We start from the raw sequence: 72,089 nt of genomic DNA, 5'->3' as shown, positions 1-72,089 counted from the left end.
CACGTCAGAAACTAGAGATCCTGACGCCGAGCGACAGGTGCTGGAACAAACCGACGGTGAAAAGCGGCGGAAGCATAGGCGTTTCGGTGGGCAGGACTTCCGCCGGAAATGGGGTTGTCTGGGAAATCTCCGAGCTGAATTCAGGCCGGGTTTCTCCCTGCAGGTTTGGCCTGGGGGCTGGGTGAAGATGGCTTGTGCCGCTGCGCGGTCCCCGGCCGACCAGGACAGGTGAGTCCGGAGAGAGGACGGGGCTTGCGGCGAGCCCGCGGGTGTTGCGCAGCCTTCCCCAGCCCTGAGGAAGGCTCGCCGGGAGAGCTCAGCCCCAGCCCCGGGCTCCGGGCCTGTCCTCCGGCGTCCGTTCCTCCCTGAGGCCGGCTGCGCCAGGGCTGTTCGCAGGTCCCTAGATCCCAACTTAACCTAGCTCAGTGTTTACCTGTACGTGAGACAGAGGACTTTGGGTGCTACGTGGACATGACGTTAAGTAATCACAGTGTGAAAAATCTGTTCTTTCAGTTGTTGGTATGTTCGGAAAGGCTCGTTTGAGTTCTTTCAAGCCTTTAATACCTCTGACTCCTTAGTTTCTATATGGGAGAGCAGGCCCCGCCCTCAGAAGCTTTTGACAGGCACTTGTATCTAACAGTTACGGCGCTGCTTCCTTCCTTCCTCCCTCCCTCCCTCTAGCAAGTGATGTTTTTTTCCATCTAAGATAGTAAGTTAAAGTTCGCTTTTTAAGTAGAGGGGAGGCAGTTTAAAGAAAAAAAGTTAAGCACATAATAGTATAGGTGTATCGGCAATCCTGATGATGATGATGATGAAAGAAAGAATGAATGAATTTTTGGAAATATTTCTCTAGTGATACCAGCTGGGCTTTTCCTGTGGCAGGTTCATTTGTATCTATCCTGCTTATTTAAATAACAAGAAGACCATAGCGGAGGGACGGCGAATCCCCATAAGTAAGGTAAGCAGGCTGTTACTTCTGTCTTTGAGGGCCTGGGGAGGTTGTATTGTCAGGGCCACAAAGGCTTCTTTTACTTTACTCCATTGTTTGGGGCATGAGGAGAACGGCAGCCAACAATTGGGGTGCTTTCGTTAATAATGGTGATGCAGGAGGGCACTGATTCATAACTGAAAGAATTTTTTAAGTGGTTCTTCATGAGCCTGTGTTTGAAGGAAGTTGGGGGTGGAGCGTTGTAGGGTTTGCACGTTTTTGTTTTTTTAAACTTAAGGTTATGACACTCTTTCCCTTAATAAAGGAAACCAAAATTATGGCATTGTACAATATGATATACGGAATGCAGCTGAGTTTTTAAACAAGACTTGCAGAAAATTCAGATATGTTGAGTTTTACAGTTTTATGTCTGTTATCATCGTCATCGTCTTCTTTTTGAGAGGGGTAAAGTTACTTTAAAATTAATACTTTTTAAAAGTAGGTGTTTATAGTTTTAAAAGAGATGATTTCCCCCTTGTGCTGTTTCAGTAGAAAAACCCGAGTTCTTAGTTGGCCTTGTGGCTTAAGTTTAGAAAGGGCCTAGTGCCAAGTGAAGGGGGTCTTTGTAGCTTTTCATTTTCAAAATTAATGTTATAGTCTATTTTTTTTAAGATTAATTTACATTTTATAATCTGATGATGGATTTAAGGAACTTGGCCTGAAGCAATACATTATTTTTGTGTTATTTAATATCTCTCATTTTACTGCTTAAATGTGTAGAGGAAAGTCTACTTTGCTGCTACAGGGTAAAAGAGAAGACGCCAAAGCACTGATTCAGAGTAATGCCTAACATCAAGCCACATTGACAGAGGCCTCTGGAAGCAAGCTCTCAGGATAATTTGGAGAATGATTGAATCGTTTTTAGCTTTATTGATTTATAGCATACATACATAAACATATATAAATCTTGTGTTTATTTTGATTAAATTTCATAAAATGAGTACGCATGGGTAACCAAGCACCCAGATTTTAAAAAGAACATGTTACCAGCACTCAGGAAGATTCCTTTATGTCCCTTCCCAGTCTCTGTTCCCTCCACATACACTCACTACAAAGGATGACCCCTGCCCTGACTTCCGATACCGTAGATTACTGTTGCTTGTTTCTTATTTTGTTTCAGTGGCATTACACGCTATGTACTTTTATGTCTGTCTGATTTCAATGAACATGAAGCTTATGACGTTTCAGCTTACGAGTGCTTATACCCTGCACTTGTGAGTGTAGTTTGTTGAATCTCATTGCTCTGTTGTAGGGTTTCCCGACAGCAGCACCACCGGCGTTTTGAGCCAGATGATTCAGGTTGCAGAGGCTGTGCTGTGCTGTGGGGGGTTTAGCGGCATCCTTGGCTTCTACCCACCAGAAGCCAGTGCCCTACCCCACCCTAGTTGTGATGATCAAAAATGTCTCCTAGCATTGCTGAATGTCGGGGCAAAATTACCTTGCTGAAAGCCACTGCTCTGTAGTACTGCATTGTGTGTATATACCACAGTCCAGCCTACTATTGATGGATAGTTGGGTTGTTTCTACTTTGGGGCTATTAAAAATAGTGCTACTGTGAACATTGTTGAGATTGTCTATTTTGTATTTTTCCTCAATACATACCTATAGCAGTGGAATTGCATGGCCATAAAAAATGCATATATTTAACTTTAGTAGATGCTGCCAGTTTTCTAAAGTGGTTGCATCTGTATTATGTAGCCTTCTTGAAAAAAAGACCCTTGTGGCAAAGACAGTTCCTAGCATATATTTATTTAATAGACAGATGTGTCCATCAAAATGTACCATTAATGACTACAGAATCCTGAGGGCTTCTGGAGGAGCCAGAAAGGGTACTTGGTGATAAGAACAAACACTGCTCCTCATTAAGCAGTGGAATCTCCATTACCCATACTAAGCTTTGTCTATCCTGAATACTGTTGTTATACCTTATAATTTGCTGAGTATGGAAACCAAAGAGTAAATACAGACAGACAGAAAGAAAGAAAGGAGGGAGGGAGGAAATGGTTGCATCTGTAATAGTTGTTTAACCAGTATTAACCCTGTGAAGTTTATGTTCTCTTGGAAGGGAGGTGGATACACAAGTATGAATCAATGTGAGTCCCAGGAATTTAAAAATTACAATTGAAACAACTGTACCTAGTAAAAAAAAAAAAAAAAAAAAAACTAGGATTTTGGTATGTGTTTTGATCATAGTATTTGAAATGATTTATACAACAATGTAGCAATATCCACTTAAAGCTGAGCTATTTAGTGTTTTTGTTTTTAACCTTTCAGGCTGTTGAAAATCCTACAGCTACAGAGATTCAAGATGTATGCTCAGCAGTTGGACTTAATGTATTTCTTGAGGTATGATATGGTTCTTTGTTCACTATTTTCCATACTCATCTCATTGACATAATAACTTTCTTAAAGCCTGTTTTTATTTATCTCTTTATGTTAGAAAAATAAAATGTACTCTAGAGAATGGAATCGTGATCTTCAGTACAGGGGCAGAGTCCGGGTCCAGCTCAAACAGGAAGATGGCAGCCTCTGTCTTGTACAGTTCCCATCACGTAAGCTTTTTTTAATGAATGAATTAAGTTTGGGATAGGTTACTCCTCTACACTGCCAAAAATGTTCTAAAACTGACCTTTTGACAGGTCAAAAACATAATTTGCATTCTATAGATTAATTTAGAAAAAGGGCTACTGCTGATGCAGAGAGGTAAACAATGCTTTTAACTTCTTTTAAGTTAAGGACCTTTGAGAATGTGATGAAACCTACTAATCATTTCTCCAAAAAAAAAAAAAATTGTTGCATGAACATTTTATAAACCTCTGGAAGTCCCATCATTGTCCCCAGGTTAAGAATGTGAAATTATTAAATGGTCATACATTACTGCTATTTCAGATCCTAGAGACCCTTGAGGTCTGTTATTCATTTCTATCAGTAAATTTAAGAAGCCATATTGAGGCCTTCCCTGGTGGCGCAGTGGTTAAGAACCTGCCTGCCAATGCAGGGGACATGGGTTCAAGCCCTGGTCCGGGAAGATCCCACATGCCGTGGAGCAGCTAAGCCCGTGCGCCACAACTACTGAGCCTGCGCTCCAGAGCCCGTGAGCTACAACTACTGAGCCCACGTGCCACAACTACTGAAGCCCGCGTGCCTAGAGCCCGTGCTCCACAACAAGAGAAACCACCGCAATGAGAAGCCCACGCACCGCAACAAAGAGTAGCCCCCGCTAACTGCAACTAGAGGAAGCCCGCGCGCAGTAACTAAGACCCAACGCTGCCAAAAAATAAATAAATTTATTAAATAAAAAAATAAAAAGCCATATTGAGGGAATTCCCTGGCGGTCCAGTGGTTAGGACTCTGTGCTCTCACTGCCAGGGGCCTGGGGTTCAATCCCCAGTCAGGGAACTAAGATCGCACAAGCTGCGTGGGGTGGCCAAAATAAATAAATAATTTTAAAAATTAAAAATAAAAAGCCATATTGAGTGAAAAACACAAGAGATATGCATAGTGTGGTGCCACTTAGGTATACATTTAAATACAAAATATTACTGTTTATTGATGTATATGCAGTATTGTTTATTGACATATATATAAACACTTTTGAAATGGACTGGAAGAAAACACCAAGTCTCAAGGTACTAGTTAACCTAATGGCGAGTAGGGGGTGAGGAGTGTGGTCAGGGGTGTGATGGTCAGAGTAGATTGTAGCATTAGTTCTAGTGTTTTATTTCTTAAAAAACAACGAGAACCAAACAAAACATACTTCAGTATTCCAATATATTAACTCGGTGTATTGGGAAGATGAGTATTTATTTACATGTAATTCTTTACTTTTCTGAATTTTTTATTTGTAAAAAATACGTTCTAGGTTTTTTAAATGGAGCTGTTAATTTTTTTCTTGACACAATAACCCCAAAGTGACAACTGAATTGTTTTTAATTGAATTAAAATAACTGGTTATTATTCTAACATAATTATTTGGTTATTAGTATCTACCAAAACCTGTCAGGATTGGTAGATATTTCTAGAAACTTAAGGGTCTGACTCGGGAATGACAGGTAGTATATTCAGTGTATTTTTTCTTTTCTTTGGCATCTTCCTACACTACTTCTTACAAGTCAAAAGACAAAAAAACAAAAACAAAAACCATCAACCTTTTGCTTTGACTAGTTAATAACATAGAAGTAAAAATTACAGTTGAAAAGATGTTGCTTACTGTTTCCAGTAAGAAAATAGTAAGAAAGTAAAAAGAACAAAGCTGAGCAGTGGGGTGTGTTGAAAGCAGCTACTGGAGCTGGAGGAGGTGGTTGGTGCCCAGAGCAGGGGTGCATGTATGCATAGATCATTTGGACATGTGAGTAACATATTTTGTAGCTTAATGACATGGGTTTTTGTTGTAAGACTGAGAGGGCTTGTGCTTCCTAGCTTAAGTTACAATGATATCCTGACTCTGTTTCCAGCTTGTTATGTTTAGATATATTTTCCTTTGATCTTCAAGTCAATTCCTAGGACCAAGATCAAAATTTTTATTTTGTTCATTTAAATATTTCAGCATTGTTCTTAATACGTTTTCTCCAGGAAAGGTCCCCACTTGAGCAAATCATTGTCTTCATGGTCATTTGATTTTTTCTTTTTAAATTCTTATTTTCTTGATGTGGTGATGATTTCTTAAACTTTATGATTTTCAAGTTAGCAACCTTTTATGTCTTATTTCTCAGATTATACACTAAGCCTAACTTCTTGTTCCTAGGTAAGTCAGTAATGTTGTATGCTGCAGAAATGATACCTAAACTGAAAACAAGGACACAAAAAACAGGAGGTGGTGACCAAAGTCTTCAGCAAGGAGAGGGAAGTAAAAAAGGGAAAGGAAAGAAGAAGAAGTGACCTGGTATGAGAATCAAGGATGTGGTACTACTGTAAGAGACATGAATGGAGGTTTCTCATTTGTATCTGAGAGAAACAGAAGCTTTCTGTTTGCATCATTTAACTGAACTATGAACATTTGTGCCTCCCGGCTTCAGCATCAGAGTTGACAATGAAATAAATTTACATCAGAAGTATGCATCCAGCTCTTAGGCAGTATAAAAGAAATTTTTTCTTTTTGCCTTTTAATGCAGAATTTTTGTGAAAGAAAGAATCATATTTTTAAATGGACAGTGGACTCTACCATAAGTTACTTGAAATCCTATATCTGTTTGTCCTCTGTGTAAACGTGTTTCAGATAAATGAGTTTAATGAGATTTGAAGTACACATTTTGTTCATCTTTTAAGTTAATGAAATAAAATTTCAAACTGACTTTTGTAGCTTTTGCTTACAAACTAATTAATGCCAGTAGAGGAGATAAAGAGGATAAAACGGGGAGTGGAAGCGTAGTGTGAGCCTAAAACCAGAAGAAAGTGGTTAAATCCTTTTGGAGGTCTATGAACAGGCAGTCTAGATCATATTCTTTTTTTTTTTTTTTTTTTTTTACTTGGAGTATAGTTGCTTTACACTACTGTGTCAGTTTCTGCTGCACAGCAAAGTGAATCAGCCGTACATATACATATATCCCCTCATTTTTGGATTTCCTTCCCATTTAGGTCTCCACAGAGCACCAAGTAGAGTTCCCTGTGCTATACAGTAGGTTCTCATTAGTTATCTGTTGTACACATAGTAGTGTATATATGTCAGTCCCAGTCTCCCAGTTCATCCCACCCCCCCGTTCCCTCGTGGTATCCCTATGTTTGATCTCTGTGTCTGTGTCTCTCTTTCTGCTTTGCATATAAGATCATCTATACCATTTTTCTAGATTCCACATATATGCATTAATATATGATATTTGTTTTTCTCTTTCTGACTTCACTCTGTAGATATATTCTTCTACTCAATTATTGTAATTGAATTGTTTAATCAATTACTAGTTTGTTGGCATGTGGAAAGTCCTGGAGTTTAAGCTTTAGATTTGCTTATTGTGTAGACTTAAGAATATTATTTTAATTGGAGTTCTAAAATTACCTATGCTTTAGCACCTTGACATAAACAGATTTTCAAGAAACTAAATTGGATTGGTGATTCTGACTTTATTCCAAAGCACTGTTCTAAAAGTGGTGATTTTGTATAAAATTTAAGAGACTCCTTATCCAGCCATATGTTTTTGTCTACTGATCGTCTCTTGGGAAACTGCCTTCCCTGACTCCATATGCTTCTGGAAGGACAGTCAATTACAGGACTGCATCCTGACCGCAGGATATGATCCAAGCCAGGCCAGTGGATCATTTCTCACGAATTTTTAAATCTGGAGTAGAAACACAAGTACAGATGGTGATGGGAATTGTTTACAAATTTGAGCTATCCTGATTCCTGTCTTCCTGAGGCCTGGTATAGCTCTTCTGTGAATCTTATGAGCTTCCTTATGTCCTTCTTTAAATCCCCATTTCTTTAAGTTTTCATTGCTTGATATCAAACAATTCCAAGTGATTACAGAATAAACGAAGCCAGACTTTCAGAGCTTTAAAAGGGGTTACACATCCAGGCTGTATGAGATGATCCATTGGTATGCAGGAAGAAGTATTAGAATTGCTACTTAGGTTTTTTTCTCTCTAATGACTTCTGTTGTTAATACGTTTTATAGTGAACATAATAGTACAGCAGTTTATATATCAGACTTACAAATAAATACAGGGGTGCAAAACATGATTCAGAGAAGCCCTCTTTGGGGAAGTGTATCACTTAGGAATGTGTTTGGCTGTGTAACAGAACAATGAGGGACTTAAGCAGGAATTAAATTTTTTCAAATAACATGAAACCCAAAGGTTATTATAGGTGTTGGTTAGGTTGCTCAGTGATGCCCTCATACCTTTCTACTCCACTATCCATGGCATGTTTCTAACATCCTTAGAGTTGTCGCAAGCTTGTAAAAGGACTGATACCAGACCCGACATTGTATCAGAGTTCCACATCTGTCCCCCCTTAAAAGGAAAGCCAAAGATTTCTCAAAATCCCCCCTGGCCAACTTTCACTTAAGTTTCATTGTCGAGAACTCTGGCACAAAGTGAAATACAGCCTTTCAGTCCTGATAGTAGATGCAGCCAAGGAAGTGAGTAGTTGAGAGTGGATACTGGGGCAGTCAACTTAAAAGATTTCTTACAGAAAGATGACTAGAATCTAAAATTCTTTTAGTTATGGGGCAATAGGATTGTCAGAAAAGGTTTCACAACTATTGCTGTAACATATTGCTGTTTCTTCATCTTGCTGCAATCAGTGAATAATTAACTTGGCTGCTTTCCCAATCAAGTGAAAAATAGACTCTTTTCTAATGAGCAAAATTGAGCATTTATTCATATGTTGAAATGTCATTTGTATTTATTTCAGTGAATTATGTTCACATCCTTTGCCCTTTTTTTTAAGGACTTTATTGTTATCAATATTATACTTGTACATAATTTAAAGAGCCAGCCAGTTTTAATAGTTCCAATTTTAGGCATTAACTTCCATCTGTAGAAGAGGATGATTTCGTTTTCCTTCCTTTACCCCCAACACATGCATGCATCTTTGCCATCTTCCCTCCTACCACTGTATTTTATAATTTTAATCACTATTCAAAGTTTACATTATTATCCTGTATTCCATTCATAGCTGAACCACGTAGTACCTTTGCTGTTCAAAATTACAGTCAGGGATCCAGCAGCACTGGGCTCCCCCGGGAGCTTGTGAAAAATGCAGAATCTCTGGCCCAAGCCCAGAATTGGAATGCATTTAGGAAGATCCCCAGCTGATCTCCAGAAACACTCTTGAGTATGCTATGGTTATTTTTTATTTCTTTGGGGCTAATTTTTTTTCTTTTATTTGCTCAGTTTTCTGAATATTTGTCACTAACTCAGCCATAAACTATCAGTTGTCAAAACGTCCTTACAAATAGTTTGTTCACATCAGATAGTTTATTTTTTTTGTTTTTTATTAATTTATTTTATTTTTATTTTTGGCTGCATTGGGTCTTCATTGCTGTGTGCGGCCTTTCTCTAGTTGCTGCGAGCAGGGGCTACTCTTCGTTGTGGTGAGCAGGCTTTTCTCATTGCAGTGGCTTCTCTTGTTTTGGAGCATGGGCTCTAGGTGCGCGGGCTCAGTAGTTGTGGCATGCAGGCTCAGTAGTTGTGGCTCATGGGCTCTAGAGTGCAGGCTCAGTAGTTGTGGTGCATGGGCTTAGCTGCTCCATGGCATGTGGGATCTTCCCAGACCAGGGCTCGAACCTGTGTCCCCTGCATTGGCAGGCGGATTCTTAACCACTGCACCGCCAGGGAAGCCCAAGTAGTTCATTAATTTCATCTTTTTAAAGAAGTCTCTTCTGGAGCCTTTCACCTGGCTCTAATCTCTACTAGCTACCCTTTCCACCCAGTGCACAGCTTCACTCAGGGCTCTCTCTTAACCATCATTCAGAGTGTGACTCGCTTCACTACTTTGCTGTTTTTGGATATCCTGTATTTCTGCATGTTATGTATTCTTCCTTGAGTTACTTCCTTGTTTTGTGTAGCCCATCTTCAGGATCTTCCTGGGAAAAATGTAAGGGAGGTAAATGTTCTTAGACTTTGCATATCTGAAAGTGTCATCATTCTACCCTCACACTGTTTGGCTGGGTATAGAACTAGAATTGGAAATCATTTTATTTCAGAAGTCTAAGGGCATTGCTTCATGGTCTTCTGTTGTAGCCATTCTAGTTCATGATCTATCGTGACTCACATTTTTCTTACTGAAACTCAGATCTCAGTATTCTTCAATATCACAATAGTGTGCTTTGTGTGGGTCTCCTTTTGTCTATTGTACTGGGTACCTAATGGGCCCTTTCAATATGGAGACTTGTGTTCTTCAGTTCTGGGAGATTTTCTTGAAAATTTCATTGATGATTTTTCTCCCCTTTCTGATCTTGGAATTGCTTTTTTTAAAAAATTAGACCAACAGCTTTATTGAAAGATGAGAACAGAGCCCCTCTTCCCCCAGGGTCCTTGTGGCATCGACCTCAGGCTCTGAGCATCCAGGCATCCTATAGCCGGAGAGCTGATCTTGGAATTCCTTATTTGAATATTGGACCTGCTGGGCAAGTCCTAAAATTTTCTTATCTTTTTTTCTTCTTATTTCCATTTCTTTGTCTTTATGTTCTGTTTCCTAGAATTTCTCAGCTTTATCTTCCAACCTTTCTATTGAACTTTTCATTTTTCTTGTTATTTTCAACTTCTGTAAGCTCTTTTGTCATCTAAATGTTTCCTTTTTCTAGCATTCTATTCTTATTTCATGGATGTAATTTCTTCTTTCTTAGAGGGTATGGTTTATATCCTTTTACTTCCAAGTCACTTTTTTAAAAAATTGTTTTTATTTAGATCCCTGTCATGTTTAAGTGGCTTTCCTTAATTTTTTTTTTAAGAGTGAAAGACCAAAAAAGTTGATTGGAAGTTCTGAGCACATAAGAAGGGCTTGCAGACTGTGAGTTTCACTAAAGGGATATCTGGCTGAGACATTTTAGGGGAAACTTCCAAGATCAGAGGTGTTTTCTCTTAGGCTGATGTGCTTCCCCAGAGAGAAGTCTAAGAAGCTTCCAGGAGGATAAAGATGTGGGAGCCTAGTCGGAGAAGGCAGGGTGGGGCTAATGGGTCTCAGCATTTAGTCGCTCAATCCTGTTTTTAATGCAACTTCCCTCCCTTAACTCTGCCTGTGTCCCCTACTCCAAAGATCCTCTTACTATCTCGAGGATAAACCTCCAGTCTTTACTTGGATATAAATAGTTCTTCCCTAAACCCTCTTTTTTTTTAGTTTCCTCCCAACATTAAGGTGCTCTTTGCAGTTATTTTGATATTGAGGGTAACTATAATGAAATTTCTGTACCCAAAGAGAGACTAGGTGGGGTAGGCAGAATGGGCCGCTCTCCCTACCACTTGCCACCCCCGCAAAAAAAAAACAAAAACAAAAAAAAACAAAACCACCTGTGAGTATGTTACTTTACATGGCAAAAGGCTTTGCATATGAGATTAAGGATCTTGAGCTGGAGAGAGTATCCTGGATTATCCAGGTGGGCCCAATGTAATCACAAAGGTGCTTATAAAAGGGAAGCAGAGGTCAGAGTACCAGGTAGCCACAAACCGAGGAATGCAGGCAGCATGTAGAAGCTGAAAGCAGCAAGGAAATGGATTCTCCCCTATAGTCTCCAGAGGTAATGCAGCCCTGCCAACCTCTTGGATGTCTGACCTTCAGAACTGTAAGCTAATACATCTGTGTTGTTTTAAGCCACTGAATTTGCAGTAATATGTTACAGCAACAATAGGAAACTAACACACCAGGTGAACTAATGAGCTAAGACAAACTCTCCAGACCTTGGGATTCTTGACCTTACTAGTAGTCTCTACCAGTAGTTCTTGTTGGCAAAAAATCAGTCTATCTAAGAAAGAACGGGAAAATTTTATTCAAGCCAAATTTGAGGATTGAGCATCCTCAAACCCGGGAAGAGCATCTCAGAAAGCTCTGAGAATTGTCCTGCCCATTAGAAGTCAAGACACAGTTTATATATGGTTTTTTTGGAGACAGAGGGCTGTATGTTAAATGATGTGTTTGTACTTGACAGTTTTCATAATCCAGATCTAAGTGCCATCGTGGTGGGTCATGTGAACCTTTACTAGCTCAAGAAGGCCTGTTATCTTTCAAGGAGTTGTCTTGTTGATGCTAGGAGAATGTTGCTATTTATGGTTGAGCAGGTATTCCTGCTGATGGGGGAGCTTTGGTCAATGCATAATGTGGCTACACAATGCACACTGGGGGGAGAGGGGAGACCAAAGGACAGAGAAGAATTTTTATGTTTAAATTTTTCTTGTCTTGCCATAAATACGAATTTTATTTCACATTCTCAACCCTGGCTGCATATTTGAATCACCTGAAGAGTTTTAAAATACTGGCACCTGGGTGTATAGTAGATTAATGTTAGAATTTCTGGTAGTGGAGGCAGATACCAGTAGTATTTGAAAGCTGCTCAGATGATTGTAATGCACAGCCCAGGCCTGAAAACCTCTGTATACTAAGAGTAACCCAGTGGTTTTGTGTCAAATTGTGATTCCTGGATCATTAGCATCACCTCGGATCTTGTTGGAAATGCAGATTTTTCAGCCCCACCACAGACTTCCTGAATCAGAAACTTTGGGGATGAGGCTAGCAATCTGTTTTACCAATTCCCGCTCCCGCAACCCCCGCCAAGAAATCCTGATGCACACAAGTTTGAGAACCACTGATTTGACCAAATAACCTCTTTATTGCTCTTAATTCTCTGAGGTGTGTGTTTACAAAGATACTTTATAAGCTAATATTGTAGTAAGCAGCCAGAAAAACTTCTAAGTAAGGTCATTCTCAAATATATTTACTTTCTCCTGCTATATTATATAGAACTGTAATATTTGATGGCTAAGGATGTGAATTGTATCTATTACTCTAAACACCATGATTCTAGACATAGAGACATGTAATAAGCAAATGTAGGAGATGAAGCTGACCAAAGTACGCCCTCCAGAAGTAGGTATTTTTAATAAAATCCCAAATTCTTTTCTTGGTCTCTTAAAGTACAGAGTGATTTGGAGGCACATATGTGTTTACTACATCAAAATATACTTACATGCAATAATAACACCAACTAGTAGTTGTATGTGACTGTGTGTAATACATTATGCCAGTAGAAAGCTGTACAGCTGACAGCTATCACAGTCAACTATCCAGTGATAACTTTGCAAACAAACGGCTCTCCAGAGCTGCAGTTTTGCAACTGGATATTCAATCAACCGCAGATCGTGTAGTACTGTAGTATGTATTTATTGAAAAAAATCCGTATGTAAATGGACCCGTGCAGTTCAAACCTGTGTTATTTCAAAGGTCAAGAGTAGTTTATGTTTCCTCTACATCTAATGCTAATTACTGGTAGAAACTCTTTTTTTGGTTGGTATGTTTTTAGGGAAAGTCTTTCCTCTGACAGGTAGTTACCACCGGGGGAAAATTACAGGCCAGGTGAGGAATGGGGTCAATAAACAGCAGTGTTTAAGGTTCACTTATCTGTATTTACTTAAGATTTTGCTTAAATTATTCTAGATTTCTTTTAAGCCCCATCAAATAAAATGAACTAAAACAGCTCAATGAGATAACGGAATTTTATTTACATCCATTTTCATTTACTATATCACATCTTCAGGATAGGTGGTAACTTATTTAAAGGCTATGCTCATGTTCTTCAGGCTGTAGGTACAAGACTCCCCAGAGTAGCAGTAATTGTCAATCAGGAGCTCTTAAGTAGGAGAAGAATTGTCGTAGGAATTCTTTGCCTTTACATATCCCCGAAATAGCGTTCATGTATAAACAAATGCTTGTCTTATAGCTAGACACAGGCTCGATTAGTTTTTCAAATTCTCTAGCCATGGCAGTATCTTATTTGGGAAAACTAAACTGAGACAGAATTGCTCAACTCATAAGTTCTCCTGACATTAATATGTACACGTTGACTGCCAAAAAGAGTAACTAAAATTTCTTACAGAAGGCACTGTAGGATAAAGCTATAGGGATTTTAAAAAAAAAATTGCATTCAGAATTTTCTTAGTAGTTTTAAAACTGGTATTAGCCTGTAAGTAGTTATGAGCAATAGTAACTTGTATGCTCCACCCTGCCTGATACTTTGTATACTAAAAGTTACATATTTTGTATACTAACAATCTGATTATATATTCTGATTAGCTAGAAGTTGCTAATTTTCATTCTTCTGCCACCAAGAAAAGCATAGTTTATTTACAGGGAAAGGGATTTAAATACTCCTAGAGGTACTTTTTTTAATCTTTAACCTAAGGCTTGATTTTCTTCCAATAACAACTAATTCTGTTTGCTTTCTAAAAGGTTTTTATTTTTTAAGGTATGGTTAATAAGATGCCTGATCATCACATTCCCCCCCCAAAAATATTATTATAATATTGGGTGTGATATTATCCATATTATTATAATATTAGGGTGATATTATGCCCTATTTTTGATATCTTTTGATATTTCATGAGAAATGATTTCATGAGACATCATTATGATTTTACCTAATTGTTATCTAAAAGGGACGTAATCACCTTTATTTGCTTTAAGAACTATTTTACAGGCCTGGATATTTAATTTTAGTTTTGTTAGGCTCTTGTTTTGGTCAGTTTAGTCTAATTCAGAAGCATCCTAGCAGTATGGTTGGTGCAAAGCTCAGATTCTGTAGTACAGACAAGTTGTCAAGGTCCCTATAAGCTATGTGGCTAATCAAGCTAGTGACATTAATTTTAACTTTGTGTTCTGTACTTAAACTATGAGGTTGTATGCAGTTTATCAAAATAACGCATAAAGGTGAAGGCGTGTAAATGGACTACAAATGATTCTGATTTGTAAACTAGGGAAGCGTCTGATGTTTGACCATAAAGGCCAGGGAAAGAAGGTGAAGGCCGTTTGTCTTAACCACTGCCAACTGGATTATGGGTTATATCACACTTCCTTTCTTCTCCGAGAATTGCTCTTAGAGCCTGGTGTCATCATTAGCATGTAGTTGCTAATGATAAAAACAAGAATGTACATGTAATCAGAAGTGGGCAAGCCTCCGGAGGTTCCTTAACTGCTTTTAAAAAGACTGGAAAAGAAACAAGACTAAACCAATATATTATTCAGCTAAGAAGGTGAAACCAGGGATGGTTTCCACTATAGCATCTTAAAAACAGACAGATTGAAAGCTTATCAGCCAATTTTTAAAGAGCTACAAGACAATATTAGTAGTTCTACAGAACTGGGAGCTGTGATGTGTGTGTGTACATTTCCCCATTTATCACTCAACTGTGCTTTACAAAGCTGTTTTTGTATTCAGCTGCTACAATGTTAGGAAAACCACCAGGCCAACCTCCAGTTCAGCCTCATTTATCACTTAACTGTTCATATGAAACATTACTCATGTGTATTGCTTTTCTGAAGTATTATTCAGATCACACCAGCACAGTGGAACCTTCAGCCTTCGGCAGGAGCTCCCCATGAGCATTATGCACAGACAGTAACACTTCCCTATGCGTGTGTATGCACAAATACATCAAAAACATTTAATACAAAATTGTACTTTACATGAAGTAGACCGTTATAGAGTATCCTAAAAGTACAGAGAAAATGCATGCAGAGAGAGCCCACTGAAGTACAAAGCCTGTAGGATATATAATTTTAAGTTTATATTTCCTGCAGGATGGTGACGTTATGTCTTTTCCTACCCAGAGGCAAAATGTACTTTCCAAAAACTTGGACACTGCCCATTACATTAAATTTAAATGCTCCCTGTGTATACAGACAGTAAAAGTAAGCAAAAAAACTTACACATTCCTTTTTTTAATATATCAAAAATGTTTCCAAGGCAACATTATTAAAATGATTATACCACAGTTCCTAATATAACATCAAGCTCTAAAAGGAAGGTACAGAGAGGGCAGAAAGGTTTCATCCAGTCAGTGATTTAGGTGCTCTTCTTTTCTTCACCCAGTAAATTCACAGCAGCTTTCTTGGCTGTTAGGAGGAAAGAAAATTACATCAGAGCTACTTGCAATGCGGTTCTGTGCCTAATGTAGCTACTAGATTAACAACTTGAATGACTCATGCTCAGATGAGAACATACCGAGGTTCGTGGGCAGGGCTAGGAGAGTTTCCCGGAAATGGACAAGAGACCTCTTCAAGGGCAAATCCTGAGTACCTGAGCAGAGTTACTGAAGGTCGTCTGGCCTAGCCCCCTTGTAGTGACTGTCACCTAAGCCATTGCCCTCTGTCCTTTAAGTATCACAAGAAGTAGAGATTCCTTGAGCGTATAGTGTCCCCTGTACATTCAAGAAATTCTCCTTTGTGTCTGGGTGCTCACCTGTACAATTTCACTATGTCTCAATCTGATGACAACAGGGTCGGCTGTCTATGCCTTAGTGACAAAAATCAGAGAAAATCATCATTCCCCGAATCAAGAAATGACGGAATACTTATATGCATGTTTATGTTCTATCGTTGTGCCACCATTTCCTTGTATGATGGGAAGAGTTTGCTGTAAGTCTTCAAGTTCGTGGCACAAAGCTACATTCATCAGGAAAATATTCTTACATCTGTGGGAGATTAAGCCCCGCCTACCCTGCCTAATTACCAAGTGGCTTGGAATGTGCTGTAAGAACGAGTGTGATATGTGTGATGGGGCAGCGGGGAGTGTTCTGGAAGCCTCCAGGCCTCCTGAGATTCCACAAACTGCAGCTGTTCTTGATGGAGCCCCAAGGGGAATGCCAGCCAAGGAGACCCTCCTTGTTCACCAGCTGCCTGACAGCTGCTCTCCCTTCACTCAACTAAAATTGCTGAACAAAGTTTACACAGAAACTGCAGCTTCTCTCTTAACTAGCCTTTTGCAAAAATGTCCTTTTTGGAGAATCCAGAAACTCGGAGAAAAGTCTAAAATGTGTCAGCACCTAAATTCCTCTTAACTTATTTTCATTCTCACACCTCTGTTTAGGAATGTATCAAAGTAAAATCGGATTTCAGAGTACTGAGATCTGAGAGAATCAAAGACTAAGAAATGTGGGCAAACTAGACAGAAATGACATCATCAGAGGTTGCTGGTTAGGCTAAGAGCAAGGAGGAACAGTTAAGAAATCTCTTAAAAAGGAACTGGCGATCCCAACGTGGGAGGATGTGAAGAAACTGTAAAAAACATTCTGAAGGAGACTGGAGCCATGTGCCCAGGAGCAAGCGTCGGGAGGGAACGGCCTGTGATGGGGGGGAGGGGAGAGCACACCACTGCTGGGACACACAGCTGCTGGGGGACCGTCTGGGGGATCTTCCTTCCCCAGGGGCCAGGTCACCTCTTGTCTCCCACTTTCTCATTATTGTAGAACTTTTTTTTTTTTTTAATTCTCTAATTCTATGCCCATTCTCCACTTTTTAAAACCCTTACTGTGCCCTCTGGAATTTAAGTCCCATCATTAGCGAGATCTCCTCTATCCTCATCCATTTCTCTGAATGTGTCCTTTACCTTGTTGCTTTTACAGAAACCTGGCTGTCCCCTAAGGACACTGCTTTCTCAAGTGTCGGCTGTTTTTTCCTTCCATGACCCTGGTACTACTGGGTCTGGAGGTCCAGAAAGCGCCCTTTGTTCTTCAGGGCCATGTTCAGAATCTCATGTCATCAGATTATCTTTCCCACTTGCCCTTCTTTTTCCAGTCCGCTGACCCTTGGGCTGTGCTGCCTCATTTCTTTAAGATTTTACCTCCAAACTTAATATCACTCTCTAGCACTACTCTTACTTTAATTATCAGTGATTACGATATTCTTCCAGTATCCTGGCCTCTTGGTTCCTCCCCTCCAATAACCTTGACATTCCACCCTACCTGCTCCAGCCTACCTCACGTCCTCACTATCACAACCAGTAATGGCTGCCCCTTTCTGGTCTCAGTGCCGAGCGTCCCAATCCACCATCACCTCCTATCTTTGCAGCCCGCTCCCTCTATTTTCCTGACTCCGAGTTCTTCCCCCGCCACCTGGTTGTATAATCCATCGATTCTATCGCCCCTTTCACTGTTCCTCACTTCCCTTTTGTCCTCACTTCCCTCCTCCACCATCAAACATGAACCACTCATTAGATCCCCCTTCAGAGTTCCTACTTAACCAAGTCAACCCGGACGCAGCTCTCCATCTATCCCACAGCTGCACCCACGCAGCTGGAAATGTGGCTGGGAAAGAAGACACAAGCAGACTACGCGGCCTCACTGTAAGTTCAGGAACACAAACCTCCAGTGAGCCTCTAATGCCCCCTGGCGATCACACGACACTGACCCAGTCCATCCACTCTCCCCTGTCTTAGAGCGGCCAGCACACTACAGTCACACTCACTGGTCACCGTGTCACCTCTGGCTGCGTGTTGCGTGAAGCAACAATGGCAGGGTTGAGTAGATGCCACAGAGACCTGACGGCCGGCAAAAGCTGAAGTATTTATTATGTGACCCGTTACGGAAAAAGCTTGCTGACCCTCGTCCTAAGTAACTATTTTATACCATCTCCCCTTTCTATCACCTCCTTCCCCACCCTCTCTCAGTTGACCTTCTTTCTTCTTAGTTTACTGAGGAATTTGAAGTGATGAGAAAATCACTTCTGTAAGCTCTCACCATCACATACGCTCAGCTACCAGCATCTTCACCCATCAACACTGATTCCCCTCCTATAATTCTAAACTGTTCCCGCTCCTACGACCGATCCCTCTATTTGTACTCTAGACCCTGTCTCCTCTGGTCTGTTCCAGGACAGAGCTCCAGCAATTCACCTTCTCACTCCTATCATTTTTTTGCTCTCTACTGGATCATTCCTATTAATTTTCAAACCTACTTTGTTTCTTCTACCTTAAGAAAAAGAAATAAACATCCTCAGGACCCTAGTACCTTCCTCCAGTTACAGCCCCATTCTTCTACTCCTCTCTGCGGGAAACTTCTCAAAAGACTAATCTACGTTCTCTCATGCCCTTCCTCCCATAAAATCCATTCTGATCAGGATTTTGCTCTCGCCACCCCACAAACTCTGTTTTGTCAAGACCACTAGCGCCTTCCTCACTGCTAAATCCAAGAGTCAGTTTTCAGCCCTTATCCTCCTTGACCCGTCTGCACCATGTGGCCACGGACCCCTCCCTCCTCTTTGAAACAGTGTCTTCACTTGGCCCCAAGGATACCACAGTCTCGAGCTTTCTTGCTTGCTCAACTGGCCAGTCCTTATCAGTCTGCTTTTTTGGTTGCTTCTCATTTCTTCAATCTCTAAATATTGGTGGCCACAGGGCCCAGGCCTCAGACTTCCTCTTTTCTAACTACACTCACTCCCTTGTGATCTCATCCAGTCTCATGCTTATTATACTGTCCATATGTGAGTAACACCCCCACCAAATTTCTATCCCTAGCCCTGCCCTGTCTCCTGAACTCTCAACATCCATATCCACCTGGCTGTGCCGACTTCTCCATGTACCCAGGAGACACAAAGGTATGTCCAGAACTAAATTCCTTATTTTCCCCTCTACACCTGTTAATACCCAGTCTTCCCCAGCTCAGTGGCAATTCTATCCTTCCATGTGTTCAGGCTAAAAACGCTTGGCCTCGTCCTTGACTCCTCTCTCGTACTCCATGCCTGATCCATAAGCAAATCCTACTGGTTCTAACTCCAAAACATATCAAGGATCTGACTTCTCACCTCCTACTGCTACCACTACAAACAAGTCAAGCCACCACCACCATCTTCAGCCAGATCACCGCAATAACCTTTTAACTGGTCTCCTGATTTCCTTCTTGTCCCCCTTCAGTCTATTCCTAATACAGTGGCCAACATAAGCCTGTTCCAACAGAGGACGAATCATGTTGCTCCTTTGCTCACAGTTCTCCAGTGGCACCCCATCTCACGCCCATCTCACGCAGAATAAAAGCCAAAGCCCTTACAACAGCCTGGAGGGCATTATATGATCTGTCCTCTTCCAGCTCCACTCCCCAACCTCTCTGACCTTGTCTCCTTCAACTCTCCCTCTAGATCACCCCCTACCAATCCTACTCTGCCCGCTCCCGGCTTTTGCACATGCCATTTCTTCTATCTGGAGCTTTCTTCCCCATGGTTCCTACCCTTAACACTTTCAACTTTGACTCAGTAGAGCCTTCTTTGTGAGGATTTGCTACATCACTCTATTTAAAATTGTAACCTTCCCTTCAGCCCCTGGCACTCCCTATCTTTCTATCTGCTTAATTTTTCTCTGTATCATCTGCTAAGTATGCCATATAACTTGCTTTTCAATGGTATTGTCTCTCTCTCTCTCTCAACAAGATTGTAACCTTCATGAGTTCACTATGGGCCATTGGTCTGTCTGGTTCCCTGGTTCATGCCCAGTGCTATGAACATGCTTGGCACATATTAAGCACCTCAACAAATAAGTATTTGAATGAAAGGATCAGGAGAGCTGAGAGAGAGGGCATTCTCTTGGCCCTCTAACAAAAGCAGTGTGAACAGCATATTAAGCAGTTCAACCTGAAATGAAGTAAAGAGACTGCACTTGTGTATAAATACAGATGACTCTCTGAAATCTCTACCCACCAAAGGAAAGTCATTTTTCCTAATGTGCTGACCGAATGATGTGTTTTATGTGACATGGTAGAAGAATGTCGGGAAAAGTAAAGGCAACAGGCAAAGTCTTGGGAAAGAAATCCCAGACTAGCCCTGGCACACGGCTGAGGAAAGGTTATAGGACACGAAGTGAGGAAGCTTGTTATGTGGGCTCAGTATATCCCATGTCCTCTCACATGCTGAATCAGCTGTCCCCGGGCCATACCTTCTTTAGAGATGGCATCTGCAGTCTCTTTGGCTTTGTCCTTCAAGTCATTCACCACGTTGTCCACCTGCGACTCGTGCTTCAGGAAGAAAGGACGGATGATGCGCGCGTAGAGCAGGTCCGCTCCGTTGGCCGGGCTGGGAGCCATGCACCACAACAGGAAGCCGCACTGCACAGAGGAGAGGCAGCATGGTGACAGAGGGCAGCGGCATCTGACGACACACGCTGCCACCACTACTCTGGGGATGGCACTGCCTCTGCTATTTGCCCCAACAGCATTTCCAGTGTTTCCTGCAGGATACAGGTGCGCTTTTCTTAGATGGAAAAAACATGACAAATAATGACCTAGTAAGGAAAAGCTGAGACTGACAAAAGAAAGGCAAAACACACCAAGTCCAGCAGCTTAACTTCCTTCCTAACTTGGACCACTTTTTAGTTGAGAGTTACAAGAGACTTTTATTAATTATAACTCTTAATCAATTAAAAAAATAGTATTTATCTGTGTGTGTAAACCCTGTCCACGTAGGTATCTATGAGGCTTGTTCTCAACAGGCTTACCTCAGTAAGTTTGTCACCTTTATTCATCCTGTTATAGAAAAAAATACCCTGGCCATTCTTGAATTCTTCCCTTAGTGGGATCTCAGTTTTGGGTAGATCTTAGCCTTCAAGGAATCTTTACAGTCAGCTGTTCATCATCTTTCACCTTGAATGTAGATATTATTCTTAACTCTTCCTTTATGGCTCTATTTTGCTATTGAGATGAAAAATTGACAAGAGTTCTACCCTAAACACTTACACAACAAGAACTGTCACACTATGTTTACTTTGAAAAAACCTTTACTGTTTATTCAAATGATACATAACTCAGCACTTTAAGTTGTCCAAGCAATTTATTCCGCTATAATGTAATGAATGAGCAAAAAAGGGAACATTCAGAATGATATGCTCATTTCCCTAGAATGTTTGATAAACAGCATACTGTGTTCTTTCAGCTTAAAAGCTTCTAACTATATTGTATTCCACACAGCATAGGTGACTCTATAAAAAACAGAAGTCATTTCTTGAGATTCCAAATCTGTAGTTTTTACTTCTCCTTAAAGTAAAAACCTTTCAACTTCTTATGCCATATATATTTATTTCTATAGTCCTTTTATTCCAAACCAAAGAATGTATTCAAATAATCAAGAAGCTACGTTCCTTTCTAAGATGGTCTTTTAAGTTTGCTCTAGAGATGCAAACCTGCTAAGGGGCTACTACTAATGACAGAGAGCTTGAGTTAAAATGCACACATTTGTGCCCAAAACTCACCCCAGCAGTACCACGTTGGCTCTGAGAAATTTCCATTACACTTTGAACTTCTATGACACTCAAAATACAAAACAAAATGCAGGTTCTAAACAGATTAGGGTCGGAGGGCGAGCTTTCAAAAGACAGGGGTTACCAGACTGGATTTTAAAAAAACAAACTATGGCTATATGCTTCTGATAAGAAACACACCAAAGGTAAAACCAATTAGGAACACTGAAAATAAGGAGATGAACAAAGATGTATCTGACAAATACCAACTCTCAAATTAGCTCATATATTATAGTAATATTAATAGTACATAAACATAAGGCAAAATAAGTAAACAGTGATAAAGAAGGAAAATAGTTAGTCAAGGAGAACAATTTGCCTGAACCTATATGTCTTTGAAATACGTAAATATATATAGGTTTGTGTTTTTTATATTTACAATTATATAATTTTAATTTTTATAATTATATATCACTTCCAATATAGCTTTGAAATGCATAAACTTGAAAGTCAGAATTATATAGATAAATGGACAAAATCCACAATCGATTTTTAACATTTCCATCAAAAATTGATATATCAAAAAACTAGAAATCAGTAAGAATACAAAGCAAAATACACAAAATTTAAAATCTTGATCTTAAGATATACACAGATCTCTCTACCCAACAAACTGGGGACTAAGAGAATTGTATACTACAGTATATAAAGGTAAGAGAACTGGGCTCAGAAAAGCTGGTTCCAGTCTTCTCACTAGCTGGGAAAACCTTGTGCAAGTTACCTAATTGCTTAAGTCTGTTTTGACTCTATAAAAAAAAAAATATTAATAGAAATTTTAAAATATCTACCTCATACAGATTTTGTAAGAAAATAAGAAACACTTGGAGCATCTAGCATAGTAAGGCTCTGTCCCTATCCCAAGAATACTGTGTCTTCTACCAACATCCATGAAACAGTAACAAGCTACCTCATTAGAGCTTTAAGCCAGGTAAAATCAAATCCCAGGACCAACATACACCCTTTTTAAACAATTATTTTGTTCTTACCTCTCCTTTTACTACCTGAAATGAAATGCAAAGTCATGACATACTTACATACACAATTACAAAAAAAAAAAAAAAAAAAACAGTATTCTAACTGGAATATAAAGAAAAAACAAAGTGAAAGTAATTTATAAAAAAACAATGTATTTTAAAATGTAAATATTCAAGCCAAACTATATTAGAAAACAACATAAAATAATAAGTAGAATCAGTGACTATTAACAGCTACAGACAAAATTTTCTCCATGTATTCCCAAAAGGTTGCCTGCTTTCCATATCAGACAATTCAGCCAAATGCAATTCATTGCCATAATCTCCAAGTTATGATTTTAAGCCAGCCCTCTCTTTACCTCTCCCACCCCTTACGTGTGACAGACTCCAAAACTCATTTACTGAAAATGGGATGTTCAGAGTTAGGAAAGCAAAGGATGGGAAAGCATGGCAGTAGGAAGTGGAAGGGCAAAGATTCAGACTGGCCATCTCGTAGTCTCACTACAGCTGTACGTGCAACCACCCAAAACTCCAGTGAGCCCGCACAGACACACAGTGGCAAGTAAGACCTTCTGTTACAGGTCCAAGCTCTTAAATGAAGCCAATTCCTTGAAATATCCTCAGTCTTTAGTGTGTGTGTGTAGCTCCACAGTTACTTTTAGTTTTCCAAGTGACTCTGCTCCAGCACACACTGGGCTTGGCCAGCCATCCTTGTGAAGATACGCCAGAGAAACCTGGTTTTCTGAACTGCACATTTGCATTAACCCGAAGCACAGAACTAAGTGTGACTGCAGTTTTCACTGGCTTTAGCTTCAATGTCCTCTGCTTACAGCCAGGTTATTAACAGGCAGACCCTAGAGACCATCTCTCTAGTTAACATTTCCCTGTGGTTTTTAGTATCCAAACATTCATGTTTTCCATCATTTGTTTTTTTGGGTTTTTTTTTTTCCGGCCACACACAAAGCATGCGGGATCTTAGTTCCCCAACCAGGGATGGAACCCGCGCCCCCTGCAGTGGAAGCGCGGAGTCTTAACCGCTGGACCACCAGGGAAATCCCTCCATCGGCTGCTTATATAGGTAACGCTAATACATACACACACACCTAAAACTTAATAAAATGATACACAGGAAAAGGAAAAGTTACATTCTTGACAGAACACCGGGATTCTGTGTGGACATTCTGAAGAGAATGCAGCGTCCAAGGGGACATGCCATGTACTACTTACTGCAAACAAAGCAATAGTTTCCCACCAACTGTATTAACTATTTGGAGAGCAGGAACTATGTGGATTTAGTTTTTAGCATCTAACATCCAATATAGTTGTTATTTATACAGGGGCATCTTGCTGTATTAATATTTAGGAAATTGGCATGGAGTTTTAAACTGACATGTAATACATTTTAATTGTTACTGTTTAAAATTGTAAGAAATAGTCTCCTGGCTCGTATTCCTACGTAGAATATCTAATTGTCAGGAATGGATTATTGATGTAGACACACATGCCCACAGGCCTCAAGGTGAAGTAGAAATGACTCACTGGGTTAAGAACCAGGAGAGTTGGTATCTGTTCTATGACTTTAGGTAAATCAAACAACCTCTCTAAGAGTCGATTTTCTCTTCTGCAGGATTTCTAGGAAAGTCACAAATTAAAAAACGTACAAGATAGTAGTAGTATTACCACGTCCTACAGTTCTTACTGTTGTTGAAAAATCTCTGAAATATTACCTGCCTATGCAGATAACAGCCCTTCAGCAACCCAGAAAAGCTGATTCATTCACCTTTTCTGGATGAATTAGCATGGCTACCAGACAGGACCAGAGCCAAGAGTCTACATTTCTGTACCTCTGCAATGTGATTAACTTTATAGGCTATTCTCCAGGCTGTTCAGTTAGTTCCTTCTGGTACCCTCTAGCTATCGTCTTGAGACAATAAAATAATTACTGCTCTTTACCTACATCGTGAGCATTTTCCAGTTCTCATATGAAGTAACTTTCTTGTATTAAAAATAAAGTTAATTACTATTCAACTCTCAAGGTGATATTCAGCCACCAGCTTTTACAACTCCCTTTTCTTAATCTATGTAACTATTCTACAGCCGAGGAGTACCCTGAGCTACACAGATCTGGCCATCCTTTTAATCAAGCTGCCCTCAAAGTGCCAGCTGACGATACTTCCAACAGCAAACACAAGCCCACTCAGACAAAGAGTTCAGACAAAGAGTCCGGGCACGCCATTTCAACTCAACTCTCGGCACTATTAGCACTGACACACTAAATCCTTAAATTACAAATTACAACAGGCCAGATAATTCTGTCTATGACTCTAATGCTGTCACTACTCAATTTTCCCCTAGAAGAGGTATTTCCAAGGTAGGGATACACTTAATATGCACGGTTTGGGACTAGCCTGGTGAGAACTGAGAGTTAATGTCAGAAAAAAATGTATTTCAACACTGACTTCCTGGTATGCTGCAATCACTTGATCAGAAACAGAAGCCTTTGGGAAGCCTTTGCAACATAGCCACGAGAATAGTCATGGGCTAAAGTTAAAACAGACTGCTCAGCATGCACAAATGAAAGGTAAAAACGAACATGGGAAGGGGAAGATTTTTCTATCTTTTTTGCCTCCTACAAAGTTAAGAAGAGAAATGTTATGCTCTCTGTCAATGGGTGAAACAATACAGGTGACGGTCTGGATCAGGACTTCAACTTGCCAAAGTTTATTCAACCTTGTTTTAAAAACAAATCTAGAAGATGATTCAAATGAGAGTAAAGATGAGGTGCAAAGATATTCATTGTAGCATTAGTTAAAATAGCAAGGTAGGGCTTCCCTGGTGGCGCAGTGGTTGAGAGTCTGCCTGCCAATGCGGGGGACACGGGTTCGAGCCCTGGTCTGGGAGGATCCCACATGCCGCGGAGCGGCTGGGCCCGTGAGCCACAATTACTGAGCCTGCGTGTCTGGAGCCTGTGCTCTGCAACAAGAGAGGCCGCGACGGTGAGAGGCCCGCGCACCGCGATGAAGGGTGGCCCCCGCTTGCCGCAACTGGAGAAAGCCCTAGCACAGAAATGAGGACCCAACACAGCCATAAATAAATAAATAAATAAATTTAAAAAAAAAAAAAAAAAAAAAATAGCAAGGTAAATGTCCTAAATGTCTATTAACTGGGGAATGAATAAGTTATTATCTATAATGGATTAGACATTTATGTCAAAGAATATTGAACGAGAAAATACTCATAATATTGTGTTAATTGAAAAAAAGTGAGTTATAGAATCATATATCATATATATCAGTGGTCCCCAACCTTTTGGGCACCAGGGACCAGTTTCGTGGAAGACAACGATTTTTCTGCGGGTGGGGGGGGGGCGGGGGGATGGTTCAGGTGATAATGCAAGCAACGGGGAGCGGCAGATGAAGCTTTGCCTGCTTGCCCGCCGCTCACCTCCTGCTCTGTGGCCCGGTTCCCAACAGGCCACGGACTGGTACTGGTCCACAGCCTGGGGGTTGGGGACCCCTGATATATATGGTTTCAACCATACATCGATGGTTAAGACAGTAACAACGGTCTTACATCAAGCAATTTATCTGCACGTTAAAAAAAAAAAAAGGAAGACTACCCTAAGATGATAACAGTGGTAGTCTTCCAAATACTATTTTCTTCCCTATCTAAAACATGCCCCAGCACACATGCACACACACACAACACAAATGCAAACAGTATGACAGCAGGGATTTTGTTTTATTCACCAAAATCCCCCTGACCTAGAACAGATTCTGGCACATAGAGGTTCTAAATAAATATCTGCTGAATAGAGAAATACACTACTTTCACAATCAGAGAAAAAATTTATTTTTAAATAAATACATTTATTTTTAAACCTTCTGTTCAAAGATGGACCTCAGAGCAAAGCTCTGAACAGGCAGGATCCACTTTTTCTAGCTCAATACATTGAACAGTATCTTCTCGACTAACCCTTGACGCCTAATCATTGGTTCCTCTTATATTCCTGCAATCTTATAGGCTGCTTTAGAAAAATGGGGGGAAAAGGCCAACAATACTAATTCTGCAAAAGATAAAATAGTAAACATGGCCTTAGTTGCAGGTCTCCTTTTCATCCTCCCACACAATCACCTTGTGATTGTAGCAATGGCGCAGGTAAGATCTATGTTAGTCCTTAAAATGGGATATTCTCCTACACACTCTGCAATTCAGAGACCTTTTCTCAGTCAGTTCACTGAAGCCACTCAGAATACGCCACTAATGCAGGAAGAAATCATTTTTATTGACAGCATAATCAATTTTTAATCATCTCAAGTATATTATCTATTTGGAACATATGCGGTAAATTCACTCTCTCATTCTGGATGCCGTGACATCAAACAGCTGGACGCTCACTACTAATGGATGTGCATTTGTTTTACTGTTAGGGAGGAAAATTTGTTGCAAAGCAATTTTTGTAATGTACTTCAAAATCAAATATAAATGACTTGGTGATTATCTTTTATTCTGGATACTTTCTACCTCAAGGGGCCTCCATTAGCAGAGGCGATCAGGAGCAGGCTGAAGTCGGGCTTGTGTTTCAGAAGTCTGAGGTCAGATACTGGTGTGAGTGGTTCTGCGGACGGGATACTGTTCAGGGCGAGCAGTGGGGCCCAAGGCAAAAGCCCAGTTTCCTTTTGTTAGAGACCGCAATGTGATGTCACTGCCGTTAGATGGATCTTATTAAGGGGTTCAAAAATATTTTAAGTTTAAAATATGGACATTCAAATTAAAGATTATAAAATTATTTTTATAAGTGCTAAATATCTTTGGATAACAAAAGCACACGAAAAATCCAGCAATCTCTGGAATCTTAAATCTTCCCACAGACCAATTTTTTTCCCATTTGTTTTGAAGGAAAAATTTTCAGCTATGTTAAAGGCGTTCTGTGGTAACAGCATTCAAAATTAAGAGAATATCCATGTTTTCATTTAAGCTTTTAAACTATTTAGCTTTTCTTTTTTTTAACCGTAAGTGGTTTCATACTGTAATATTCTATAATTTTTTATAATTAATGAATTATGCAAAATTTCTATATCTCTACAAATGGACCATTTCATTTCATTTAACTTGTATGGATGTACTATTAATTCATTTAACCATTTATCAGTTGACGGATCCTGCAGGGTTTTTTTTTTTTATAATTTTTATTTATAACCAAAAATGCTGCAACAAATGTCCTTATGCAGCTCTCTTATGCGTGGTGAATATTTCCTTAGGATGGATACTTAGAATTGCTAGAGTATCATTTTCATTTTGACAAGAAACTGTCAAAGCCTCCTTTAAAAAGGCTATTCCAATTTATAGCATTACCACCACACATCCATTTCCCAATGTATTCACCAATACCAGATATTCTCAACCTTTTAAATACCTGCCAATGTAACGAGCAGGTATTTAAATGTAATATGGTATTTCACTATTTTAACTCACATTTCCCAGATCACTGACTACTCATATTTTTTTCTCTTCTGTGAAATGTCTATTTATAACCTTTGTTCATTTTTCTCCTTTTCTTCTTACTTGTAAATGTTTTTATATATTCTGGATATTAATTCCTTACCTGGTGTAAGTGTTGTAAATACATCCTCCTAGTCTGTCATGATTTTATCTTTGCTTATACTGCCCACTGTCATATAGAAATTTCTGTCTAGTTTCTATACCTCCAAGTTAACAAACATTCTCCTATACTTCTTCTAAAACAGAGGTTTTGGCATAGAAGTCCTGCCCTGTGAGGCGCTGGGGAGAACAGCTAGGGACTAAGTAGCCAGGGCAGTTCCTCCTCAAGCCCTCCTGCTCCAACCCCTAGAGCTGTGACTTCCAACTTAGGAGCAGCTGCTTCTAGCGCTGCTTGGGGAGGAAAGGGTGACACCTGCACCTGAGGAGCTGTTCAGTGGGGGAAGGGTAATCACCTGTGGCTCTTCTGCTGCCTGGGAGTCCCCACCCTAGGACTCACACACCCCTACCCTGAGCTTATGGACTAGCATGGATCAGGGTGTGGCCTCCTCCATTCTAACACCCGATGGAATAGCTGATACTCCTGGAGGAGAAGGAACTTACAGGCCAAAATAACAAGGTATTTGAAAAGTACAACCAGTTCAAAACAGAGACAACACAATCAACTACAGATTCTATCAGCAGCAGAAATTTTAGAAGTGAACGACCAAGAATTTAAAAACAGCTATACTAAAAGAAATACAGCGACATGAAAGAAGAGCAAGAAAACATAGGGAAGAGCCAAGCAAAACTACTAGGTATGAAAAATATAACAGCTGAAATAAGAACACAATGTATGGCATAAACAGCAGAATGGAACAAAACTGAAAATTGGAAGATTGGATTGAGAAAATCTCCCAGAAAGAAGGAAAATACAAATAAATATGTTTGAAAAATAGGTAAGGCCAGAGGAAAAGAAAAAATATATCCATAATTACCAAGAATTAAAAATCAAGGTAATATCAACGTGGTGGCGGCTGTGGGGAAGGAGGCCAAAGGATGACAGAGCTTCTGCTGTCTAATTTCCTGTAACTACATTTTTTTAGATAGAAAATTTAAAAAGCAAGTTAATAGAAATGTAGACATTAGGACAAATTAAAACAACAAGGACACTCAAAATAGGCCTAAATATAGAAATAAGGAAACAATTATTGATTCCAGGGAAACTAAAAAACTGCAGTTAACACTGCATGTACATTATATATATACTATATGGCCCAACTAAACAGTGCTTAAGGAAGGAGGAAAGAAAGCCAAATCCTTATCTTCTGGTGGGAATCAAGAGCTAATGTGTAGGGACTTCCCTGGTGGTCCAGTGGTTAAAACTCCGTGCTCCCAATGCAGGGGGCCCAGGTTCTATCCCTTGTCAGGGAACTAGATCTTGCAGATATGCCGCAACTAAGACCTGGCCCAGTCAAATAAATAAATAAATAAATAAAAGAGCTAACGTGTAAAACATACAAATTAAAAGGTAACTAAACAAGGATATTATTTAGAAACAGAGGTAAATGAGAAAATAATCTGTCATAAATGAAGGGACAGCGGTTGCTTTTAAGGAAGGGCAATATAAGGGGCAGGAGTGCAGATCTTCAAAACTCTTCCAGAGCTATTTGAGTCTTTAAACTATGTCATGTGTAACTCTTACTAAAGCAAATACATAAGAGTATGAGGGAAAAGAAGAAGACCCAGAATTCATAAGATCTGGACTCACCACCCTCGGCAGCTTGGGAAGTCTGGGTCGGTGAAGCTGAGGAACTATTTACATCCTATGCAACTAACCGGAAGCAAGCCTCTTCCGCGGAAGACACCTGAGGAATCAACTGAAGACAGTCCATCCCATTCAGAGAAAAAGAACCAACCACTCTATCTATCAAAAGATGCAAACTTTTCATCGTCATTTGCCTTGGAGGCCAAGGCTGGAGTTGATACAGGTGCCATTAGGGACGAGTTCAACGTCCTACTCCCTTTCCTCACACAGTAGTAGCCAAGGCGAGTTCTCTGGCAAACACAAGGCGTGGCAGGGCTGATCCCAGACTACTGCACCTGCTAGAGTTATTAAAATGACTTCCTCAGAGAGCCCGTTTCACATCTGCTTTTTCCAAACCTATTAATAAGTATTTTATTCCAGAAATAATGACTCCAGCACACCACTGTGAATAATTGATGACTTGGTAACATTTACAATGTTGACGCATCAAACACAGACAACAGAGCATGAAGATAGGATCTTGGCAAACAGCAATGCTTGAGCTAGTTCACAGTATTTCCATCTTTTATTATTATCAAACACATTGTAAAGATACAATTGCTTTGGCTGTTTCCAAGACAATATACAAAATAAGTTAGACATGTTGAATCCTGTCTTCCTGTTTATTAATCTGAGGCAGAGCCACAGATGTCCAACATTCAAGCATCTGTTCCTATTGCTTGTATACAGGTCCTGAGATGGAGTTTATTTCAGGGGTAGGGAGCAAAGCAAAAACACAGATGGAAGAAAACGGCAGTTCAGGAAAGCCAACGTACCTTCAGCATGTAGTAGAAGGGGAACCATGACAGGAAGAGGTCAGAGAAGAATTCGGCAATGCTGAACACACCATACACTACCCAGTAGGTCAGCCACTGGGTATCATCTTCTTTGTTTGGACTCTCTATCGCTTTAATTCTGAAAGGCAATACAAAAGCAAGGGTATCATGTAATAAGATCTCAATGAGACATTTTCAAACATTATACTTTCACAGCTGCCCTCCAACACCAACTGAGAAACTCAGGCAAATGCATGCATCATGTCACTAGATGCAAAAGTACAACATTAAAACAGGCAGCAATGTAGAGATGTCAGGACAAGCCATTATAACTACCTGTTACCAGTTCTCTGGTTACCAGAGAAACCAGCACCAGTTGTCCCCTGGATCTCCACTCTGCTTGAGTCTCCACCAAGGCTCCAGGAAACACCACCAATGACTGGGAACTAGAGTAATCCCCACTCTCAAGTGGGGTCCTGCCACTAGGGATATATCAATAATTCACTCATGTAACTCAGTTCTTATGCACTTTTAATAACTGAAGTACATCATGGTGAGTAGGCATTCCATAAAAGACTTTCTGGAATATAGTTTAGGCACTGTCCAAAGTTCACAACACACTTCATTACAAAGAGGTGAAAACAAACATCATGGTGTCCATTTGGTTTCGACTGACATTACGTGATCCTCAGGCTGTGACCTTTCCTCCTCTTATCGGTTAATAATATGACTTTCTCAGTATCAACTAATGCTTAAACAAAATTCATCCTGTAAATGAATAGAACTAAATTTAAAATAACCTTCTTTTACTTCTGCATCACAGGAATTTCTTCCAGTCCTGGGAATCCCTTCATTCTAAACCTCAATTCCATAATTTTTTATCCTATCCTGATACATGCCTGGATACTTATCGTACCTGAGCTGGACTACAACAGTAAACTAGAAGAAACCTGAATCTTGTTTGGCCTATGCGATGGGTTAACTATTAAAAATACATTGGCTACTTGGTAACACGGGTTCACAAAGAGACAGGCTGATGAATCATGCTGAGTCATCCCCTAAGAAAGCCTCTGAATTAACTGGAAGTAGCCGTGGGTGTAGGTGTGTGTGCCTGCATGAGTGTTTTAAGAAGATGACGAAGGGGTAAAAGTTATAGCTGAATGAGATGACTGCTAATGAGGAAAAGGAGAGGAGGGAGTGATGAAATGAATGCTGCTTTGAGCATCAAGAATAAACACAGAATCATAAAATGAATTGAAGGCAGCTAATTATAAAATAATGGCTTCTCACATGTGGACTGTGTTTGTGTTTTAGCTTTCCTCAGGTAGAAGCTAGCTGATGTAACAGAAGGCCAAAGGAAAAGCGTAGGCAACCATGTGAACCAAAGAACTAACAAATGTATACCCTTCTCACGTAAGGTTTTTTTCCCCTCTGTGCTTTATTTAGTATAGAATATGGTTTACCTATTTATATTTAAGTGGATTTTTAAAGTTATCACTACAATAAAAACTGTTTCTTACACATCCATCCTGGGCAGAGGGGATACATAGTTATATTTCACTTAAGGTCTTAGTTTTGGGAACCAAAGCAGTCCATGACTAACCAGCAAACACACATCCACACACAAATATAAACTGAAACAAACATTTATGAAACCACTGATATTTTCAATTCCATTCTATGTCATTATTATTTTTTTATTGAAGTATAGTTGAGTTACAATGTTGTGTTAGTTTCTGGTGTATAGCAAAGTGATTCAGTTATATATATGTGTATGCATACATACTTTTTAATATTCGTTTCCATTATAATTTATTACAAGACACTGAATGGAGTTCCCTGTGCTATACAGTAGGACCTTGTTGTTTATCTATTTTATATATAATAGTTTGTATCTGCTAATCCCAAATTCCTAATTTATCCCTCCCCACCCCCACTCCCCCTTGGCAACCACAAGTCTGTTCTCTGTGTGTCTGTTTCTGTTTCGTAGATAAGTTCATTTGTGTCATATTTTAGATTCCACATATAAGTGATATCATATGGTATTTGTCTTTCTCTGTCTGACTTCACTTAGTATGATAATCTCTAGGTCCATCCATGTTGCTGCAAATGGCATTATTTCGTTCTTTTTTATGGCTGAGTAATATTCCAGTGTGTGTGTGTGTGTGTGTGTGTGTGTGTGTGTGTGTGTGTGTGTGTGTACACACACACACACACACCACATCTTCTTCATCCACTCATCTGTTGATGGACATTTAGGTTGCTTCCATGTTTTGGCTATTGTGAATAGTGCTGCTATGAACATTGGGATATGCGTATCTTTTCCAATTATAGTTTTATCTGGATATATGCCCAAGAGTGGGATGGCTGGATCATATGGCAACTCTATTTTTAGTTTTTTGAGGAATCTCCACACTGTTTTCCATAGTGGCTGCACCAATTTACACTCCCACCAACAGTGTAGGAGGGTTCCCTTTTCTCCACACCCTCTCCAGCATTTGTTATTTGTGGACTTTTTTTTTTTTTTTTTTTTTTTTAATTTATGGCTGTGTTGGGTCTTCATTTCTGTGCGAGGGCTTTTCTCTAGTTGCGGCGAGCGGGGGCCACTCTTCATCACGGTGCGCAGGCCTCTCACTATCGCGGCCTGTCTTGTTGCAGAGCACAGGCTCCAGACGCACAGGCTCAGTAATTGTGGCTCATGGGCCCAGTTGCTCCGCGGCATGTGGGATCTTCCCAGACCAGGGCTCGAACCCGTGTCCCCTGCATTGGCAGGCAGATTCTCAACCACTGCGCCACCAGGGAAGCCCAGTGTGGACTTTTTAATGATGGCCATCCTGACTGGTATGAGATGGTACCTCATTGTAATTTTGATTTGTGTTTCTCTAATAATTAGTGATGTTGAGTATCTTTTCATGTGCCTAGTGGCCATCTGTATGTCTTCTTTGGAGAAATGTCTATGTAAGGTTCTGCCCATTTTTAATTGGGTTGTTTGTTTTTTTGTTATTGAGTTGTATGAGCTGTTTGTATATTTGGGAAATTCATCCCTTGTCGGTCGTATTATTTGCAAATATTTTCTCCCATTCTGTAGTCTATCTTTTCATTTTGTTGATGGTTTCCTCTGCTGTGCAAAAGCTTATAAGTTTGATTAGGTCCCATTTGTTTATTTTTGCTTTTATTTCTATTGCCTTGGAAGACTGTTATGTCATTATTTTTAAGATGTTAGTCAAGATCCACAGATTCAAAAACAGAAAAACTACTCTAACAGTTCAAGTTCAGTCCTTCAAGGAATAAGCTCCCTAACTTACCAACAATATGAATTCAAAAGTTTCCATGTTGATACACTTGGAACACTCTATAGTAACACTGAAAAGTAGGAAGAACTCAAAATTGAACACATATATTGAACACAACTTTGTAGAAAAGCAAGGCCCAGGAAAAAAGACAGGAAAAGATCACAGAGTCTCATTAAGGTAAAGAGATTTTTTAAATAGAACTTCTATTATTGAAGCATTTAATGAGTTTTAATTTAAAATAGCACAATGTTCATTTTTTAAAATGTGTCTACATGTCATAACATCATAAGCTAGTCAGAACAAGAAGGAACGTAAAAGATAATCTAACCCACTCAGTGTACAGTTGAGGAACCTAAGACTCAAAGAGGCAAGAGAAGAAAAGAGCTTAATACTGGGATTTCCTGAATGCTATTTACGTATATACTTTCTTGTCCAAATGAGTGGATGCAAAATTGTGATTTATAAGCAAAATATATATTTGGTCATTCGAAAGACCAAAATATAGTTTTCCTATATATCTGGTCTTCATCCATGTTCCTGCACAGCTCCCCAAACCCTTGCAATTTCTGAAGTGTTGAGAGGGATAAAGGTGTCTTTTGTTATGTTAATGAGGTGACTTTTATAAAGCACATAAGGAGGGGAGCTGGATGTCCCTGGAGCCAACTATGTGATTAGAGGGCTGGAACTTTCAGTCGCATCGCTGACCTCTGGGGAGGGGAGGGGGCTAGAGGTTAAATCGATCACCAATGGCCAATGATTTAGTCAGTCATGACTATGTAATGAAGCCTCCATAAAACCCCAAAGGACAGCTTTTTGTCCCTTTTCAGAGAGCTTCCACGTTGGGGAACCACAATGCTTCCTTGTGCCACTGTGCTGGACCCCAAACTCCATGAGGACAAAAGTTCCTTTGTTTGGGACCTCGCCTATGTATCTCTTCATCTGGCTATTGATTTGTTTCCTTTTATAATAAATTGGTAATCTAGTGAGTAAATGGTTTTCCTGAGTTCTGTGAGCCATTCTAATTGAACCTGAAGAGGGGGACGTCGGGACCTCTGATTTATAGCCAGTTGGTCAGAAGCACAGGTTAACAACCCGGGCTTGTTACTGGTGTCTGAAATGGAAGGCAGTCTTGTTGGACTGAGCCCTTTACCTGTGGAATTTGATTCTATCTCCGGGTAGAAAGTGTCAGAACTGAGTTGAACTCTTGGACTCTCTGCTGGCATCTGAGAATTGCTTGTTGGTGTGGAGAAGCCTTCGAATTTGGCCCTCTGCACGTGGGTGATTCTTTGATAATGTGGTCTACTGCCATGTACCTATGCTAAATGGTATTTCAACTCACGTATCAGAATGAGGATGTATCAACTTTTCAGGCAACACAGGGGATTCAAGAAATCCTAAGATGCAATCTCTGTCCTTAAGGTCATTTGTAGTTTTTGGTCTTTAGCCAAAGTGGCAAAGCTAAAGAATGGGAAGGGTAGGAACCTAAAAATTATTTATTGTAACCTTGAGAATAGCCCTATGGAATAAGTAACGTTATTCTCATTTTTGAGAGGAAGAAACTGAGGCTTAGGGAAGAAAAATAACATGGACAGGGCACCCAGCTGCAATAGCAGAGACTGGGTTTACACCCAAGACTAACTCCAACAAAGCCTGTGTCTGTTTCTCTATCCCAAGCTGTTTTCCTAATTGGGAGAACCACTCACTACCCGACTGCACAGCACTTAGCAAAGTGTCTGGTGCTAAGTGGGCAGCTAATAAATTAAATATTTATTGCATAAATATAAATACAAAAGGAGTTCATAATCTTACTTTTGGAAGGGACCAGAGTCCTCTATTGGAGAAAATCAAGGCTTAGAAAGGTTAACTTGGGCACAGAGCAAACAGGAGAAAAGGTCATAGTCTCAACATCCAGATTCCTAAAGGACCATTCCACCCTCTATCCTGCTTCCTTGAGGTGGGGGGATCATTAGAAGTGAACAGGATGGGACCTCCCTGGTGGCTCAGTGGTTAAGAATCCTCCTGCCAATGCAGGGGACATGGGTTCGAGCCCTGCTCCGGGAAGATCCCACATGCCGCAGAGCAACTAAGCCCGTGCGCCACAACTACTGAGGCTGCACTCTAGCGCCCGCGAGCCACAACTACTAAAGCCCATGCGCGTAGAGCCCGTGCTCCGCAACAAGAGAAGCCACCGCAATGAGAAGCCCATGCACCACAAGGAAGAGTAGCCCCTGCTCGCTCCAACCAGAGGAAGCCCACGCACAGCAATGAAGACCCAATGCAGCCAAAAATAAATAAACAAATTAATTAATTTAAAAAAAAAAGTGAACAGGATGGTATTCTGAGTTGGTGCCCCACCCCCCAGGCCATGGACTGGGTACCAGTCCGTGGCCTGTTAGGAACCGGACCGCACAGTAGGAGGGGAGCAGCAGGTGTGCGACTGAAGCTTCATCTGCCGCTCCCCATCACTCCCTGTCGCTCGCATTACCGCCTGAACCATCCCCCGCCCCGTCCGTGGAAAAACTGTCTTCCACGAAACCAGTCCCTGGTGCCAGAAAGGCTGGGCACCGCTGCTGGTCCACTGGCTCTCAAACTTAGATGATGATCCACATCCACCTTGGGAACTTTTAAAAACTATACATGCCCAGGTCCTTCTTCAGATCTAGTGACTCAAACTCTCTACCACATACAGCACAGGTATGTGCTTTTAGGAACATGTGCAGGCGATCCTAACACACAGCCAAGTTTCAGAATCACCAGCTCCAAGTTCCAGTTTCAGTACCACTTCGTCATGTCATTTCTAGGACAGAAAATCAAAATGACTGATTTGGGTCCCATCAGCTATAGCCAGAGGGGAGGCTACCCCTTTCCAGCAATGAATGAGAAGCCAAGAGAGAAGAAAAGCTCAATCCTAGAGGAGCTCTGGAACTGTCCCAACAGCAGCTGACAGCAATTCCACCACTCTCTCCACAGTCCTGGGCCACTATCTCTCTAGTGCCACCTTGTCTTCAAATGGCAGGTGTCAGCAGTGACCTTGGGCTCAGAACTACTCCCAGGGGTTTGGGAAGGACACATTCACAAAAGACGAGCACTGTGGTCTTACATTGCTCTCTGCCCACAGTTACTGCCACATTCTCACCACTGGCCCAAAGCCTGGCCACCTAAGCCCAGAGCTGTGGTTCCTTATTCTCTCCTGAGCCACCTGCCATGTCCTAGACGCAGAGCTTCACCTCCCTCAAGCAGGTGGCAAAAGGAAGCAAGGCCTGGGTGAGCAGGAGATGGGCCTAGGGTGAGGAAGATGGTTGGCAATATTACGGGAGCAGCTAGCAGTTCTAAAAATTCACTGAGTGAATTAGAAATTGTAGAATGTTGAGCTGGAAGATATCTTAAAGAACTAGTTCAAATTCTACATTTTATAGACACAAAAAATGAAGTTCAAAGAGGAAAGAGAGATATTAAAATGAATCTCAACTCAAACTAAAAGATTATAGAAAAAAAAAGATTATAGAAGCATGTGTTTACACATTTTTTTAAGGGCAGAATGGACTGTTTAAATAAATTTGGGTATATCCATACAATGAAATACTCTGAAGCCTTTGAAAAGGATATTAACAGGAAAAGATGTCCAAGATATAGTGCTATGTCAAAAGAGATTACTAATTTTGTGTTTAAAAGAAAAAAGAAAGATATATATTTGCATGTGTTTATAGACCAAAAGTGATATTCAGAAATATATATTTCAAGTTGTATACAGTTAATCCTGAGTATTGGGATTGCAGAATTTTACTTTTTTAAGATCTTTACAATGAGTATGTGCTATTTTTTTTAATTGAGGTACAGCCGGTGTACAATACTATGTAAGTTACAAGTGTACAGTACAGAGATTCACAATTTTTAAAGGTTATATGCCATTTATATTTATTATAAAATATTGGCTATATTCCTTGTGTTGTACAATATATTCTTGTAGCTTATTTTATACCTAACAGTTTGTACCTCTTAATCCCCTACCCCTATATTGCCCCACCCTCCCTCCCTGTCCCCACTGGTAGCCACTAGTTTATTCTCTGTGAGTCTGCTAGCATGTACTATTTTTTTTTTTATTGGAGTATAGTTGATTTACAATGTTGTGTTAGTTTCAGGTGTACAGCAAAGTGAATCAGTTATACATATATAGCATGTACTACTTTTAATAATGAAAGTGAGGAAAAATATTTCTGTTTGGAAGGAAAAAAAACCACAGGGCACCAGACTTTATACAACTACTTTCTCCTATGAGACTAGGTCTCTCTTTAGGGCTTTGTTAAAAACAAACACTAAAGTGAACATCAGACACATTCATTTAATTTCTCTCTTGAAGAAACAGCTCATGATTTTCTAACAAACAAACCTCTCTAACAGTGATCAGACACAATCTATTGTGTTTTAGGGCATTAAAAGGGCTTCAATACACACAGAAAGACACAGAGGGAGAAAAGAAAGTCACACAGCCCATCATATGCGATTGACTCATTCTGATTTCTTCCTTAAACAAAGCAAACTATCAAAAAATTATTAATTACACTGAACTATGAAAGAGCCAGGCTTTTCCCTTCATTTCTTCCCAATGCTCACCTGGCTTTACATCATTTCACCATTCTTGGCTTGCAGCTTTGTATCCTGGTTCTACCACTTACTAGGTATTGGTTGGCCAAAAAGTTCTTTTGGTTTTAAGTAGACGCATTTTTCATTTTCACCAAGAATTTTATTGAACAACGTATTCATCAACCGAATGAACCTTTGGCCAACCCAACACATGACCGTGGGCCTCAGTGTGCTCATCTGTCAAGTAGAGATGATAAACCTCATTGTGTTGCTGTGAAGATTAACTTAGTTGATACATGTTAAGCACTTAAACAGGGTAAGCACTCAGAAATATTACCTTATTAGGTAGTAACTATAATATGGTGGTGATAGTTTATTATTATCACAGGGAGGCAAGAGATTAAAAAGAAAAGAGCAATAAGAACACTCCAGTCCTTCTGGCTAAGTAGAACGGGTAAAGGATTAATAGCATTGTTAATAAGGCTAAAGGGTGATTAGGGAATTACTCATGAATTTTAATTGTACCTCACTCTCCAAATCCCAAATGCTACAGAGAGTAAAGGGTTAGCTGAAATCCAAAAATCCTATTTGCAGGTCAATGGCAACAAGTTTGGACGCTGCTGAAAACATTTTTCAGGCCCATGCTACAGGGGAGGAGTGGCCAAAGGTCTTGACGCTGGCATTGGATTGGTGCTGATAGGGAGGTAAGCACTGGCCAGCCCTTGTCCAGACCGCCCAGCGCCAGTGACTGGTACTGGCTGCCTCTACCTGGTTGGCTCATCTCTTTCTTTCTTTGCTGCTTTTTCTAAACGCAAGATCACGAACTAAAAACGGCCGAAGGATAGCATTAAACATGTGTGAAGAAACCAAAGTTTGAGCAGATACAGTCCTGGGCTACCAGCATCCTCTCCCTCCCAAATTAAGAGTCATCAATTCAGAGAACCTAAATATGCTTTGACCCACAGGCACCACTAAACTGCAAATCCCCTGAGTACTTTATTAGAACGAAATCATGTAAACTAAGGACAGTCCAGGGGTTTAAATAATTTTGTGAGGCAAAAGGAAGGTATTTTAGAGATGAACTAGTTCAAAAATCATTAACGGAGGCAACAGTCTTGTGATACCTTGGAACTATGGGCATGGGCAGGAAAGCCAGCACTCCAAGGTCACCAGAAAAAAAGCCTGAACCTCTGCTGTCCCAGCCCTGGAATATCAACCTCCAGACTTCTTATTATGCTAATTCAGTGGCTCAGGCCACTGTTAATGGAAGCAGCTGACTGAACCCTGATATAAAAGGTGAGTAGACTCACCAAAAGCTTTCTAAACCAAACTTACGTTAGATATCTAGGTAACTGTCAGAAACAGCTCTGCTTCCCTTACTGAGGTTTTATTTTATCTATTGATTAAATGTATCATTGTTTACAGTTAATGCTCACGTAGGAGGGCAGGAAAGAGATAACCCTCCATACTATTTTTAGAATTATTTCAGACACAACACATCCATCAGGGAAACATTCACCTTTACACACATCCTCTTAATTCAGATTCATGTTATTAGTAAGCAAAATAGATTAAAATGCTTTTCTATATATGAATTGTACAACCTATTTATATTTCTGTCTCTAATTCTTATCTTTTTAGGACAAAGTCCATGTTTATTATGTGTAACATGTAAATAGCTTTCAGAGGTATAAACAATTAACAAATATAAACAATAATATGTCAAATAATATGCTACCCAACTTTTACCTAATATTTACTATTATAAATATTCTATCATTATATCATTAAGAAATTAAAACTAGCAAATAGGAAAAGCAGATATGTGGAGGAAAGCTATGTTTTCTAAGCCTTTGAGATATGTCATAGATATTTGTTACTGAGATTTTCTTCTTCCATCAATGACGACTTTAGTTATGTTTATCATTGGGATGGATGTTGCATTCTCTTACTTTGATGTAGTTACAAATTAAGCATTTTTAACACTATATTAACTTTTTCAGACTCAAAGGTTATTCCTGGTTAATGGGTATTTCAAAACCTTCATTCATGTCATTAAGTTGAAAAATGTCAATTTCCTACAATAGTATGAAGGATAAACTGTGTGTATATTATATTTAGTATTATATACATGTATGTCTACAATGAAGGAGAAGCATAAGATAGATGACAAATACAAAAAGCTCATTGAGAAGTTTTGCAATTATTTATTCCTATGTCCTATATTCCAAATGGTCTACTTTAAAGGTAGCTTCTAACAGGGAAAAAGACTGGCTTAATCTTCTTTGTTAAAATTTTTCTTAAGATAAAAAGGAAATGAAAAAATAAGTAAGATTGTTTACCATCAGTACAAACCAAAAACCTAACTGGCTCTACTTTTCTCCACTCAATTCCTAGTGGTGGGGGGTGAAGTGAAATGGCCAGAGAGGCCCTGTCTAGGTAATCCACCGCAACTGTCAGTGACAGGCTCATTTGGATGCAAGCATATGCTGAGCACTGACCATGCACTGACACTGTACTGAAGCTCTGGGGCCAAAACAGTGATGCTCACGGACATAAAGTCAAAAACAGTCAAAAGATCACTCCATTCTTAAGTAAGCAGCACAGGTGTGCTTGGGGAGGGGTCCAATGAAGGAGTTATGGGAAACTGGAAATCTCAATGGAAACAAAACAAGTAAAAAATAGGTTTAATATTTAAAAATTGGTCGTTAAACCATGCCCAGGGCTTAGGAACATGTATACCACTGTACCAAAAGAGAAAAGAACCACTGGCCATATCACATATTTATAACTTGGAGGAAGAAAACTTTATGGTACTTTATTGCGCCTTAGAATAACAAAGTCTTAAGCTGCTGATCTAAGTACAGGAAAAAGTAAGATAAGGAACAGAAAAAGAGTAAGCGAAAAAAATAAGTGAAAGAAAATACTACTTGGGAGGTTTTTCCTTAATCATTTAAAGTTCAATGACATGGAGTTAGACAACCATGACTATGATTGTCAGTTTTCCTCTTTGTATGTTAATCAAAAGTAGCCACACTTAATTAAGCACTTACTAAAATCTTGATCCTGTGCTAGTGTTTAACTTATCCCTTCCTTTTACATATGAGAAAATTGAGTACTATAAAAGTTAATCTATTTCCCCAAGGGTTAATTCAACTAGTAATTATCAGGTCCATGTACAAATGTTTCTGATCACTCACACCAAAGAAACTTAGGTACACACTACCTGTACTGTACATGGTTCATATGTAACTTAGCCACTACAGTTCACACTAGCCAAATGACATAAAATTAAGTAATATTATATGTTTTCAGACCATGGCTTTACTACTGAAACCAGTTGTACTCATCAATAGGATTTTAATTTTAATGAGTTGTTTATATTACCAGACAGGACATCAAAAAAGCAGTTCATGAAAAAAATCTATAACAATAAAAAGCTTTGAGATGTGCTGTTGGTAAAGAACAGAAAGGAATCTACTTTGGGTCCATTTGCTTTGTTTTATTTCTAACGTGGTAAGTTATGTTTAATAATAAATATTCCAGAGTTCAAGGTAGAGTCTTTGAAGCATGAATATGAAGAATACGGACCATAATGTTTATAATCCTTTCTGATACAGCAGACACACAGTGTGACCATCCACAGTGCCCACTATGTGTAGGACTGCTTTTTGGCTGTGTTTATTAGAGAATGGGAAGCAGGAATTCCTAACAGCTCAAAATAATTTTCCTATTTCCTATTACCTCTGTTTAGCAGTCTGCCATTGCAAATATTATTTGACACATACAGTGTGTCAAATTAGAAGGAAAAAAAATCACACATTTTAAGACATGAACAGTATTTTATTTCCATGCCAGTAAGGAAAAGATTTTTCTTCTTCATGGAAAAAAGAAGGTCAGAAACTATGGGCACTCAGAAAAGTACACTTATTTTTCACTGCAGAGTAGGTGTGCTTTCAAAGCAAGAGAGAGAACCAACAGAGCAAGAGATCAAACAAACAAAGGGAAAAAACTAAACATACAATAAAACCAATCTGCTTATTTACTGTTTATATCATGCCCAATCCTCCTCCCCACCACAAAAGAGATACAATCACTAGCAGCAAATATGCTTCTTAAATATGTAGAAACTATAAGATGACTATACAAGAACAATGAAAAAATATACCATGCTCCTTTCATTTTTAATATAGTGTTCTCCTATAGTATAAAATGACTGACTTAATGAAATGCATAATATAAGGTAAGTTCACAAGCAAATGCATTTTAAGATGAGTCTGTAAAACATCTCTAACGGAGATTAAATTACAAAAAAACCAAAAGCAGTCATTTAGTGGTCAAATATTTTGGTGTTTAATTATACTGATCTTATTTGTCAACTGTTCACCATTTTGTTTTTTAATGCAAAATCAATGTCACAGTCGAATATAAAGCATGAGGAATGTTGGCAGTGGGCGGGCCAGGGGAGTCAGGCACCCCTACACCTACGCCTGGCTTTGCCTCAACAGACTTGTGACCTGAGTCATAAAACTTCATTTTGTCTCCTCGGTTTCCAAATGTTAAAGATGGCTATAGCCCCAGCAGCCTGATCTCTAAGACCTCTCCTAGCTAACATTTTATAACTCAAAACAGAATGCATTTAGACTATTCAATAGACAGTTAAAAAAGATGAACGCCTGAAGCAATAAAACAGCAGATGCAAACAACAAGGTCCTACTGCATAGCACAGGGAACTATATTCAATATCTTGTAATAAACCATAATGGAAAAGAATATGAAAAAGAATATACGTGTAAAACTGAATCACTTTGCTGTACACCACATTGCAATCACTAACACAACTTTGTAAATCAACTATACTTCAGTAAACAAACAAACAAAAAAACAGCAGATGCAAATCCTACTGGGACAACCCTCTGTCAATAAAATTGATGGCTCTGTATATATAATATCTATGTCAGGTCTGGCATCAGAAAATTTAACTTGTGCTCAAGCACCCTCACAACCTGCACAAGAACAACCTAAACTGACCTTTCCCAGACAAAAGAGGGCCACATCAACATGTAGACAGCAGTCCAGAGTTACCTCTGACGTGTAAGTGATCCCTTTACTAGATCACCTGGCCAAACTACCAGAAGCTGCAGGATATATATAGTAGCCATGTGAGAGGGACGCATGATAGCTCCACTCCCTGATTCTTCCACTCCCAGGAATCGGAGTGTTAGAATGAAATCAGGATAGGTTTCTGCAGCCCCTGCTTATATTTCAACTGCTACAAAAGTAATTTCATTAGCAATTTTTGAAATTGTTTTTAAACTTCTGCCATAATCATTTATTCAAAAAATTAATTACTTGGTAATATTATTGATAGGCACTAAATATCTTTAAATGGCCCATAAATATTTATACTTGTTTTAAATACTATCTGAGGATATTAAGTTGAAAAACGGAGTTCTCATTCAAAGTCCTAAAAAAGAGAGCTCTAGAACGGGAGGAGAGGGAGGCAGCTCAGAAGGACAAATAGACCCTATCTCCAGGGCCTCCATAAAGAGAACAAAAAAAGTTCATAGGGAACACTCCAGAACAGAGTCTTAGGAATAAGATCGCCCTCCACAACTGCTTTAGAGCCCAGAAACTAGATCATGAATAAATCGTTTAAATCTTATTTGCTCCTCAAAACTTTCTTTTCTCTATGACACAGGCAAAGGGAAAAAAAAAAAACGTAACCAAAACGCTGGCTTTAATTATCAACATTTAAGTTTTCTCCACAACTCCTTCCTTTTAAAATAGTTCAGTAATGCTAGCCATAATACTAAGTAAAGACACAACCAGTAAAAAGCTGACAAAGGTAAACGTTTAAATGTTTACGACTGCACTGTTGCTTAAGGCATTTACAGAATGCCAGTTATATTTTTGGTCCAAGTGCCCAGTAGGCCAGAATATGTGCATGTGCTTCAGGCTACCCAGAGAAGGAAAGTGTGGGCGTGAGCTGCTCTGCCCTGAAGCGCTAGTAACAAAGAACACACAGTTGCAGAGAGAAAAGCTGGTGTAATAGGAACATAAGCAGCTTAGTAGAAAATATATCTGCTCCCAAGTGCTCATGAGTAAAAAAAGAAAAAAAATAAGTACAAGTTCTTTAAAAAACACAAGAAAACAAACACACCCCTTACTAATGAGTCCATGAAGACAACCACAAATACACATCCTCCAGCAACATTAGGGAAGCCTAGCTCTGCTTCAGATGACTTGCTCTTGAGAAACAGAAAGTGGTTCAGAACCATCAGTCAGAACCATGGCGACTTTCCCAAATTCTCCTCTGGGTGGTGAACCTGTTCAGCAATCTGCCATTGCAAACTGTAAATAAGTAGATTTCAACCCTTTTTAACCTATATTCCCTCATGTTATCTGCTGTGCATCATTTGCTAAGATGCTGTAGCTTTTACTTGTGGTTGACTGTATTACAACTCTTGTAGTTATTTTGACTGTCTCCTTCAAATATTCTCCCTCACGATCCCCTTTTCTGATCTGACCTCATAGGGGGACCATCCCCAAATATCTCCCCCTTGAGATTCGTTGCCTCCTGACAAAGAACTAAAGACAAGGCTGCATTTCCTCAGGAGATCCAATGCAGTGTGTCATCTTCAGATGGGCATGCACTGCTTAAAAAAAGAGCAGGTCTCTGCACATGATGAGCTATATTGCTGCTGCTGTAAATCAATGCTGTACCACAGCCAACAAGAGAAAGAACTTGTTAGTAATATATTCTAACTCATGTTCACAAAATGCTGCAAATGACTATGTGTGCAGATATATGATTTGGGATGGTAGTACCTTATTTGAGAACTACACTGCATGAAGATCATGTATTTGTATTGACAGTGTCAAACTGATAAAAGAAAATGTTACATCAATAGTTAATTTTCATCTCTATATAAGGTTATGGCATGTATCTGTGGGACACTCGAAGAGCCATATGGGAAGCAATATAACGAAAAGTTAAAAACATGGGCTTTGGGGCCAAGCTCCCTAGGTTTAAATATCAGTGTCACCGTCTACTGTTATGAGACCTTAATCAAGTTACTTCTTTCTCTGTTTCCTCACCTGTAAAACGGGAATAATCATAATACCTATATCATAGGGTTGTTATGAGGATTAAATAAGCTATATTTATAAAGCACTTAAACAGAGGTATTTAAGTGTTTATTAAATTAAGGGCTGCACAGGTGTTCAGCAGCCGTGCAAAGATCTAAAAGCAGTAACACTCTTTGTACTGATAGCAAAAGGTTAAAATGGGCTGGTGAGGACACACAGAAGATAAAATGACACATCACTAAATTGGATATCAGATTTGAAAAGCGTTGCCAAACATTACAGACATTAAAATTCTGGACTCTAAGCATATTTAATCTTTTCAAGCTTGGTACTAAAATATGCTTAAATGTGCTTTCACATTTCTGTGTAGGTCTGGAGCCCTCAGTTACAAGTCTAGCCTCTGTGTGACCTTGGAAAACCTTCTCTCTCTGTCCCTCGATCTTTTGAAAAGCGATCAGACTACATGTTTGATCTCTAAGGCCCAGCTCTGATAGTCCCAGGAAGGAGGCCACCTGATCCTTGAGAAACGTACGAAATAAATGAGAGGAAAAGTAAAAGACGTTTTAATAGAATTTTAAACAAAAAGATGGCTGAGTTGGACAAAATCCAACCCTCATCCTTTCCCTTCGCTGCAGGGCAAAGATAAAAATAGAAAACAAAGTCATAGGCTTCCGTCACAACTCCACTCGAATAAAGAACCAGGGGCAAGAGCAGCCTCCACGTTCCGGCACCACTGGGAGGCAGTAACCTCCGGTCCCGGGCTCCGACTTTGTGTATGTGACGGTGCAGCAAAGCACACTCCCCGAGAGGTCTCTCAGAAAGACTCGCTTTTGTGCCATTCAAAGCAGGGCCGCCCCAGAAACAAAGAACCACGTTATTATATGATTCCATTTGTATGAAACGTCCAGAGCAGGCAAATCCATAGAGACAGAAAGTAGATTGGTGGTTTCTGAGGACTGCGGTGTAGAAGAAATGGAGAATGACTGCTAATGGGTACAGGGTTTCCTTTGGGGTGATGAACATGTTTTGGAATTAGAAAGCGGTGATGGAGACTCCAGGAGGGCACACACCAAGGAGGACCTCCCAGAATTTCTGCTGCCAGTGTCCTTGTCCCCGTGGTGAGCCACAGCCGCCCCCCACCTCTGCAGGAGTCCTTCCAACACTAGCAGATGGAGAACTTAATGTTCTAGATGATATTTTGACTGAAGTACCAGAACAGGATAATGAACTCTATAATCCAGAGAGTGAACAAGATAAAAAATGAGAAAAAGGGTTCAAAAAGAAAAAGTGACCAAATGGAATCTACTGACACAAAGCAACAAAAACCTTCTGTTCATTCAAGACAATTGATTTGTAAGTCACTGAGCTCATCAGTTAGCAATAACAAAAGAATGGTTAGTACAAAAGGAAAGTCAGTCACAGAGTATAAAAATGAGGAATATCAAAGATCTGAAACAAACGTCTAGAAGCTGATCGGAAAATTCGTTTGTCAAGCAGTGCCTCCAGAGAACCTTGTAAGAGTCAACCTGAAAAAACATGTCTGCGGAAAAGGGATCCTGAAAGGAGGGTCAAATCCCTTACGCCAGATGGTTCTGAGAGAATTGGGCTTGAAGTGGACAGACGTGCAAGCAGACACAGCCAGTCTTCTAAGGAGGAAGTGAACTCTGAAGAAGGTGGCTCTGACCATGAGACTGGCAGCAGTGGTTCTTCCGACGAGCAAGGCAACAACACTGAGAATGAGGAGGAAGGGGTGGAAGATGTGGAGGAAGATGAAGCAGTAGAAGATGCAGAGGAAGATGAAGAGGTGGATGACGATGGAGAGGAGGAGGAGGAAGAAGAAGAATATGAACAGGATGAGAGAGACCAGGAGGAAGAGGGAAATGATTATGACACCCGAAGTGAGGCTAGTGACTCTGATTCTGAATCCATTTCCTTCACAGATGGGTCTGTCAGATCTGGTTCAGGAACAGATGGATCAGGTACTAATTTTTATATGTAAAGGTTTGTGTTTTTTTTTTTTTAATTGACCTCACTGGTTTTTTTCTTGAATATGTTTAAATTGAATTATAAAATTTTTGAGGCAATGGGGGGGATGTTAGTAAGACTGTCCTGTGATTTTTTTTTTTATATAGTGTACTTTTGAGTATTATAAATGCACTCGAATAAGATTTACATATCTTAGTAAAGGCATTTCCCAGCTACAAATTGACTGTATTATAAATGTACACTAGTCTGATTGTTTCTCTATAAGGAAGTGTATTTGAGGTTTTAATGTTGTAAATTCTTAGATTTCCATACTAGTCAACAGCAGCTTATTTAAACACTGATGTACTTGAAGTATATTCATATGGAACCCGTCTGCTAGGTATAACAATATTTTCATGTTAAATGCCTCTAGATTTCCATCATGTGGCAACAGAAATCAAAATAACTTTCTTTTTCTCTTGGGAGCTCAAACTTTCTTTCATTTCTGTACCTGTGGGTTGACTGACTGGGGCAGGGTCGCCAGAGGGCTGGGTATAAAGGTACAAGATGGAAAATAAGAGTATAAAATTATTGTGGAGAGACTGGGTAAGAGGCATCTTGGGTCATTCCTTCAATATTACATGCCCTGCCACTTTATCTCTATCTGACCCATGAGACTTGACTATGGGAATGGTAGATAGTTGCAGTCATTAGGCTGAGGGAGCCCTCTTTTGGGGGGAAATTCAGAGGGTAGAGCAAGGAGAGGTCAGGGTACTTAGAAACCGCTGGTCACTCTGTGATGATTATACTCTCATGGCTGTCTTATGTAAAGATGCAGCCAGATCTCCTACACAGGCCAAACATACTAAATATTGGGATACAAGAAAAATTCTATTCTTTTGATATATTTGATAGTTGCAATGGCTTTATTATAGAATTTTATCATTTTAATGTAGTACATTGTTAGTAAATCATATTCTTGATATAGTGTAAATGATAAGAGCAAATGACCAGGTATTTTCTAATTGGCACCTGAAGTACTTCTAGCCTTTTGCTCACTAGAGTTCTAGGTTTAGGAGTTTAGACAGGTTTTGAAGGAGGTTAAAGAGTTAAACTGAACAGATGGGCAGTTGGCTTTAATATAAAAAGAAAAACTTGTGGAATCTTTAATTCTACTATTCCATCATACTTTTTGCAAACTGATGGGATATACGTTTATAATTTATGATAATGGATAGAGAACAAAAATTGCACTGGCAATATGAATGAATGTTCATTTATCGTGGAGAATGTGTGAAACCTGTAAAAGTAGGGAACATTTTATTATAGGAATCTTCTTTTTGGTGTCCATGTTAGGAACGATATTTCTTAGACTTGAATGTTTATCCTGTTTAAGTCAAACAAGGGAGACATACAAATATGTAGGGCCCGAAATACTGTGTATTTTTATTTTATTATCTTTTTTTAATAAATTAATTTATTTTTGGCTGCTTTTGGTCTTTGTTGCTGCGTGCAGGCTTCCTCTAGTTGTGGTGAGCGGGGGCTACTCTTCATTGCAGTGCGCAGACTTCTCATTGCGGTGGCTTCTCTTGTTGCGGAGCACGGGCTCTAGGTGCGTGGGCTTCAGTAGTTGTGGCGCACAGGCTTAGTTGCTCCACGGCATGTGGAATCTTCCCGGACCAGAGCTCGAACCCGTGTTCCCTGAACTGGCAGGCAGATTCTTAACCACTGCGCCACCAGGGAAGCCCCATGTGTATTTTTAATAAGTTCCTTAGATGCTGATACTTAGCAAGATACCTATTCATACTTTGTTTTTTGTGGATTAGACATTTCAGATTGAATGGTAGCCAATAGTTTTATAAAACCTGGATATTAAAACTGTTAAGAGACTTACTGTTACAAAAGAGATACTTGCCTGGAACTCTTACTTTCCATATTAAAGGAAATTTGTGGCTTTTCTTTGGAAGAGCTCTTACGTGGAACATATTTTAAAGACTGTATTTAGTATGCAGGACATTATTATTTTTATTTTGGAGTAGTTTCTCTTCATAATAATGTGTGAGAGAAAAATGGGGTGGATCTGGAACTCCACCAGAGGTAAAAAAATTTTTTAAGATTTTTAAACACAAGGGATTACAGTTTAGTTTTTGTGTCATGAATTTTCTATATTCCAGTTTATTTTACCTTATTTTTCCTCAAAATTTCAGTAATTTTCTTATAAAAGTGACACACTTGGTGGCTGTTAAGGGTTTATTTGTTAGACGATTTTCATTGTTTTTTTGACCTGAGAATAATAGTCGGGAGAGGGGATCATAAACTTAAGAGCAGTGAAAGTTATTTATACAAAAAAGATTAAAAATCCTTGGAGATTTTTTAATGGTAATGGTAATGCTACATTTAACATTACATAAAAATTGTTGGGTGAGATCTTACTTCTGCTTCTGTTATATTTCCTGCATCATCTTTTTTTTTAAAAAAATTAATTTTATTTAAAAAAAAAGAAAGAAAGTGATGGTTGCAAAACTTTATACTAACCACTGAATTGTACACTTTAAAAGGGTTGCATGGAAATTACATCTCAGCAAAAAATGGGGGGAGGGGCAGGTCTGCTGTAATAATAATGGTTCCTATTATTATCCAGTAGTCTGCCTTCTCTTATCAGAAATAGAAGGAAGTAGGGAGATTAAAGTCATTCTGTCAACAGCTCTTGATAATGGTAAGTCTGGAATTATATTTCAAATTGCCTATAAAGGGTGGCCAAAAAGTCTGGAAACTTAGAGGTAGAGGATTAATGGCCCTGCTCTCAAAGAGAAATTACATATGCCGAAAGTAAGAGTAACCAGTAGGAAGGGGCTACCTGATAAGGCACTGGTTGCCCCATCCCGAAGGCTAGCCAGGCCTCCAGCTGTCCAGTGCTCCAACATGACAAGGCGTGGTGTGAAGCCAGGTGCACCTGGGCCCCACCCAAAGATTTCCCCGGGTAGTGAGTCACGAGAAAAGCTACGAAGCCAAATGGGCTTTTCCTTATTTTACTTCTGCACCCTGCAGCCTCTAAGCCTATCACTGACCATTAAGCACAATCTGTGGGCCACTCTATGGTGGCCCAAGGAAAGGAAGCAGCAGGAGCAAAAGCTGAAAGGTGAGAAAGGAAGGGATTAGCAATAGTTTGGCAGGATCACCAATTCCTTCCAGGAATGACAGCAGACAGAATGACCTTAAAATGTACACTGTAACATGCCACCTCCTACTTAGAACCCATCCAAGGCAATCAGAAAACATGCCAACTCCCCACAGCTACCTGGAATAAAATGCACACTTGGTGTGCCAGCCACCAGCTGTGCCTCATGGCACCTGCACCTCTCTGGTCCTCCTTCGCCCCTCTTCCCTCTCAGAGCTTCCAACGCACCAGGTCCTCCAACAGCCCAGGCGCCTGGCTGCCCAGGGCCTGGCACACGCTGCTCCCTCCGCCTGACTCTGCTCTCAGCGGGCAGCTTCTCATCCCTCAAGTCTTAACTCAAATAGCAGCTCAGATAAATACCTACAGGGGGCCCCTCCCGTTAATCTCTACCACAGCTCCCTGAGGGTGCTCTGTGGAGGGCTCACCACGCTGTCACTACTTTTCTATGTATTGCAGTTTACCCCGTAGACTAGTCATGCAAAGATGGGGAGTATGTCCCACTTAGTCCCTGGTGTATCTGAGGTGCTGCCACAGTGTCTGGGGCACGGTTGGCATTTGATGTTTGCTAAATAGATGAACCTGTATTCTTAAAAATAACTCTGGCTGGGGAGAATTCCAAGAGACAAGGAGAACAATTAAAGTGGTCACAGATCACATCTTAAGTAACACTGATTGTGGTGCTACTAACAGTACCACTTAACAAGGACTTTCTTTCTGACAATTATACAATTACATCGGTTAAGCAATGAACAGACTTGATTTGACTAATATAACAGTGATTGCCTGAATGTTTACTAACTGGGGGTCTGTGTGCTTTTACTGTGCACACAATCCCATGTGTCCTTGAACCTCCTTCACAAAGCAGAGGCCAGGTGGGCCTCTGGACTATTCCCAGGGTTAGCAGGCTGTTCTTCTGCCCCTTTCACCCCCTCTTCAAGTGTAACAAGCACAGGTTATGCTGCTGCTCTACAGCAGGGCTTCTCAGCGTGGGCTGCACATGAGACTCCTTTAAAAATTCCAAAACCCAGGCTGCGCCCCAGACCAATTACATCAGAATCTTTGGGGACAGGGCCCAGGCATCAGTACTTTTTAAGGCTCCTCAGATAATTCTAATGGGCAGCCAAGGCTGAGAAGCACTGTTTTAGTGAAAAATCCAAGTACCCACAGAAACCAACCTTCACTTAATTCCCTTATGATAACAGGATCTTGTATTCATTTTAAAGGTAAAAGAGCTGGGTGTACCAAAAGGAAGCATCCTATGAATAAATATTAATCTAGAGATACTCATAAATTATTTCCTGAATGTTTATTTAAATCATTAAATCCCCTTTTTTAGATTTTTAATACTCTTCCAACTCCTATTAAAGTGTACTACAAATGTCACTTTGCCTCAGAATACTCAGATAGAAAAGTGTGTCTACTTGGTGAATAAAAAAATTCTAAAATATATAAAACCCACTTACCTGAACTACTCAGGTACATGACCATCTCTACCATTTCCTAGAATTCCTAGGAATAGACACGAACACTTAGCTTCTTGTAAATAAAGAGAGCCAATAATATTAAATTGACTATGTAGAAAATGAATGAAAGAATGAGTTCAAACAAATGATAAAAAACTGAAACTGACTTGCTTGAAATTACTTTAAAATATGACTTTAAAAATGGCTCCTGCTAGAAAACTATAAGACACTGATGAAAGAAATTAAAGATGATACCAACAGATGGAGAGATATACCATGTTCTTGGATTGGAAGAATCAACATTGTGAAAATGAGTATACTACCCAAAGCAATCTACAGATTCAATGCAATCCCTATCAAATTACCAATGGCATTTTTTATGGAACTAGAACAAATCATCTTAAAATTTGTATGGAGACACAAAAGACCCCGAATAGCCAAAGCAGTCTTGAGGCAAAAAAATGGAGCTGGAGGAATCAGACTCCCTGACTTCAGACTATACTACAAAGCTACAGTAATCAAGACAATATGGTACTGGCACAAAAACAGAAACATAGATCAATGGAACAAGATAGAAAGCCCAGAGATTAACCCACGCACCTATGGTCAACTAATCTATGACAAAGGAGGCAAAGATATACAATGGAGAAAAGACAGTCTCTTCAATAAGTGGTGCTGGGAAAACTGGACAGCTACATGTAAAAGAATGAAATTAGAATACTCCCTAACACCATACACAAAAATAAACTCAAAATGGATTAGAGACCTAAATGTAAGACTGGACACTATAAAACTCTTAGAGGAAAACATAGGAAGAACACTCTTTGACATAAATCACAGCAAGATCTTTTTTGATCCACCTCCTAGAGTAATGGAAATAAAAACAAAAATAAACAAGTGGGACCTAATGAAACTTCAAAGCTTTTGCACAGCAAAGGAAACCATAAACAAGACCAAAAGACAACCCTCAGAATGGGAGAAAATATTTGCAAATGAATCAACGGACAAAGGATTAATCTCCAAAATATATAAACAGCTCATTCAGCTCAATATCAAAGAAACAAACACCCCAATCCAAAAATGGGCAGAAGACCTAAATAGACATTTCTCCAAAGAAGACATACAGACGGCCACGAAGCACATGAAAAGATGCTCAACATCACTAATTATTAGAGAAATGCAAATCAAAACTACAATGAGGTATCACCTCACTCCTGTTAGAATGGGCATCATCAGAAAATCTACAAACAACAAATGCTGGAGAGGGTGTGGAGAAAAGGGAACCCTCTTGCACTGTTGGTGGGAATGTAAATTAATACAGCCACTATGGAGAACAATATGGAGGTTCCTTAAAAAACTAAAAATAGAATTACCATATGACCCAGCAATCCCACTACTGGGCATATACCCAGAGAAAACCGTAATTCAAAAAGACACATGCACCCGAATGTTCATTGCAGAACTATTTACAATAGCCAGGTCATGGAAGCAACCTAAATGCCCATCAACAGACGAATGGATAAAGAAGTTGTGGTACATATATACAATGGAATATTACTCAGCCATAAAAAGGAACGAAATTGAGTCATTTGTTGAGACGTGGATGGATCTAGAGACTGTCATACAGAGTGAAGTAAGTCAGAAAGAGAAAAACAAATATCGTATATTAATGCATGTATGTGGAACCTAGAAAAATGGTACAGATGAGCCAGTTTGCAGGGCAGAAGTTGAGACGCAGATGTAGAGAATGGACATATGGACACCAAGGGGGGAAAACGGCGGTGAGGTGGGGATGGTGGTGTGCTGAATTGGGTGATTGGGATTGACATGTATACACTGATGTGTATAAAATTGATGCCTAATAAGAACCTGCAGTATAAAAAAACAAACAAAACAACTAATACTAAACTTTCATTGGGTTATTTGTATGGAAATATGTTAATATAAATGTTTCAGACATTACATGAAGTTTCTAAAAATCTTATATTTGTATTTGTATGGAAATATGTATGGAAATATGTTAATATAAATGTTTCAGACATTACATGAAATTTCTAAAAATCTTATATTTGTATTTGTATGGAAATATGTATGGAAATATGTTAATATAAATGTTTCAGACATTACATGAAAAAAAAAAAAAAAAATGGCTCCTGCTAGAAAGAGAGTCACATGCAGAGAACAAACTTAAGGTTACCAAGGGGGGAAGGGCAGGGTGGGATGGACTGGGAGACTGGGATTGACATACAGACACTACTATGTGTAAAATAGATAACTAATGAGAACCTACTGAATAGCACAGGGAACTCTTCTCAATGCTCTGTGGTGACCTAATGGGAAGGAAATCTAAGAAGAGTGGGTATATGTATACATATAACTGATTCACTTTACTGCACAGCAGAAACTAACACAGCATTGTAAAGCAACTATACTCTAATAAAAATTAATTAAAAAACAGACAAACAAAGCGGCTCCTGCTAGAATTAATCCACTAGGTCAAAGAAAAGCATGTCCAAGTCCTGTCTGCCTTCAGTCACATCCACTTCCTCATACACAGATCTACACATCCCACCCAGAAACAGATTTTTACTTTTCTAAAGCTCGTATCAATCATCTAATCACACCAACAGACAAGGTTATGTTTCTCACAAGATTACTCACCAAATAGCACTGATGTGGAAAAAATGTTTTTTATGCTCTTCAGTATTTTTAAAGATCCACCGTCTTCCCTAGTTCAAAACAATTCAAGCAGCTAGGCAGTTACTAAATGTGATCAATAACGTCTAAAGCACAAACTTGAAAAATGCTTCAAAATCTTTCTTACTAAAAGAACTCTTACAAGTAGAATACACAAACAGAAGAAAAGTAAAGGAATGTTCTACCTGGTTATTTTGTCCATTATCACAGACACAGTGATGTGCAAGCCATTTTGAACCAGTGTTGCCTACAGACTTTCTATCTACACCATCTATTATTTTATGGAGAACTGCTATTCTTATAACTTTTTCATTGATCTGAAAGTCAAACCAGTTTTTCTGGTCTGTCTTCAGAATCGTGTGGTATACACAAACAGTGTGGATGGTACTTTAGCAGATAATGCTGGAGAAGATCTCCAAATTCAAAAGCAAGTAGTGTCCTATATGTAGCTAGATTTTCTGGAGCCACTAAGTGTCTGTACCAGACTAATTCAGTAATTACTACTTACATAATTTCGATTTAATTTTTCAAGTCAGAACTTTTTCTAAAACACATTTCCCCTTTCTAGTCATATATTAAATTCTAGCCTGGCCTATGATAGACACAGTTGTAATAATGTGTTATTGGTGTCTTAGCCTTCCAGCTGAAATTTTTTCTTCCTTTTTTTTTATCCCTATGGTTGAGGAAAGTTGTACAGACCAATTCAATAGAAGTAAAACCCACCAGCTTTCTTGGAACGAGCTGTAGAATAAAACAAAATTTATTTGTGGGGAAGCATAATTCCTATTGAATGAATGGAAAAATGAAATTGTAGAATATTTTCAAATTAAACACACTGTAGAGTAAAAACAGCCTCATAGAGCAGAAAAATCAGATCGTAATCTGATAAGATTCACTTGTAATTTAGATTAATTATATAAATGGGTCATTTATATAACCAAGGAGATATATTAGGGATGCATTTTATAAGGTTTGTTTTTGTTTTTATACTAGGATAAATGTTTCCCGTTTGCCTGTAATAAGTGGCCAGCCTTTTTAATATAAAGAAGACAAAATTCTCCCCAGTGTCTGAATTAACATTAACTCTGAATTAAAGAAGCTCTAATTGATGGGGTTTTACTGTGTACATAAATATAAGGTGAAATACACACTGAAATAATTATTAGGGCGAAAGAATCGGCTCTCTGTACCCGTTGAGATCGTCCCACCAGTAAAGGTCGACTTTGCTCTGTCTTTCATTTGTGCAGCTGTTAGAAGGCACACGCTCCGCCAGTTTAAGCTGATGAAATATACATTTCGGCTAGTCATCAGGAGATCAGGTGTCAAGGTAAGGCTCTAAAATGTGTAGCCTTAAGCAGTCAGTTACTACTCTTTGGTCCTCTAACCACTCTCCCAGGGAAATGGGGATGGTACAGTAACTAGCACAGCTCTGGATGGGGGAAGCGGGGAGTGAAGGGGAGGAAGGGACGGTTTGCAGGGGGAGCCACTTACGAGACGTAGGCTGGGTAACCAAATCCTATCAGGTTGCAGAGGAGAGAGGCTCCATAACCGAACACCAGGTACAAAGCCACCAGCCCGATGACACCTGCAGACACGAGGAGAGAAGTGGGTCGGGTGGCACACAGGCGCTCCAGCCGGGCAGCCCCCGCCAACACCGCAAAGCTTGGCCCGTTCTAAGCGTTGGAGAAAAAGAAACCGCACCGAGGCTGGGCCCGCGCCTTCTCGGGGCTTTGCCTTTGGTCTGGGGATACCCGGCAGGCCGCACCTTTGTGCCCTTCCTTCCCCAGTCCCTCCCGCAAGGGGCCCCACGCCACGCTGCGCACCAGCTGCAGGAGCCCCGCTTCCTTCCCGGAGGGTATGGGGAGGCCGGGATTCCGGCGCCTGCCCGCGGCCCCTCCCGTCCCGCGCCCAACTCCGCGGAGGGTCTGGCTACGACCCGGTACTCCGCCACGGGGACCGCGCTCCCTCCCGCAGGGGCCCCGCCGGTCGGCGCCAGCTCTGCTCTCGGCCACTGGCACGCAGCACTGGGCCGCAGGGCAGACACGTCAGCGCCGGCCGGTCCCCGACCCCACGTCCCGGGCGCCTCGTCACCGGGCCGCCCCGGGCGCGGTCTCTGGTCCCTGGCCTGTGCAGGCGGCCAGTTCTGTCCCCGACGACGCCACTGACCCCCGTCTGTCACCGAGCCCGTGGTCCCAGCTGCGATGCGACAGCTGCTCCCGGGCCGGGCAAGCGGCGGGATCCCGCGGGCCGCAGCCCCACACTCACCGAGGACGATGTAGCTCCGGTTCACGCCGGTCTTGGCCTCGAGCTTGGCCAAGAGGTCAGTCATGCAGTTCTTCTGGTGAAGGAACCGGTCGAACCTCTGCCTCATGGCTGCAGACATGGCGGGGACCGTCGCGCCGCCGCCTGGGGCTACTCCTGGTGCCGGGTGGCCGCAGAGCGAGGTGACTAGGGCGGCGGCGGCGGCGGCGGGCGGGGCGGGAGGCGGGCGATTCCCGAGTCCCTCCGCTCGCGCCCCGCAGCCCCCCTCCTCGCCCCGCCCAGTGGCGCCGCCCCCTCTCCCTCCCGCGGTCCGCAGCGAGCGCCACACCAGGGGCGGCGGCCCGAGCAGCCGCTGCTCCCTGCGGGGCGGCCGCCCTCCGCCTTTGTTAACTGGGTAAAAAGAGGGTGGTGAGTCTTGTGAGGTCCCTTCGGAAATCGTACTCGAAAGGACGTGGAAAGGAGGGGGCAGGCGGCCTTGTTGCTCCCACCTAAAAAGTAGCGGGGGGCTTCCCTGGTGGCGCAGTGGTTGGGAGTCTGCCTGCCAATGCAGGGGGACACGGGTTCGAGCCCTGGTCTGGGAAGATCCCACATGCCGCGGAGCAACTAGGCCCGTTAGCCACAACTACTGAGCCTGCGCGTCTGGAGCCTGTGCTCCGCAACAAGAGAGGCCGCGATAGTGAGAGGCCCGCGCACCGCGATGAAGAGTGGCCCCCGCTCGCCGCAACTAGAGAAAGCCCTCGCACAGAAACGAAGACCCAACACAGCCAAAAATAAATAAATAAATAAATAAATTTAAAAAAAAAAAAAAAAAAAGTAGCGGGACTGGTTTGATGTACCTACCCTGCTCTGCTAAACCTGCTGAGACGTTTTAAGTCTAGAAATTGAAATGCTCGACCATCCTGAAAGAACTCTTTGGTTGCAGACCTACTTTTCCCTTCGTTGTCAGTACTCGGCATAGTTCTTCTCACTTACAGATAGTAGTCTTTTTGAAAAGACCCTTGAAGAAACTTAACACACCCTCCTCTGGGGACACCATTTCCAAGAAACGTCCTGCCCTACACTGCTTAAACCATTTCATGGTGGGCTTGGCATTTGCTTGATCTCTGATACCCTGGAAACTTTTCCAGACCCCAGCCGCGAAGACAGTAGTGTGCGCTTGCCTACAAGCAAAATTACCCTGCAGAAGGTAATTCCAAATCTTTGGGCAGGACTTCACTTTGCTTCCTTCAGAATGTCGTGCTCAGGCTCTTCCTCCACCTAAACTTAGGCTCTTGTTATTGCTCGCCCGTATTATTTCAGGAAACTCCCTTTGAAAGTATTCTTTCTTAGTCCTGTGATCTGCACCCTGCTGCAGAGTTTTCCTCGTTGCTTGAGCTTGAAAGGCTCTCCGTTCCCTACAGACCAGAGCTCCCATTCCTTAGTATAGCATTCACTGGCCCTGCGCACAGACTTGCCCCCAACATTCTCTCTTTGTCCTATGCAACCCCTCTGCTCTTTCAAATTGACTTTACAGTACTGCCTTACACTTCAGTGAAAAGCTACCTTGCCCACTCTTAGGCTTTTCCTTTTGTGCTAATTCTCCTTCCTCTTTTCTTCCCCAGATCTTAGCTCAATTCTCTCAGTAGTCCCATGACCATCCAGGCAAATCAGTGACCAAATTAAATCAAAAAAAAAAAAAAAAGTAAATAAACCAATAATAGGATTACTGTGATAGCCTCCCCGCTGAGGTGTCCATTTCTGTCTTTGTACCTACAGGCAATTCTCAGTGTGGCAGCCAATTGGAATATTTTTAAAATGTGAGTCAGGTTGTGTTGTCTTTTTGCTCTTAACCCTCCAGTAGCTTCCCATCTGCTGAAAGAGTGGCCTCAAGGTCATAGATGATATGTGTGGTTCATCCTTCTCCCTTCTAATTTCATCTCCTATTGCCTGCTTCCTTGCTGTGCCTCAAACAAGCTGAGCCCACTCCTGCCCCTGGGCTTTTACTTTTCTTCTGTCTCAGTGGCTCTCAAACAGCAGTGATGTTGTCTCCCACAGGACATGTGGCAGTGTCTGGAGACATCTTTGGTTGTCAGACGAGTGGTGACAACTGGGGTAGCAGATGTTACTCACCACTACTAGCATCTAGTAGGGATGCTAAACATCCTGCAATGCACAAGTCAGTCCCCCCCTCCCCCCCCCCCCACAAAGAAGAATAATCCAGCCCCAACTGCCAGTAGTGCTGAAGTGGGGAAACCCTTCCCTATCTAAAAGCTCCAGATAAGCACTTAACTGTCTCCTCCCATTCGTCAGGTCCTTGATCAAATGACGAATTTGTGAGGCCCTCTCTGATCCAGAATCGCAACCCCCAACGCTCTCTAGCCACTGTCTTGCTTTATTTTGCTCTATAACACTTATTACTCTCTGATAGTCCATGTGTTCTACTATTTGTATTTTTTTTCTTTCCCCGCTAAATTATGAGATCCACAAAGGTGGGTATTTTTGCATGTTTTGTTTATGTCTGTGTCTCAAACACCTAGAACAGTGCCTGGTACTTAACAGGTATTCAGTAACTATTTGATGAATGAACGAATATCTAACATGCATTGTACTACTCAGTAGTCTATGTGTTACATGTACTAATTCACTTAATCCTCACAACAGCATGGCGTAGATACTATCTATTTTATCCTCATTTAAGGGAGGGAAATGAGGTATGCCAGGGTCTCAAAATTGATAAATGTCAGAGCTAGAATTCAGACAGGACTCTTACCCCTCAATATACTACTGATACGGGTTAAATTGTGTCCCCTGCAAAATGGATAAGTTGGAGTTAAAACCCCTACCTTATTTGGAGGTAGGGTCTTTATAGAGATAATCAAGTTAAAATGAGGTTATTAGGGTAGACTCTAATCCAATATGACTGGGTTCTTATAAAATGGGGAAATTTGGATGCAGAGACAGACACAAATAGAGGGAAGATGATCTGATGACACATAGGGAGAAGCCACCCATCTACAAGCCAAGGAGAGAGGCCTTCCCTCACAGCCCTCAAATAAAACCAACCCTGCTGACACCTTGATCTTGGACATGTGGCTTCCAGAACTGTGAGACAATACATTTCTTTTATTTAAGGCAGTTTGTGGTACTTTGTTACGGCAGCCGTAGCTAGTACAACTGGCTACGAGGATAACTGAATTTTGAACTTTTTAACCAGTTGTGTGTTTGTATCATTTCCTACTAAGTGAATACAATAATTATTCATTTGCCTGGAAGTCAGTGTCATGTTTTTGAGAACTTCAAGTGATTCACAGTTTGATAGTCTTATCTTTTTTAAGCCAAGGAGCAACATCTTTCAAGTTAGGTATTCAAATCAGCCTAGATTTTTATGACTACATTTCATATAGTGTCAACACACTATGCATGAAGTATTTGGAAACATACTATTCATTTGGAATTCTTTTGTATAAATATTGCTCCCTTCCCAGTTTTCTGTGAAGTTAGATTCCAATTTTTTTTCTTTCCTCCGTCATTCTAACACTGGCAAGATGAGGCAGCAAGGTAAGGCGTAGTGTGTGTGTGGAGCACAGCCTCTGGATCCAGCCTGTACAGATGAAATCCCAGCTCCACCATTTAGCTGTGTGACTTTGGGCAAGTTACATAAGCTCTCTGTTCCTCTGTTCCCTCATCTGCAAAATAGGGGTGACAATAGAACCTATTTCATAGGGTTATCATGATGATTGAATGAGTTGCTATTTGTAAAGTTTTGGGAAGAGTGCCTGTTGCAAAAATAAGTGTTAGTTAAGTATATATATATATATTTTTTCTTTTTTTCTTTTTTTTTTTGGCTTGTGGGATCTTTAGTTCCCCGACCAGGGATCGAAACCATACCCCCTGCGTGGAAGCATGGCGTCTTAACCACTGGACTGCCAGGGAAGTCACTCTTAAACAATTTAAGAAAGAAGAAGAAAAAACACAGCTAAAATTGAGATAGAGGAATACATAGTTCTTGTCTTTAGGAAATGACAGTAAGGTTGGGGAGTGTGGGACCCTTAGCCCATTCAGGCATCACTACAAAGCTTAGACTCTTTCAGAGCTAAGAAAAAAGATGCAGAAAATAAGAGCTCAGACTTGGGTCTCAAACCATTCACCTACTCATATTTATGGAGTATATCCTAGGTGCCAGACGCCGTTAGACCTGGGAAGCAGACAGACCAGGTCTCTGCCTGGAAGCCCATGGAGAAGGCTGGCCTGAAGCAGGCTGACTTTGGCAGCTCCTAAGAAGGAAGTCAAACCAACTTGGGATGATGCAAATGCTATTACTCTACCCTTTCCTGAGCTAGAGAAGAAATTTCTGCCCGAGACCTATGATCAGGTCACTTTTGTTCTCCACAGCCTGTTTCTTCAGGTTAAGATAATTTCTTAACCACTTGAAGTCATTAACATATTTTTGTTCTAACTCTCATGTATGTTAGGAAGAAGTTGTAGTGCATAGTTTGCCAGATAATCTCTTTGTTACCCTCCCCCCACCCCGCATATGGAGGGGGGACCCTGGCTTTTATTGGAGCCTGGCACCCATGAGGTAGCCAGCCTTCTCAGTCAGGAGACCCTCTGACCCTGTGGACACAGCCCTGTTGGACACACACCCCCCTCCCTCTGTTGGAGGAGGCTAGTGGCAACATGTCATCGAAATAAAAAGAGGAAAAGACGAAGTAAACAAAACCTGAGGCACAGACGACAGGAGGAGAATGCAGAGGCTATTAATATAACTGAAGAAAGAGTATTAAAAGAAATAAAATGTGAAAATTACCATGCTTCATTGAATAGATTTGAATTACATTTTGTTTGCCTCATTTGTCTTATTCTTAAACATTTTCTACTGAAAATATGGACAAAGCATTTTATTGTGTCTCCATGTATCAAACAAGAAGTTGAATTTTAGAAAATAACTGCTCACAATTGAGAATAATTCAACCTGGGAATAACCTATTGTTTAGCAAAAGATTTTTATTCTGAAATTAAATATCATATGCCATTGCTGTTGCACATAAATCTAGAGATTTTCACCAGGTATAAAATGGCCGTCCATTTCTCTCATAGTGCCTGCACAGGAGACAAATAGAAAATAAGTCACTGGTAGGTTGTTTCTCTATGTTCAAGACCATTTCATCCAGTTCTGGACAAACCATGGCATTTGGATTCCATACTGAGATTGTCCACTGACCCTGGGGTCTGGTTCCAACCACAGAGAACAATCCAGATTTGCCTCATAGCCTATAGGGTGGTGTGCATTTTTTGCTTTTCTTTCCATGTAGGAGAAGGAAGAGAAAGAGTCAGACAATTTTGTGCACTTCCCTTTGTGACTAGGCATCAGGAAAATGTACTTAACTTGAATAAAGGAAGCGAGCAGTTGTATCAGTTTCTTGTGGCTGCTGTGACAAATTACCACAAACTTGGTGGCTTAAAACAACACAGCCTTGTTGTCTTACAGTTCTTTATGTCAGAAGTCTGGAACACGTCTCACTGGGCTAAAACCAACATGTCGTCAGCAAGGCTACATTACTTTCTGGAGGCTCAGGGGAAGATCTGTATTTTGGCTCATTTTGGGTTTTTGGCAAAATTCAGGCTCTTGTGGTTGTAGGACTGAGGTTGCCATTTCCTTCCTCATCTTCAAAGCCAGCACCAGTCAGGTGAATCCCTCTCATACTTCAAATTTCTCTTCCTTTTTCTTCCATCTCATCTCTCTGACCCATCTTCCTTCCACTTCCATTTTTAGGGTCTCATGTGATTATGTTGGGTCCACCCAGATAATCTAGGATAATCTTCCTGTTTTAAGGTCCATAACCTTAATAACATCTGCAAAGTCCCTTTTGCCATGTAAGGGGACATAGTCACAAGTTCTGGATATTAGGGCATGGACATTTTCGGGGGGGTCATTATTCTGCCTACCACACCAGCCATACATGGAGGGTCCAAAACCAGCCTCAAGGTCCCTAGAAAGAATGAGTATGTTAAGATCAATGAGCTGGTGTAGCCCTTTTATTCACACTGAGGGCCCACCTAGGACATGGCAAAGGTTTAATTAAGGCACAGGTCCTGAAGCAGATGCCCTGGGTTACTAGTTGCAAAATCTTAGGAAAGTTCTCAAACTCCAAAAGCCCCACTTTCCTTAGTCTATAAAATGAAGGTAATGTTAGTATCTCCCTGCTGTAGCCTGAATGTTTGTGTCCTCCCCAAATCCATATGTTGAAACCTAAACCCAAATGTGGTGGTATTTGGAGATGGGGTCTTTGGAAGGTAATTAGGTCATGACGGTGGAGTCCTCATGAATGGGACTAGTACCCTTGTAAAAGATGCTCCAGAGAGCTCTCTTGCTCCTTCCATCATGCAAGGACACAGAGAGAACATGGCAGTCCATGAACCAGGAAGCCAGCTCTCACCAGATACCAGATCTGGCAGCTCCTTGATCTTGGATTTCCCAGCCTCCAGAACTGTGAGAAATAAATGTTTGTTGTTTAATTCACCCAGTCTGTTTTTGTTATAGCAGTCCAAATGGACTAATATAATACCTCATAGGGTTGTTGAGACAAATGGCATACTTCATCTAAAGCACTCCTTAGAGTGCCTAGCCTCACGAGTGCTGATGAAGTTTTCGCTAATCTGAAAGATTCATACACACATGAAATGTCATAAGAGTCGATACCTAAAATTCCTCTCTTGTCTCATCCCTTTGATTCCAGTATTTGCTATCTGTGAAAATAAAAATACTCTAGAAGAAATAAGAGCATATTTTCATCAGCAATTACGGGAAAGAGGAAGGAAAACAAAAATTTTTATTGAGCACCTATTTTGTGTCAGAGATTTGTGTCCATGAAGGATCTAAGAGCATATTTTAATAGAGTGGAGGCACCAGGTGCTTGAGGATTTAAAAAGTAGGCTTTCTCCAGGTACACAATAGTGAAACCAAGTTGCTAATTTCCTATTGCGTTTAGGACCCTTTGACTAATCAGTGGCCAAAGGAAATGGACTCTCCAGGCCTGCACAGATGCGAACAAGGAACTGACCTAACAACGCGTGCCCGGTCAGGTCAAGCTGTCCTCTGACACGCAGCAAGCTGATATATGCAGCTCTTTATCACTTAACAGTCTCCAAATGCTTCCTCTCTCTCCTTAGGCTCTGTCTTTCAACCATTTTTCGATGGGTTTTGGCCCAAGATCCTCCAGCTTTTGGACACCAATCATGCCGTGACCACACTCATTGACTCAAGAACATGCCTCTTCCTTAAAATACGTAAATAACTTTTGCTTTATTATGAGCTCTGCCATGCACTTAGGAGAGGATGACTTGATCATGTAGCCTTTTGCTTATTATCCAGGATGGTCTCTCCAAAACCAATGCTGATGTAGATTTATAACTAGTTAGTATTGAGGGGTTTGGAATAAGATTTGGGAGTACAGGCTGGATTTTTTTGTCACTTGTGTTTCTAAGAACTCCTTACCTATCGACCACCGAAAGAAAAACTCTCTGCTGAAAGTGAGAATGTATTAGTATAAAAAATTATGATGTGTGTACACTGCCTCCAAAAAACATCACCTGTTGTGTGTATCATCTTAATCAGCTTTACACAGTTTACTGAAAGTCACAGTGTTGAGACTTTTGATGATCATTCTTAGGCAGTTTGAACTTGGAAACATTAATCATTACAGCTGTAACTTATAATTTTGTACGATTGTCACTAAATTTATGTTTAGCACAGTACACCAAGTCTACATCACCTGAATATTTGGTATGTTTATAACATAGTGACATATGAAATGGATTAAAGGAGGAGTTTCCACTTCTGGATTTTTGGGGAGTGTGGTTACTTACAGCATATGTCTTTAACATGTAGGAGGACCTTTATACTTGCTTGATATCAAGTTCACAACTTTAATGTTAATACCATGATTTTGTTAGATACAGATATCTTAAATAAGCCACAAAAGACTTGAGTGCAAAATTAAGTGGAGGATAGGCAGTTATCTTGATAAGCTAAAACAAAAACATTGGCTCAATTTCAGAGTAATCTATTTAAAATAATTTTTTATAGTTACCTCAAATTACTTTTTCCAATTTGTATTAATTCAGAGGAGAATAAAGAAAAGAATCAACTTAGCCTGAAGACCTGCATCAGTTTATAGAGTATGATTTCTTTTCATTTGCCTTAGGTTACATCCCCACTGACAGAGGAAAGTGGAGAGTTAAGCAAAAATCTTTGGATTTTACTACTAAAAATTATATGAACAATAACTTGGTGTAGACAGCCCCATGCTATGGCCTTTTAACAGAGAAAAAATGGACATGGGTAGATTTTTCAGGATGACTTAGAATGGTCAGTGCTGTTTTTGTCAAGTATAGAAAATATTCCAGAATATACCCCGCCACCCTTGAAGTCACTTTCCATTAATATTAGACCTAACTATTTAGATTTAATTTGCTAAAGGTTTTAGACTCATTTTCAGAAGGCTACTGAATCATCAGTACTTAATATTCATTCATTCAACATTTATTTACTGAGCACCTACTATCTGCTAGGCACTGAATATACACCAGAAACCAAGATAGATGAGGTCCAAGCTTTATGTATCTCATAATATTTGATATCTACCCGTGAGAATTCAAAAGAAACTTTAATATCTTAACCCAACACTTATGTTTTTCTTCACTAAAGAGAAAACTATTAACAAGGTCAAGAAACTTCTCCACTTGACCATTATGTGGTATCATTTGTTTGTTCTTTACCAGCCCCCCTCTACTCTGCTGGCAGCAAATCCTTTCCAACTCCATCAGCTTTTCTCTCCCCCTTTCCCCAGATCCAATAGGAGTTGGGGGAGTAGTGACTTCATGGATGAATCATCATTACGCCACATTACATAATAAATTGATAAGTACTAATAGTGGAAAAAACTAAACAAGGGGGAAATATCCATTGTTTATCCCCCATCTTCCAGTCTCCCAGTACTTCCCTAGTGGGGTCAGTTGTGAAATGATCAGACCCGTGAGGAGTGGGAGGGAGAGCTAATCATTGACCTGACCAAGTACCTTATGTTAATAATCTCTTTTTATTCTTTAGGGAGACATTTCCAACTGTATAAACAGACATATTATTGTTTTACCTTAATGCAAAATGTGTTGGCAATTAGAAATTGTTTGTTATACCAGTGAACTAACATCTGTTAACAATGAGATTCTGGCATCCTATCCCACTTGAGTAATTCTGAGGAAAGGAAGCCAGAATAGCAGAGTCACCCCAAAATAGCCTGAGACTACAGCTTTGGTCAGGACAAACCAAAGCCAAAATTGTGAGGTGAGCAGAGCTATTTATTCACTGACTCATCTGTTTTACGCATATCTATATAGTGGCTGTGATGTGCTAAGCATTGTTCTTGAAGGTGAATAAGATGCACTTCCTGCCCAAAGAAATCTATAAATTTTAGCTTCCCTCTCCTGACCTTTTTTTTTAACCTCTATACCTTCCCCATATGTCCAGTATCCTAGTACTTCTTGTTCTTTGTTCTCTTTATTCTCTCCTGTTGTCAAAAGCTCTTCTTAGCTTCAAGTTGAGAATAAATTGATTGTTAATTCATACTACTGTGTAAAAGACTGTAATGGCTAAATTCATTGTATTCTACTATCTTTCTCAGAGGTGTTTGCATTGTCAGAGAAAGGAATTCCTTAATCTGAAGCAGTGAAATTAACGGTAGAGCTCTAGACATTAGTGAAGCAATGATGGAGCCTTTCTCCCCTAAATGTATGTAATTTCCCAAGGTCCACCATAAATGAATAAGGCTAGTCCTGACTTTGAGTCCTGACTTATCAGTTCACTTTTTGACATGAGTCCTACTAAACCAAGCTGGCTACATTTTTTTGTGCTAGTACAATTAAACCAAAATCTTTTAGGTATTAAAGCACATTTCTCCTTTCATCTGTAATTAAAGTTTTCACAACTTTTAATTTTGTTTAATAAATTTATTTTATTTATTTTTGGCTGTGTTGGGTATTCGTTGCGGCGTGCGGGCTTTCTCTAGTTGCAGCGAGCTACTCTTCATTGCAGTGCACGGGCTTCTCATTGTGGTGGCTTATCCTGTTGTGGAGCATGGTCTCTGGGTGCACTGGCTCAGTAATTGTGGCACATGGGCTCAGTAGTTGTGGCACACAGGCTTAATTGCTCTGTTGCATAAGGAAACTTCCCGGACCAGGGCTCTAACCCACATCCTTTGCACTGGCAAGTGGATTCTTAACCACTACACCACCAGGGAAGCCCAATTTTCATGACTTTTAAAAGTAGTTTTCTCTATTATGTACTTACTCATTCAATAAATGCTTGTTGAATGCCTATAAAATGCCAATCATACTATTAAGCAGAAATAAAAATTCCTATTGGCATTAATAACACAAAGCATAAAATAGATAAGTACAAATTTGATAAGATATTGTTGGACATTTAAAAATATTTATTTATTTAGGCTGCTCTGGGTCTTAGTTGCAGCATGCGGACTTCTTAGTTGTGGCATACGGACTCTTAGTTTGCGGCATGCATGCGGGATCTAGTTCCCTGACCAGGGATCGAACCTGGGCCCCCTGCATTGGGAGCATGGAGTCTTACCCACTGGACCACAAGGGAAGTCCCTAATGGACATATTTAAAGAAAACTACATAACTTGACTGAGGAACATAAAAGACTTGGGACATATTCAATATTATAAATGTGTCAGCTCTTCCCAAATGTATCCATAAGTTTAACACAATCCCAGCGTTTTGGATTTGACAAAATGATTCTAAATTTCACCAGTAAGGATAAGCATGCAAAAATAACTAGTAACATTCAAAAAAAGAAAAATATGTGGGGAGACTGTCTTATCAGGTATATAGCTACAGTAATTAAAGCCATATATCCTGGTGCAAGAATGGACAAATCAGAGAAATAAAACAACATATAGACAGACAACAATATATACGTAAAAGTAATGTGAAACAAAGTGGAGGGGAGGACTTCCCTGGTGGTCCAGTGGTTAAGACTCCTCGCTCCCAATGCAGAGGGCCCAGGTTCAATCCCTGGTCAGGGAACTAGATCCCACATACCACAACTAAAGAGCCCGCATGCCTCAATGATGATCCCACATGCCACAACTAAGACATGGTGCAGCCAAATAAATAAATAATTTTTTTTTTAAATGGAGAGGAATGGTAAAAACAGACATCTAAAAGGCAAAAGCAAATCTGGAAAAATATTTCATGTGTATATCACAGACAGGGTTAATAACTATGTATAAGCAGTTATCTAAGAAAAATAGGAAAATTACAAGAAAAGTGGACAAAGTGAATAGGATAATTCACAAAATAAGAAAAATACACAACAACCATGGGAAACATGTTCATTCTCACTTTAAATCAAAAACTGCTGGTTAAAACAATGAGATACCATTTATGACTGGTGGGTGAAAAAAAAAATTAAAATTGATAATACCCAGGACTGATGAGAAAGTGCAGAAAACATACAGGAGGATATTCTATCAACACTGTTTTAATACCAAAAGATAGGAAAAAGCCTAAACCCCATAAGTAGACAATGGATTAAATGCTAGAGTATAGCTGTACAATGGAATATTATTAAACAATTTAAAAGATGACATAATTTAAAAGGGTGACAAATTTAGAAAGAACAATTAAAAAGGGTGAAAAATATTTTAATGGACATGAAAAGCTGTTCATTATGTATACTTTTATTAATTTCTGAATCAGTACATGCCTTTTTAGAATAGATGCATATGTATATATAAAGTAAAAAATTTGAGTTTCCTCTACTTATCCCCCTTCCATCCCATTCCCTGCTGTTAAAAGTTTGATTTGTACCCTGCCAGATCATTTTCTGTACAAATAAAGTCATATATCTCTATATCTAGATTTATATTTGTATCTAGATATAAACATAGAATTTTAAAATGAAATACATTCATACTATGAACATATGTATTACTCAGTAACTTATTTTTTCATTCTACCACATACCAAGAATATCTATGATATATTAAGTAAAAAAATAAGGTTGTAGGGCTTCCCTGGTGGTGCAGTGGTTCCTCCTGCCAATGCAGGGGACATGGGTTCGAGCCCTGGTCCGGGAAGATCCCATATGCCACGGAGCAACAAAGCCCGTGTGCCACAACTACTGAGCCTGTGCTCTAGAGCCCACGAGCCACAGCTACTGAGCCCACGTGCCTAGAGCCCGTGCTCCCAACAAGAGAAGCCACCGCAATGAGAAGCCTGCCCACCGCAACGAAGAGTAGCCCCCGCTCGCCGCAACTAGAGAAAGCCTGCGCGCAGCAAGGAAGACCCAACACAGCCAAAAATAAATAAATAAATAAATAAATTTAAAAAAAGAAAATGTATTTGCGTAGAGTGGTGAATTTGTAGCAGTAGTAAAAGATTTAACTCCATAAAATACTGGCCCCATGGATGTGGGTGTTTCTTTATGCCTTTGTGGGTATCTCTCTATGTATCAGTCTTTGGTTTTGCCATAAGATATTGAGAAAAATTGTGTTACTTATTGACTTCATCAAATAATTATATTTTCTATATATTTTATGTTAGGAGTGAAACTCAGTTGTTGCTTGTTTAGAGGTTTGGGATCAATCATCCTTTATATTTCTTTATAGCACTTACCACTGTCATTGTAATATTATGCATGTATTGGTATATGTCTGCCTATAGAATGCAATCTCCCTGAGACCCAGGACTTTGTCTTGTTTTCTGCTGTACCCTGATTGGGTCCATGCGCCAGCCACCCCAGAGGTCCTTCATTTACCCTGTATCAATCCCAAACCTTTCCCTTTTGCCCAAAAGTAACCATATCTTGACTTGTATGGTCATTTCCTTGCTTTCTTTATAGTCTGTCAACCAAGATACATCTCTAAACCCTATAGTTTAAAAAAATGTACACCTTTTAAGTCTCTGCCAATTCTCCAAGTACATTCTATTCTTCCTTTGCCCCACCTTTTTCTTTATAACTTAGTTCTGGAAGAAACTGGGTTGTTTGATTTGCTTGTACAGTTTCCCACAATTGGATTTTGTTAATTGAATTCCCCGTTCCTCTGTCTCCTGTATTTTCTACAAATTGGGAATGGGATTATGAACTTGATCAGATTTAGGTACAATTTTGTGACAGACTCCATTGTAGGTGGCATGGAGGAGACATGTAATAGCTGATTGTCTCTCTCTGTGTAATATTGAGAGCCACTGATCTACTAATTCATTAGGAGTTGCAAAATGGTGATATTCAAATTAATCATTCTTTCTTTGTTTAGTTGGTGAAATACTTCCATAATGAGAAACTTCTCCACTTCTATTTGCTTACTTTGTATAGGAAAGGCAGCATGAAGTGTTGGATGAAAATACATTTTTAGATATGAAATATGGAAAATAGATATACAAAAGGAAAAGAATGTACTAACCATAGACCTACAGTGAGAGACCTAGTAAAAGTTGTATTTCAATAAGAGGAACAGTAAACCCAGGGAGCAGAAATTAGATGCAAGAAAAAATAGTGAGCACAGAAATTAATTAATTAATTAATTTTTATTGATGTATAGTTGATTTACAACATTATATTAGCTTCAGGTATAAAACATAGTGATTCAAAAATTTTTTATAGATTATACTCCATTTAAAGTTATTATGAAAATATTGGCTGTATTCCCTGTGCTGCACAATATATCCTTGTAGCTTATTTTATACAGAGTAGTTTGTATCTCTTAATCCCCTACTCCTGTCCCTATCTTGCCACTCCCTGCTGCCCTCTCCCCATTGGTAACCACTTGTTTGTTCTCTGTATCTATGAGTCTTTTTCTTCTTGTTATATTCATTTATTTGTTTTATGTTTTAGATTCCACAAATAAATGATAACATACAGTATTTGTCTTTCTTCATGTGAGTTATTTCACTAAACATAATACCTTCGAGGTCCATCCATGTTGTTGCAAATGGCAAAATTCCATTCCTTTTTGTGGCTGAATAGTATTCCATTTATATATATATATATTTATTATATATATATTATATATATATATATTTATATTTATATATATATGTATGTATGTAAAATACTTCTTTATCCATTCATCCATTGATGGACACTTGGGTTGCTTCCATGTCTTGGCGATTGTAAATCATGCTACTATGAATGTTAGGGTGCATTTACCTTTTTGAATTAGTGTTTTTGTTTTCTTCGCATATACATCCAGGAGTGGAATTGCTGGATCATATGGTAGTTTTAGTTTTTCAAGAAACCGCTGTACTGTTTTCCACAGTGGCTGTACCAGTTTACATTCCCACCAACAATGTACTAGGATTCCCTTTTCTCTACACCCTTGTCAATGTTTGTTATTTGTGGGTTTTTTTGATGGTAGTCATTCTGACAGATGTGAAGCGATATCTCGTGGTTTTGATTTGCATTTCTATAATGATTAGCAATGATTAGCCATGATAAGCATCCTTTCATGTGCCTGTTGGCCATCTGTATATCTTCTTTGGAAAAATGTCTATTCAGTTCTTCTGCCCATTTTTTAATTGGGTTGTTTGTTTTTCTGATACTGAGTTGTATGAGCTGTTTATATATTTTGGTTATTAACCCCTTATTGGTCATATCATGTGCAAATATCTTCTCCCATTTGGTAGGTCGTCTTTACATTTTGTTGATGGTTTCTTTCTCAAAGTTGAAGATATCAATACCCAGAAATCTACCTGTAGGCAAATACCACAGAGAAACTCCTTCTGTATGTGTGTAAGTAGATATGAACTAGAACTTTCCTTGCAGCCTATTTGTGAACCTGGG

The 72,089-nt window shown here is 40.0% G+C and overlaps 2 protein-coding genes across 2 annotated transcripts; one reads left to right on the top strand and one right to left on the bottom strand.

Moving 5' to 3' along the window:
* The first annotated feature begins 72 nt into the window (after positions 1 to 72).
* On the top strand, positions 73 to 6,278 carry SRP19 (signal recognition particle 19). The gene is made up of 5 exons (XM_007192102.3): positions 73 to 228; positions 883 to 958; positions 3,263 to 3,334; positions 3,429 to 3,540; positions 5,733 to 6,278. The coding sequence occupies exons 1-5, from the start codon at positions 188 to 190 to the stop codon at positions 5,864 to 5,866; spliced, it is 435 nt and encodes a 144-aa protein (XP_007192164.1). The 5' UTR covers positions 73 to 187; the 3' UTR covers positions 5,867 to 6,278.
* A 6,834-nt stretch (positions 6,279 to 13,112) lies between these two features.
* REEP5 (receptor accessory protein 5) lies at positions 13,113 to 57,480 on the bottom strand. The gene is made up of 5 exons (XM_007192101.2): positions 57,251 to 57,480; positions 56,477 to 56,570; positions 30,717 to 30,855; positions 20,326 to 20,494; positions 13,113 to 15,521 (listed from the first exon to the last, which is right to left on the bottom strand). Exons 1-5 carry the CDS (start codon positions 57,366 to 57,368, stop codon positions 15,472 to 15,474), a joined length of 570 nt encoding a protein of 189 aa, XP_007192163.1. The 5' UTR covers positions 57,369 to 57,480; the 3' UTR covers positions 13,113 to 15,471.
* Between the last annotated feature and the right edge of the window lie 14,609 nt (positions 57,481 to 72,089).

Source organism: Balaenoptera acutorostrata, chromosome 2, assembly GCF_949987535.1.
Source record: "Balaenoptera acutorostrata chromosome 2, mBalAcu1.1, whole genome shotgun sequence".
In the NCBI taxonomy this organism is placed as follows: Eukaryota; Metazoa; Chordata; class Mammalia; order Artiodactyla; family Balaenopteridae; genus Balaenoptera; species Balaenoptera acutorostrata.
The sequence above is the reverse complement of the archived record's forward strand: the minus strand, read 5'-3'. Positions and strand labels throughout refer to the sequence as shown.

What these genes read in the sequence shown, in the direction of transcription:
- SRP19 (XM_007192102.3), top strand. Translation starts at nt 188, where the DNA reads ATGGCTTGTGCCGCTGCGCGGTCCCCGGCCGACCAGGACAG. An exon ending in GGCGAATCCCCATAAGTAAG is followed by an intron (nt 959 to 3,262) that starts GTAAGCAGGCTG and finishes TTAACCTTTCAG; the next exon opens with GCTGTTGAAAATCCTACAGC. An exon ending in GACTTAATGTATTTCTTGAG is followed by an intron (nt 3,335 to 3,428) that starts GTATGATATGGT and finishes TCTTTATGTTAG; the next exon opens with AAAAATAAAATGTACTCTAG.
- REEP5 (XM_007192101.2), bottom strand. Translation starts at nt 57,368, where the DNA reads ATGTCTGCAGCCATGAGGCAGAGGTTCGACCGGTTCCTTCACCAGAAG. An exon ending in CCGGAGCTACATCGTCCTCG is followed by an intron (nt 56,571 to 57,250) that starts GTGAGTGTGGGG and finishes TCGTGTCTGCAG; the next exon opens with GTGTCATCGGGCTGGTGGCT. An exon ending in AGATGCCATCTCTAAAGAAG is followed by an intron (nt 15,522 to 20,325) that starts GTATGGCCCGGG and finishes TCCTCCTAACAG; the next exon opens with CCAAGAAAGCTGCTGTGAAT.